The following is a 64,143-nucleotide window of genomic DNA, read 5'->3' as shown; positions in this document are numbered from 1 at the left end:
TTTTAAAGTTTAAAAAATTTTTAAATTAAGCCACAGAACAAGGGATGATGTGAGGAGTCCCGGAAGGGGCAGGTGGAGATGTGTGCCACAGGGGAAGGGGGATTTCCTGGGTCCAGGAGGGAGAGAGATGTCTATGTAACTCTATTAGTTAAGGACTTGGACACACTGCTCAGCAGTGCCCCTAAGATGATGGTAATATTTTTGTTAACAAACAAAACTGGGGCTCACACGCCCAACATGCAGCAAAGCCAACCTGACATCAGGTGGTGGTGAAAGACAGTACAGATTTTATTACAGGGCACCAAGCAAGGAAAATGGGCAGCTCAAGCTCAAAAGACCCTAGCTCCCCAATGTCTTTCAGGGAAGAGATTTAAAGACAGTGTGAGAGACAGGTCATAAAGTGCATGACCAGCTCATGCACAACTCTCTGATTGGTTGTTACTGAGGTAACAAGATGATGTTTCAGGAATTTCAGTCATGAACCTTCTGGTTCCAACAGGTCTGGAGTCTGCACGCTGGTGGTCAGCATTGCAGTTAACTTCTCCTACCAGGGAGAAGTTTTAGTGTCTGCAAAACTACTCAAGGATATGGCTCAGGATAATATCTTTAGCCCTCGAGGAGGAACTAAAAGTCCTTGATTTTGTTTTATGGCTAAGCTATTACTATTTGGTCTTGCTTGATTGTTTTCCTTTGTTTCTGCATTTTCTCACTTCTCTGATTAAATTTGCTCTTTGGAACTTGGTAAAGGGCTAGGAAGCTCAGGCTTTTCTACAAATAAGGAGCAGGGGACATCAAGGGTAGAGGATCTGTCCTTGAGAAGGCTGTTCAGGGCCCTGCTGGGTTTCAATTTCTGGTGGGTCCAGGTGCCTGGGCTCCCAACCTCACCAAAGGGGAACTTAACCCACGTTTGGCACAGTAACTTCTGATGAGAAGTATCCACAGGGGTGGCTGGCAATGCATGGCTTTAGGAAAACCCATATAAGCTGGGGAGCTGTAGAGGGCCACCCTAGTGCCTTAGATCTCAAACAACCCAGAACCTTTGCACAACCCTGATGGGTGGGAGAGGAAACAATGACTTAGATTGCATTTCCCTCACAGATGGGAACCCTAGATGCAGACCCAGCAGAATGGGTTTGATTTAGAGCAATTAAAGCTTTTTAGTTGGACAGCTTGTTATAACACCCAGTAACTTCACTTGTAATAAGAGGTCACACTTATTGTACCTTTAACATGTGCCAGCCAATACTCTAAGGACTCTCCTATTTACACTCTCACCAGCAATGCATGAGACTATGTCTGTGTCCCACCCACTTGCCATGAGAGAATGCTACTCATCTTTAAAAATTTTGCCAGTCTCTCATTGGGAAAATGGCATCTTGTTGTTTTAATGTATATAACACTTAGCTGTGATCTTTCACTTCTATTTATTGATTGATTGTATTTTAACTATGAGGATGCATTTGTGTATGAACTTGTATATAAAATTAAAGTAAATAAAAATCATGATTCCTTGGAGTGTCCATGTGGCTCAGCAAGTTAATAATCCAATTAGTGTCCATGGGGATTTGGGTTTAATCCCTGGCCTCACTCAGTGGGTTAAGGACCTGGCATGGCTGCAAGCTATGGTGTAGGTTGCAGATGCAGCTCGAATCCTACATTGCTCTGGCTGTGGTGTAGGATCTCAGGTGCAGCTCTGATTTGACCCCTAGCCTTCAAAGTTCCATATGCCACAGGTGTGGTCCTAAAAAGAAAGAAACAAACATTAAAGAACATGACTTTGAAATATATGGAACAAAAATGGATAGAAAAAAAGTGAAATTAATGAATCCATATGGGGGAGTTCCCATCCTGGCTCATCAGAAACGAATCTGGCTAGCATCGATGGGAATGCAGATTCCATCCCTGGCCTTACTCAGTGGGTTAAGGATCCGGTGTTGCCATGAGCTGTGGTGTAGGTTGCAGAGGCAGCTTAGATCTGGCATTGCTGTGGCTGTGGTGTAGACCAGCACCTACAGCTCCAATTCGACCCTTAGTCTGGGAACCTCCATATGCCATGGGTGCGGCCATAAAAGATAAATAAATAAATAAATATATCCATATGGTAGGAGGTTTTGACTGTATTATCAGATACTAGGTAAAAATAAGAGATTTGATAACATAATTAAATTTGATCATATATATATAAATGTATATTGTACACATATGTATACACACAAAAACCCAATTAAATGATGCAGACGTACATGGCATGCAGGGAACAGTCTCAAAAAATTGACTCTGGGATTTCCTTGGTGGCTCAGTGGGATAAGAATCCAGCGTTGTCACTGCTGTGGCTCAGGTCACTGCTGTGGCATGGGTTCAATTCCTGGTCCCACTATATATATATATATATATATATATATATATATACACACACACACACACACACACATATATATATACACACACACACACACACACACACATATATATATATATATACACATACACACATATATATATATATTGGGCCACACCCGTCCCCCCCGTGGCATTTGGAAGTTCCCAGGCTAGGGGTCAAAACAGAGATGTAGCTGTCGGCCTACACCACAGCCACAGCAATTCGGGATCCAAGCCGTGTCTGCGACCTATACCACAGCTCAAGGCGATTCCAGATCCTTAACCCACTGAGCAAGGCTAGGGATCAAACCTGCATCCTCCTGGATAATAGTCAGGTTTGTAACCGCTGAGCCATAGATCATTAATTTTAAAAGAATAATCAAAATATTATCCACCTGTAAAAATAATTAAAATATTGTCCTAAATAACTCTTAGGTTAAGAAAAGGAAAATTCAAATTATAATTTATTTAGAATGACAACAAACTGGTTTGAAGATTTAAATGTAAACAAAAACTAAAAAATTATGGGTAAATTAAAAAAATCTTGGGGAGTTCCCGTCGTGGCGCAGTGGTTAATGAATCCAACTAGGAACCATGAGGTTGCGGGTTCGATCCCTGCCCTTGCTCAGTGGGTTAAGGATCTGGCGTTGCCATGAGCTGTGGTATAGGTTGCAGATGCGGCTCGGATCCCGTGTTGCTGTGGCTCTGGTGTAGGCCAGCGGCTACAGCTCCGATTGGACCCCTAGCCTGGGAACCTCCATATGCTGTGGGAGCAGCCCAAGAAATGGCAAAAAGACAAATAATAATAATAATAATAAAATAAATAAAATAAAAAATCTTGGTATGGGAAAGACCTTTCTTTTTTTATTTTTAATTTTATTTTTTAATTTACTTTTTATTTTTTATTACTCAATGAATTTATTACATTTATAGTTGTACAATGATCATCACAATCCAATTTCATAGGATTTCCATCCCACAACCCCAGCGCATGCCCCCCACCCCCCGAATTGTCTCATTTGGAAACCATAAGTTTTTCAAAGTCTGTGAGATGGTATCTGTTCTGCAAAGAAGTTCATTCTGTCCTTTTTTCAGATTCCACATGTCAGTGAAAGCATTTGATGTTGGTGTCTCATTGTATGGCTGACTTCACTTAGCATGATAATTTCTAGGTCCATCCGTGTTGCTAAAAATGCTGGTATTTCTTTCATTTTAATGGCTGAGTAATATTCCATTGTGTATATGTACCACATCTTCTTGATCCACTCCTCTGTTGATGGACATCTAGGTTGTTTCCATGTCTCGGCTATTGAAAATATTGTTGCAATGAACGTCGGAGTACATGTCTCTTTGCGATACATGGATAGATGTTTTTTGCTTTTTGGGGCCGCACCCGCGGCATATGGAGATTCCCAGGCTAGGGGTTGAATCAGAGCTGTAGCTGCCGGCCTACGTCACAGCCACAGCAACGCTGGGATCCAAATCGCATCTGTGGTTTACATCACAGCTCACGGCAATACCGGATCCTTAACCCACTGATTGAGGCCAGGGAATGAACCAGCAACCTCATGGTTACTAGTCAGATTCGTTTCCATTGCTCACAACTGGAACTCCAGGAGAGGCCTTTCTAAACACAACACAAACCACAGATACCCTGAAATACTAATACATTCAGCCACCTTATAATTTAAAAAAAATCTATAGGGCAAAACCATCACAGGCAAAAGCAAATGATAAACTGGGAAAAAATATTTGTAACTTATATCTCAGACAAAGAGCTAGTTTCCTAATATGTGAAAATCTCCTATAAACCAGTAAGAATAAAGATTAACAGGCCAAGAGAAAAACGGCCAAGAGATGAAACAAGAGTTCACAGAAAAGGGAATTTAAGAAATGACTCAACGCATATGAATTGATATTCCACTGCATGGATAACAAAATGAATTGCAAAAATTAAATTACGTTGAGATATTGAGTGAAAGAGGAAGACACTGTAAGATTATATTTACATAAAGTTAAAAAAACAGGCAAATTAATGGAAGGTGTTAAAAGTTAGGATAGTGGTTATCCTAAGAGGTAGGGAGCCAGAGATTTGAGTGGGCTGGTGAAGTTCTATTTCTTTATCTGGGAGCTATTACACAGTTGAATTCCCTTTGTGAAAATGGGTAAAATTGTACGCTTACGATTTGTACACATTTCTGCATGTATGTTAATGTCAATAAAATTTATTTTAAAACACTACGTTGAGATATAATTTTTCAACTATGAGACTGGCAAAGATCAAATTATTGATTTGCATTAACATAATGATGATGCATTATGTTAATAACAGTATGGGAAGAGGGGCTCCCTCATAGATTGCTAATGGGAGTGCAAATTGATAAAACCTCAAGGGAGATGATTTATTAGTATCTATGGAAATTATCAATGCACATGCATTCAGCCTTGTATTTCCACCTCCAGAAATTTACCTGACAAATAATATTTACACCTATATGAAGATATAATGCATTGCCACATCATTGAGAGATCAAAAAATCAAAAGCTACCAAGGGACTAATTAAATAGTCATGACAATGGAATCCTTAACAATGAAATGCTCTGCCATCATTACCGCTAATGAGGAGACACTTTATGTACTAACATGGAACAATCTCTGAAGTGTATTTTAAGTAAAAATGTAAATTAAGGTGCAGAACTATATGTGAGACAGTTCACATAGAGACCATGACGTTGGGAGGCTTTATAGGTAGAGAGTGTATGATTCACCTCTTCCAAGAAAGAGTTGAGAGGGAAGGTGAATAACAGGGTGGGTCCCTGTGGCTTCCAGATTGATGGCTATTCTCCCCCAGTGTATCTCTAAGCCCTGGACCCCACCACTTACCTGTTTTGGTCTGTCTATCTTGACACCTATGCTCACCCATGTAAGACCCAAAGTTTTGGGATGTGGTGTTGCTTTCAACCAGTCTTCCCAAAGCAGGAGTTGCCCTGGGCTTTTGGAGGCACAATCTTCCACACATTGCCTTGGCCTGGGTATGGTCTTAGAACCAAGAAAATTCTGTTTTTCTCCGTGTCTCTGCCAGTACCTAGCCTTGTGCTGTGGGCACATTTCCTTACTGATCCAAGCTTCAGAAATGAGGGGAAAATGTACATATAAATGTAAAATGCAAAACTATAAAGCTGCTAAAAGATAACACAGGAGAAAATCTAGATGACATTGGGAGACAACTTTTTAGATAAAATACCAAAGGCATGATACAAATAAGAAATCATTAATAAGCTAGACTTCATTAAAATTAAAAATTTCTGCTCTGCAAAAACAAAACAAAACTAGAAACAACTGTCAAAATAGTGAGAAGACCAGCCACAGATTGGGAGAAAAGATTTGTAAAACAAATATCTGGTAAAGGACCATATTAAAAATGTACAAAGAATTCTTTTTTTCTTTTTCTTTTTCCTTTGGCCGAACACTCAGCATGTGGAAGTTCCCCAGGCCAGGGATTGAACCCATGCCACAGCATCAGCCCAAGTTGCTGCAGTAAGAATTCTGGGTTCTTAACTACTGCACCACAAGAGAACACCCACGAACTTATAAAACTTAAAAATAAGAAAATGAAAAACATGATTAAAATGTGGGCCAAAGATCTGAAAGACACTTTAGCGAAGAAGATATACAGAGGGCCAATAAGCATATTAAAGTATGATTCACATCATATGTCATTAGGAAAATGTAAATTAAAGATAAGATACCTCTACATATCTTTTTTTTTTTTTGTATTTTGTCTTTTTTTTAGGGCTACACCCTCACATATGGAGGTTCCCAGGCTAGGGGTTGAATTGGAGCTGTAGCTGCTGGCCTACGCCACAGCCATAGCAATTCGGGAGCCGAGATGTGTCTGCAACCTACTTCAGAGCTCACCACAACGCCGGATCCTTAACCCACTGATAGAGGCCAGGGATGGATCCCGACTCCTCATCGTTGCTAGTCGGGTTCGTTAACCACTGACCCACGATGGGAACTCCATACATGCCTATTTTAATAACCCAAATCCAGAACACTGCCAACACCAAGTGCTGGTGGGGTTATGGAGCAAAAGGAACTCTCATTCACTGCTGGTAGGAATACAAAATGGTAGAGTCACTTTGGAAGGAAATTTGGTCATTTCTTACAAAACAAAACACATTATTAGAGTTCCTTTGTGGCACAGTAGGCTAAGGGTCTACTGTGGCCCAGGTTGCTGCTAAGGCACAAGTTAGAACCCTGGCCCAAGAACTTTGACAAGCTGCAGGCACAGCCATAAAAATTCACAAAACACTAAACATATTCTTGCCATAAGATGCAGCAATTATGAAACTCTGTATTTACCTAAGAATTGGAAATTTATATCCACACAAAAACGTGCACACAGATGTTTATAGCAGCTTTTTTAATAATTGCCAAATCTTAGAAACAACCAAGATGTCCTTCAGTAGATGAATGGAAAAATAAGCTGTGGTAATCTAGACAACTGAATAGTATTTAGTGCTAAAGAGAAATGAGCTATTGAGCCACACAAAAAAGACATGGAGGAAACTTAAATATATATTACTAAGTAAAAGAAGCTAATCTGAAAGGTGTGCATACTGTATGATACCAACTGCGTGACATTTTGTAAAATGCACAAGTATGGAGACAGTAAAAAGATAAGTGGCTGCCAAGGTTTGGGGGAAGGAAGGAATTAATAGGCAGAACACAAAGGAATATTAGGAGTTCCCATCATGGCCCAGGGGTGACAAATCCAACTAGTATCCATGAGCATGGGGGTTTGATCCCTGGCTTCGCTCAGTGGGTTAAGGATCCAGCGTTGCCATGAGCTGTGGTATAGGTCGAAGACACTGGCTTGGATCCTCCGTTGCTGTGGCTGTGGCGTAGGCTGGCGGCTAAATCTCCAATTTGACCCCTAGCCTAGGAACTTCCATATGCTTTGGGTGTGGCCCTAAAAAGACAAAAAAAAAAAAAAAAAAAAAAAAAAAAAAAAAAAAAGGATTTTCAGAGTAGTAAAACTATTCTTTCTGATACTGTGATGGTAGAGCCGTGTGAGTACATGTTTGTCAAAACCCAGAGAATGTACAACACCAAGAGTGAATGCTAACGTAAACTATAGAATTTGGGTGGTAATATCTGTATAGGTTCATCAATTATAACAATGTACCATTCTGGTGTAGGATATTAATAGCAGGGGAGGCTATTTGGGTGTGGGGGGCAGGGAAGATACGGGGACTCTGTAGATTCTGCTCAAGTTTGCTGTGAATCTCAAACTGCTCTAAAATACAGAATCTCTTTAAAAAGAAAAACATCTACATTGAATACTAATTCTGAATGGATGGATGTGGGGATGTCTTGATAGTCACAGAAGTCCTCACTTCACTTTGTAGGCCAACTGAGAGAGAGAGAGTGTGTTTGATGTAAATTGCAAACCTCCAGTTCACCCTTGGGTCTCCTGGAGTCAAAACCTCACGAAGGTCATTGAACCACAGAGCCTGGAGCAACAAGACATTTTTCACCAAGAGGAAATGTTATTTTAGAATGAAATCTTAGCCAAGGCTGCCACGGGCTGTGGAACACAAACCCATAAAACCAAGGTCCTCGGAGCACTTAACAAGATTTTCACCTGATTATAGGAAAACAATGATTTTTTTTTTAATTGAGATTTCCCCAGGACACTGGTTTCTCCCAATCTAACTGAAAGACTGAGATCCTTTTAGCAACAATAGTGAGGATCAGAAGCCATCAGTCAGCCAGTGCTGCAGCTCCTGTGCATGTTAATTAACCCATCAATTTCCTTCCCCAGGGCAGGTGAAGAAGGGCCACTGCAAAGCAAGTCTTGCAGGCCTTCCTGTCTCAGGAATGCCTAGAACTCACTGATACCCTCCCTCAAATGATTTGCCCCCAGACTAACCATTCACTTCCACATGCAGCTCTTGGTTGCTGCCTCTGGCATTTTCCACCAGAAGTCTTCTCTGATGGATAGCCTAGTAGACTGCCAAGGGAGTGATTTAGGCTCTTCCTTACACCCAGAACCTTCTCACCCACCTCTGTGGGCAAAACACCTTTATCTACTGCTTCGAACACGCTGGGGAAACATGAAGGGGAAATTGAGTCCTATCTCTTTATCTACAACCTAATTCAAAATTAGTGTGCGCTCTAGTTGTAAATATCAGATTAGGCTGTTCTTAGCTCATTATGTTTTTGCCATTTCATTTTTTTTTTTTTTTTTTTTTTTTGTATTTTGTCTTTTTGTTTTTGTTGTTGTTGTTGTTGTTGCTATTTCTTGGGCCGCTCCCGCGGCACATGGAGGTTCCCAGGCTAGGGGTCGAATCAGAGCTGTAGCCACCGGCCTACACCAGAGCCACAGCAACGCGGGATCCGAGCCGCGTCTGCAGCCTACACCACAGCTCACGGCAACGCCGGATCGTTAACCCACTGAGCAAGGGCAGGGACCGAACCCGCAACCTCATGGTTCCTAGTCGGATTCGTTAACCACTGCGCCACGACAGGAACTCCTGCCATTTCATTTTATGTGATAACAGTAGTGATAGGGGAGTTCCCAACGTGGCTCAGTGGTTAACGAATCCAACTAGGAACCATGAGGATGCAGGTTCAATCCCTGGCCTCGCTCAGTGAGTTAAGTATCTGGCGTTGCTGTGGCTGTGGTGTAGGTCGCAGATGCAGCTCGAATCCCGAGTTGTTGTGGCGTAGGCCAGCGGCTACAGCTCTGATTAGACCCCTAGCCTGGGAACCTCCACATTGCTGTGGGTGTGGCCCTAAAAAGACAAAAAAACAAAACAAAACAAAACAAAAACCCAAACAGAAACAGTAGTGATAGGGATGGAGTAAACACAGGTATTTTTATTTTTATTTTTTAAATTAATTTTTTGTCTTTTTCTAGGGCTGCACCCACAGCATATGGAGGGTCCCAGGCTAGGGGTCCAATCAGAGCGGCAGCCCCTGGCTTATGCCAGAGCCACAGCAACGAGGGATTTGAGCCTTATCTGTGACCTACACCACAGCTCACAGCAACACTGGATCCTTAACCCACTGAGTGAGGCCAAGGATTGAACCCTCAACCTCATGGTTCCTAGTCAGATTTGTTAACTACTGAGCCAGATGGGAACTGTGACAGTTATTTTTAGAAGTCCCAATAAAGGACCACAAATGAGGGAAATTTAGGGGACATTGGGAGATCGCTGTAAGTAAATAAATTGCTCAAAAAAGCCATCAGAACAAGGCAGGCTTGCTTCATCGGTGGAGCCTTGAGAATTGCCTCAGGTCATTGGGTGAGGGATGGGATTAGGCCTGCATTCGTATTCAGACAAAGGGCAAGAGTTTGAGGACCAACTTCCTACGGATTTGAATACACACTTTACCAGATACTAAGGAGGAGCTACTACTCCCAGAAAGGAAGAGGCGGGCCTTTTCAACTCCCTATCCCCTTGGCTGATAAAAACTGTAGCCCACCAGATCCTCAGGGCAGAGCTTCCTTGCTGCCCCCGCTTGCATCTCTCACAAGCGTTCTATCCTAATAAATCTGTTTCTTGCCTATCACTTTGCCTCTCCCTGAATTCCTTCTGCACAGAGGCATAAAGAACCTGAACCTCAGTTAAGTCTGGACATTGAGTGAGTGAAAACGTGGGTTCAAGTCCCAATCGGTGTTCTGGCTAGGTTCAAGCCGCTAATACTGTCAGTTTCAGTAGTATCATCCTTAGGGAGAATTTATAGTTTTCAAAGTGCTCTCTTGTGTCTAAGTGTATTTGATGCTCACTAAAACACAAATACAGAGAAAAAGAAAGTTCACTCTTAGGTGGAAAATAAAACAAGGCCTAAAAGGACAAAAAATTAACATAACCCAGCCGAATCCAGATTTCTTCTCATTGAATGGGCCCATGTAAAGAATGGGTTCCCCAGAATGAAGATGTCCCCAAGGCCACAGACTACATGGCACAACAAAACAACCCCTGTCTATAAAAAGCACCCCCCTGTGGTGGGGGGAGGTGGTTGGGAGCCTGAGTCTTGCTTGTTCAGAGCTCCTGAGCTCTGCTGGTCAATCTCATTGCCCCAGCCTCTGCCTCCTTCCCCACCATTCTAATGGTCATCAGTCCTATGTGAGTAAAGAGAACCTGTGACAGAGAGGTTAAAAGGCCCTCAAGGTCAAATATCAATTTCTACATCAAACAACATTGTACAAGGATTGTTTCTACTTTTATTTATTTATTTATTTATTTTTTGTCTTTTTGCTATTTCTTTGGGCCGCTCCCGCGGCATATGGAGGTTCCCAGGCTAGGGGTCGAATCAGAGCTGTAGCCACTGGCCTATGCCAGAGCCACAGCAACGCAGGATCCGAGCCGCGTCTGCAACCTACACCACAGCTCACGGCAACGCCGGATCGTTAACCCACTGAGCAGGGGCAGGGACCGAACCTGCAACCTCATGGTTCCTAGTCGGATTCGTTAACCACTGCGCCACGACGGGAACTCCTGTTTCTACTTTTAAAAATAAATTATTAAATATTTCAAAGATATGTATAATATAGAAAATATAAAACTACATTAGCTATCTCCCAGTTTTAACAGCTGTTAACATATTTCCTTCAGGCGTTTTTAAAGAAGTAAAGTGATATAGATCCTGCACTTTCTCTTCTTCTTGCTAGAGATGATTGTTATCCTAAAGTTTATGTATAAATCGCCTACTGTCCTAGTTACTAAAGATTTACTATTTTGTATTTACTCATAACAATTTATATTATGTGTGCTGTACTTTTTATTATTGTGAATCTTTTTGTCAACTTGTTTTTCTCACCAAATGTGTTTTCAAGATGTCCAAGTTGATTAAGGCAGAGCTGCAAGTTAATTGATCTATATATTCTTCCACCAAACTATAGTATTGTTAGGGGACTATTGACTGAAACTGCCCCCCTTGGCCAGGCATGATAGCCATGCTTGGCTTGCGTGAGTTGTCTCACAAGAGGAGGTCCTGATAAGGAACAAGATGCTGCCCTGAAGACTAACCTGGAGGATTTGGGAGGGGCAACAGGAAGGAAGAGACAACCAACCTCCTAGAAACCTTGGCGCTGGAATCCATCTTGACTGAGAGGTACCCACATGCCAGCGAGAAGGACCCAGGGCTGGACCAAGTACAGGGGAGCAAGGCGATTGGCCAGAGACAACCCGGAAGCTAATCCCATTCCCATACAACTGGAGACTGTGAGCCACATGGCAGAGCAGTTCTCCTGGATTCCCTCACCCTGCTGCTGTCCACCCTGACACCTGTTCCCAATGAAGTCTTTTGCTTTGTCAGCATGTGTCTTGTCTGACAATTCATTTCCAAGTGTTAGACAAGAGCCCTCACTTAGTCCTTGGAAAGGGCAACCCCCTTTCTGCCACAGTATTTCATTGCTCAAATGGACCACAATTTATTTATCCATCCTCCTACTGATGAATATCCAAGCTGTTTCCATGTCTTACTATTTTCAAACCCTGCTACGGTGAACATTTTTGCTCATGCTTCTTGGTGACCACCTGTGAGAACCTTTTTAGAGTTATGTACGTAGAAGGTTTCTGGGTTGAAGGATATACACACTTCCAAACTGATTAGATATGAAGTTATTCTCCAGGGGGTTCCCATTGTAGCTCAGCAGTAATGAATCTGACTAGTATCCATGAGGATGCAGGTTAGATTCCTGGCCTTGCTCAGTGGGTAAGGATCTAGTGTTGCTGTGGCTGTGGCATAGGCTGGCAGCTGTAGCTCCAATTCAACCCCTGACCTGGAAACTTCCATATGACACACCCACAGCCCTAAAAAGCAAAATAAAATAAAGTAAAATGAAATAAAGAAAAGAAAATAATTTTCCAAAGTGACTACAGCAATTTATACTTTAACAAACATGTCTAAAACTTTTTATTTCCTAATTATCTTCACCAACACTTGGGATTTATTAGTCTGGTTTCTTTTCCAAACTTGATGGGTATGATTTGCTTTTATAATTGTTTTAGTTACATTGCCCTCATGACTAGTTTGGGCATCTTTTTTAAGTTTATTAGCCATTTGAGTGCTCTTTTCTGTGAAATGTCTGGTTACATTCTTTACTCAATTTTTAATGTTTTTTCCTTTTTAAATTGATTTATGCAAGTTCTTTAAGGATTCTAGATATAAATTCCATGTTGATAATATGCTTTGCATGTATCTTTTCACAGTTCTTAGCTCAATTTTAACTTATGTCATTTGACTCCGCTGAAGTTTTAAAGTTTAATGTTATTGAATTTATCTTTGTGTTTGTGCTTTTTGTGTCTTATTTAAGAAATCATTCACTGTCCTGAGGTCCTAAAGATATTCTCCTGTACATATTCTTGTATTTTTTCTATTCTTGTTATTTATTTATTTATTTATTTAGCTTTTTAGAGCTGCACCCGCAGCATACAGAAGTTCCCAGGCTAGGGGTCAAATTGGAGTTAGAGCTGTCAGCCTATGCCATAGCTACAGCAATGCCAGATCCGAGCCACATCTGCAACCTACACCACAGCATCCTCATGGATACTAGTTGGGCTCATTACCATTGAGCCACAATGGGGATTTCCTCACATTTTTATTTTTAATCTTAAATGAAAATTATTTTTGGATATGGCATGAGGTTAGAAACTAATATTTTATTTTCCTTATAAATATTTTCATGTAAATGTTCCAATTGTCAAACACCCATAGACTATTTTCCCATATATCCATGGGTCTGTTTCTAGGCTTTCTAGTCTATTTTGTCAGTGTATTCTAACATCTTTATGGCTATTCCATCCAGTACTAATTATTATAGCTTTATGATAAATGTTGGTATTTCATCAGGAAGTCTCCTTCTAAATCCTCACAATTCTTTTGGCTATTCTTGCCTTTTTGTCTTCATATGAATTTAAGTTCACACAAGAAAGTCCACTGGCTTTTTATTAGAATTGCCATAAGTTTATAAATTAACTTAGGAAAATTAACTTTGTAATGTAATTTTCACAGTCCACAAATGTGCTACGTCTCTTTATCTATGTCTTCTTTTAAGACTTATCAGGAGTTCCCGTCGTGGTGCAGTGGTTAATGAATCCGACTAGGAACCATGAGGTTGCGGGTTCGATCCCTGCCCTTGCTCAGTGGGTTAACGATCTTGCGTTGCTGTGAGCTGTGGTGTAGGTTGCAGACATGGCTCGGATCCCGCGTTGCTGTGGCTCTGGCATAGGCCTGTGGCTACAGCTCCGATTTGACTTCTAGCCTGGGAACCTCCATGTGCCGCGGGAGCGGCCCAAGAAATAGCAAAAAGACAAAAAAAAAAAAAACAAAAAAAAACTTATCAGACACAACCTAGAATAGATTTACAAGGAGATCCTGCTGAGCAGCATTGAGAACAATGTCTAGATACTCATATTGCAACAGAACAAAGGGTGGGGGGAAAAATGTATACATGTAAGGATAACTTGATCCCCTTGCTGTACAGTGGGGAAAAAAAAAAAAAAAGTAGAAACATTTTGTTCCAGAAAAAAAAAAAAAAAAAAAGACCTTCAATAAAATTTTAGAATCTCCTCATATCATTATTAGATTTTCTTTTTCTTTTCAGGACCACACCTGCAGTATATGAAAGTTCCCAGGCTAGGGGTCAAATTAGAGCTGCAGCTGCCAGTCTATACCACAGTCACAGCAATGCAGGATCCGAGCCATATCTGCGACCCATACAGATCACGGGAATGCCAGATCCCCTCCCCACTGAGCAGGGCCCTGCAGGCATCCTCATGGATACTAGTTGGATTAGTTTCCTCTGTGCCACAACAGGAGTTCCTTACTATATTTATTCCTAGATACCTAAGAATTTTCCTTGTTATTCTAAATAAGTTTATTTATTAAACTGTCTTTTTAAACTAGATGTTGCTCAAGAATGCTATTGTTTTTTTAATTGAGAAATCATTCAGATATCAAAAAATTCACTGTTTTAGGGTATATAATTCAGCAGTTTTTAGTAGATTCGCAAGGTTGTGCAACCTTTACCACTATCTAATTCCGGAATATTTTCTTCACCCCAAAAGAAACCCTGTACCTGTTAGCAATTATTCTCTATTTCCCTCCCCCTAGCCCCTAGCAGTCGTTAATCTGTTTTTTGTCTCTATGGATTTGCCTACTTTGGAAATAATTTCATAGAAATGGAAACACACTTTATGTGGCTTTTCACCTCTGGCTTCTTTTGCTTAGCATAATGTTTTCGAGGTCCATCCATGTTGAAGCTTGTATCAGTACTTTAATCCTTTTAATAGCTGCATAATATCCCACTATTTGGATATACCACACGTTTATTCATTTATCAGTTGATAGACATTTGGTTTGTTGAGCTCCTCTTGTGGCGCAGAGGAAACAAATCCAACTAGTATCCATGAGGATATGAGTTCGATCCCTAGACAAATGCTTTGTTTTTTTTTTTTTTTTTTTTTTTTTTGTCTTTTTGCCATTTTCTTGGGCCGCTCTCGCGGCATATGGAGGTTCCCAGGCTAGGGGTCGAATTGGAGCTGTAGCCACCAGCCTACGCCAGAGCCACAGCAACGCGGGATCCGAGCCGCGTCTGCAACCTACACCACAGCTCACGGCAACGCCGGATCGTTAACCCACTGAGCAAGGGCAGGGACCGAACCCGCAACCTCATGGTTCCTAGTCGGATTCGTTAACCACTGCGCCACGACGGGAACTCCGACAAATGCTTTGAACTAATGGGTTGTGTGATAAAATATCAGTGTTGAAAATTAATTAAAATCAACTCAATTGAGAAAAATAAATGAAACTGAAAGCTGGTTCTTTGAAAAAAAAAAACCTAAATTAACAATTCTCTAGGTAGGTTGACCAAGAAAAAGAGAGAAGTTTCAAATTATTAAAATCGGGAGTGAGAATTTCCCTGGTGGTCTAGCAGTTAAGTATCTGACATGGTCACTGCTGTGACGTGGGTTCAATTCCTGACCTAGGAACTCTGCATGTCATAGGCACAGCCAAAATAAATAAATTAATTAATTAAAAAATAAAAACAGGAGTGAAGGAGGCAACATTACTACTAACCTTACAGAAATGAAAAAAATCATTATAAGAGAATACTATGTTTCTATAAATTTGACTACTCTATGTACCTCATATGAATAGAATTATACAGTATTTGTCTTTTTGTGACTGACTTACAACACTTAGCATAATGTCCTCACGGTTTATCCATGTCGTGGAATAGGTCAGAAATTTCTTCCTCTTTAATACTGAATAATATTTCATTGATGTATATGCTACATTTAGTCTATCCACTCATCTATTAATGGATACTTTGGTTGCTACTACCTCTTGACTTTTATGAATAATACTTCTGTGAACATGGTGGGTAAATATATAATTGCCTCCATTTCAACTTTAAACCATTCTCCTGGAATGCACAGTTTTTCACAGTTGGGACAAATGTGAATTTTCTAACCTTACAGGGTATTTGTATTGTATTATCCAAGAATAATACTGTATCACTTTTAGAATTGCCCAGATTAGCTGAACCATCAAATTTCTTACATATATTTGCTTATAAAATTTATAATTTTTATATATTTATAATTCTCTATTTTGGGATTTTAATTTCCCAGAGATAGGTATAGTCTAAATTTTAGAAAAACTGCCTTTAAGAGTTCCTGTTGTGGCATAGCGGAAATGAATCTGACTAGTAACCATGAGGTTGAGGGTTTGATCCCTGACCTCGCTCAGTGGGTTAAGGAATTGGCATTGCCATGAGCTGTGGTGTAGGTTGCAGACGCGGCTCAGATGCAGCATTGCTGTGGTTGTGGTGCAGGGAGGCAGCTGTAGCTCCCATTCGACCCCTAGCCTGGGAACCTCCAACACTATATTTTCTTTTTAAAGAACAGTCTTCTCTCATCTTTAGATATGATGATATCCCGCCAGGTGCTAGGTCAATCCTTGAAATTAGATTTAAAACTCTTTTGGTAATCTGGAAAAGGTTGAGAAATGCTCTCTACTCAGCTGGGATGAAAGCTGAGAAATCCTTTGTTCCCTGTGATACCCACCAGGTGTGTGTGTAGTGGGTGAAATAACTGCATTTGCTGCACTTGATATCTGACTCCACATTTGGGATGTGTGGCTGTTGTCGTGGGACAAGTGCCTTCTTAGTCACCCACAGAGAGGGAGACTCTCAGTGGCTGTAATCTAATTTCCATTCCAGAAAGGCTTCACTCTGAAACACTAATTCACCTGGAAACTCAGTGACACTTTCAGAATGCCTGACCCTGGCATAATCTTTCGACACCTGGTCTAAGGTTTGCAAATTCCAAAGGAAAAATGGGTGCAGATATTAAGAACCCTAGCAGTGCTCAGGGTTATCTTTAACTGGATAATGGTGATGGAAGCCAAGTCACCTGAGCTGTCAATCTGCCCTCCAGTTAAATTCTAATCCAAAGAAGAATTGTTATCCATAGGAAAGATGCCTACTTCCTGTGAAGAGGGATTGTCTAGCAGTCCAGTTACAGATGGAGACATCACTTATTAGCTGTATAGTTTCTGGCAAGTTATTTAAACAGAGGTTAAGCAAAACCAGAAAGAATACCTAATCTCACAGAGTTGTGATAATTAAATGATGCATGTGTTTATTTTCTATTAGTAGTTGTTATAAATTTATGTAAAACATTGGATATGAAAGCACTAAGAAATGTGAAATACTATCACAAAGGTAAGGGAAATAGAATTATCATCATCACCTTCATCGTTACTTCAGGTTTGAAAGGATGCACTAGGAACAGAACCAACCTTATTGGGAAGAGGATGAGACCCACCAGTTGGGCTGATCCTGTATCTGAGTCTACTAACAATCAAATGTCTATTATCAGCTCTTTGCTGATAAGGTTACACCATCTCAAGGTCATTAAATTCCCCAGGCAAGGTCTGAAGTAATGTAAATATGATCTGAGACTCAGGCTCCACACCTGTCCCCATTTTAGCCCATCTGAGATAGTGCAAGGTAAGTAATAGATACATAATAAATAACATCTACTTGCATATTTTTATCATATTACATTTTAATTATAGAAACTATATAACTTGGATAATTAACTATATAGTTTCAGATAATTTGGAAAACATGATAAAAAGAAAAAAATTTTAAAGCCACCTACAATCCTTTCACTTTAGCAGAAATATTACTGTATTTTGATTTATCTGTCTTGTATTTTCCTTTTCTTTTTTTAAACATTCTTTATTTTATTTTATTTTTAGGGCCACACCCATGGCATATGGAACTGGGCTAGGGGTCAAACTGGAACTGAAGATGCTGGTCTACAACCAAAGCTACAGAAACTCTGGATCCAAGCTGCATCAGCAACCTACACCATGGCTCACAGCAACTCCAGATCCTTAACCCAATTAGCGAAGCCCGGGATTGAACCCACATCCTCATGGATACTAGTCAGGTTCGTTACTGCTGAGCCACAACAGAAACTGCTGTCCTGTATTTTCTAAATGCATGAAGCCATAAGTTTAATCGTAACTATAAAGGCAATTATATGTTCTGCTCATTTCCCCCCTTAAAATTATATCATGAGCATTTTATTTGCTCAGGTTTCAGTATTAACATAGATTTTTAGACTTGGTAGAACATTTCACCCAGTCAATAGATAATGTGGCAATGGATACGTCTGTTGCTTCTATTTTTAAAAAAATTAAGTAATTCTATAATAGACAGCCTTATGCATCTAGGTTTTCCTGTAGTTAAGATTATTTTATTAGGATAGATCTGCAGAAGGAGAATTCCTGGCCCAAAGGAAGTGAATATGTTTGGATCTTGGTACAACTTGCATAACTGCTTTTCCATGAATTTAAACAACTTAACCATTTTCGCAAGTTATTAGAGCTCATTTTACCATATTCCCGCCAGCATTTGGAAGTAGACATTTTAAATTTTTGCTAATATCATATGTGAAAAATGGTATGCCATATTGGCAAAATTTACATTTCTATTTTCAATAAAGCAGAAATATTTTCCAAATGTTGGTATATCTGTTGTTTTTCCACTTTCGTAATTGTCTGTTTGATCCTTTTAACCACTGAACAAGTAATTTTGATGATTCATATAAAGGACAACAGCAGAAAGAGCACCGATCACTCAGGGTGAAATAAACAGTTTTTTTCTTTTTTTTTTTTTTTTTTTGTCTTTTTGCTGTTTCTTGGGCTGCACCCGTGGCACATGGAGGTTCCCAGGCTAGAGGTCAAATTGGAGCTGTAGCCACAGGCCTACGCCAGAGCCACAGCAACGCAGGATCCGAGCCACGTCTGCAACCTACACCACAGCTCACAGCAACGCAAGATCGTTAACCCACTGAGCAAGGGCAGGGATCAAACCCTCAACCTCATGGTTCCTAGTCGGATTCATTAACCACTGCGCCACGATGGGAACTCCTGAAATAAACAGTTTAGCCTCTGATTCCTCATCCATAAAACAGGTAGTTTCTAGAATCAAGCAAAATACACCATGTGAAATGCTTGGTATACTCTCAAGCATTTTATAAAGATAATGAATGGAACATTAATATTGTTACTGTCATTTCATTGACAGCCTAGAGCTCTAAGACTCACAACCAGAATGGCTCTAAGAAAAATTTGTTGGGTTAAGGGACAAAATCATGCCAAATGAAGAGATGGTGGAGGACTCCATGTACAACCTAGAAATCTACCGTTTTCCACCAGGAAAGAGATAGATGCATAATATTTTCCCTGAAGTAATTTTCCTGAATAAGCTAAAAGTAATCCACAATGGGCAAGATTTGGAATTGATCTAGAACAAAGTTACCTTTGCTTTCAACCAAAATTTCCAGATACTTGGATAAGAGAACAAATAAATGTAAATAGAAAAACTCTCCTTAAGGGGAATTCTACTGCTAAGGGGGAGAAAAGATAATCCCCCCTCACCAACTGTTACGTGTATTCAAAACGCACATTTAATAACTGTTCCAGTAAGTGCGACTCTGTGAGAGAGAATGCATGAGATGAAACTCTGTGGCTCTGTTGTTATTAGTAATGTTTTTTGTTTGTTTGTTTGCATGTTGGTTGGTTGGTTGCATTTACAAGAATATTGTTTTTTAACATCTGAATTTAAATTATCTGTCAGAAAATGTAAAACAATGTTATGCTTAGGTAGTGAGTGATTAAAATTTTTTTTCTTCTCCCTATTTTTCTGTATATTTATTAATGAGATATTATTCCTTAGATTTAGTAACATAAAGAATGTTCAATGTGAGAAAATATCTGGGTGATCAATGAAAAATATGATTTTTAAAATGCTTCTAAAACCTGCATATTTTGAAATGTGAAAACAGAAGAAAAAAATCTCAGCCTTACTAGCAGGAAATATCCTGATCCCTGTGTTGTCTGGACGTGGGCGGCACAGATGCCTGTGTGTCAGTCAAAGGTTGGACCTGCAGGGCACCAGCCAGTCAGTAGTGAACCCAAAATTTCAGCTTGAGCAGAGCGATTACCAGTCCCCATCAGATACAGGGGGACAGAAAACTCCTATGATTGCAGGGCTTGACAGGTGACATTAATGAAGTTAAAATATTTCATTTTTCTCTTTTTTTCATTTCTCTCTTTTTTTATTAAAAAAAAGGGACATAAGGTTGGTGATAAATGGCCTTGGTGACACTAACAAAAAGGAGTGGTGGGCCTAAGTTGGATTGGACACCAGCCCCTCCATAGGGTTCAGTGCTTTTCCACAGTATGCACAATGGTGTTCAAGAGACAAACACTTTTGTGGCACATCTGGCCCCCAGCCATCAGTTATTTTCTGGTGGGCTTGGCTGTTTTCTGAAGCAATAGGGTAAGGTTAGAGTGTTGGTTTACCCTTGTACACAGGCAAGGCTTAGGGCAGGAGATTCTGTGTGGGTGCTGGCCGGGTGTGCTCCCTCAGGCACCCGTATCCCTGGAGAGAGGGTGAGAAGGGTGAGCGTTTTGCAGCCTTGAATTCAGAGAGAACAAGTCTAATTGTGGTCAGGTGACCCAGGCCTGATCAAAGAGAGCTTGGTGGTGGCAGGGAAGTGGAGCATGACAGAGAGGTAGACCCAGGTCTATCTCTAGTGCCCATCCCATGTGGGAAGGCTGGTTTGAGGACTAATGCCAGACCCTACTCCAGCATTCAACCCCAGAAGGGCTCAGAATACCAATTCAGGAGCCCAGATGGGAAGGAAAAGAGGAAAGGCGCTGAGCTGCTGGCCCGGGGACCTCCACCAGCTGAGCTGTTGCCATGACCACAGGGGACTTTTGATGTGAAGTGCCTGTGACCCTCCCTCCACTTCCCTTCTCTGCTTGCCTTCTGGATGACGTCATGGACGTCCTCGGCAGTGACAGGCCACCTGTGGGTTGGTCTCAGCTTTAAAGCAGCTGTTCTCCCCTGGCCCCCGCAGCCGTGGTGAGTGTGACAACACCGGGAAGGCCATGCCAGGGCCCTGGACCCAAGTCTCGCCCTAGTGGAGCAGCCACGGGTCTAGACAGCACCAGTTACCAGAGAGAGGCAAGTATTCAAGGGATGCTTCACAAATTATCTTCCTCAGACCCCAACCCCCCCACCCCCACCCCGTGGCCCTGATCCACAGATTCTTGGGGGAGAAACTACGAGTTGACGGCAGGGTGGTGAAGGGCTTTCTTCCAGAAAGAAGAGGAGAGCAGCGGTCTTTTCTTGGCCGTGGCGACTCATGTCAGGTAAAAATCCCTGTCAGTGTCCCCAGTCCAATCTCGGCCCTGGGTTCGCGATTGGAGGAGGAGCCGACTGGAACCGAGGTTCGCGAGGCTGAGCCTGGGGCTGTTTCAGAATGCCAGAGGAGGTGTAGTGGGGCTTGGCATCTGCCAAAGGTGCTGAGCCCACCACCACCAAATTCACCAAGAGGAGGGAAGGAGGGAAAGGCGCCTGGGAAGCGACTCCGCAGCCCGTCACCTGAGTGCTCCTGGAGGGGTGCTCTACCAGCTCAAGTCGTGGGGTCGTCTAGTTCTCGCACGCGCCCGGGGGCGACGCCGAAACCCTACTTGCCGTTTGTCTGGCTCGGAACGTCGCCCCGTCGGAGGTGTCAGAGCTGCAGCCTCTGGAATGCGCGCAGTCCGCCCCACCCCCACCCCCACCCGATTTCCCAAGCCCACTGCCGCCGCCTGGTCTCCCCCTCCACAAGTCCTTCAGATTCCGAATGCCGCCGACCTGTTGCATGCCAAAAAAGTGGCGGAGTTGGATGTTCCAGGCCTCTCCTCCCTGCCTTGGCCATCACCGCCTGCCGCAAGATCTGAGCGCCAGGAGTTCCGGGGCTCTGCCTGCAGACGCCAAGAGAGGGCCCAGTGCCGAAAAAGAAAATGTGAGAAGTGCCGGGAGGCACTGGATAACCATCCAGTGCAAAAGGCTCTTCGTATCCGCTGTGATTGCGGCAAAGAATCCCACTAACCCGGGGAGGGAAAAGGAGAGGTGCGGGGATTGCGTCCGAGAGGGAGTTGGGTCCGCCAAAAAAGCGCATCTGGTGCCAACGCGTCCCAGTCTCGCCTTTCACCCTGGCGGAGGGGTGCCTGCACTCCAGGTCCCTACCTTGGGGTTAGAATCTGGCTGCGGAAGGCCTCCAGATCCCCTCCACTGCTAGTCTGAGACCCCAGCTTCAGCACCAGAGGCTGGACAGCGCCCTGGCCCGATTGCGCCTGGGTTCCCGCGCACAGCTCCGCTGCCCTAAGTCGCTCGGATCTCACGCGGAGGCGACCAGGAGGTGAGACAGGGTTCACCGAGAAAGCAAGGGAGGGCCTCCTCTTCTCCATTTCTCCAGGAGTTTGCGGATCAGATGTTAGGAATAAGTTCTATCTCCCTTCCACTAAGAGTAGCTGGAAAGACTTGGTGCCAAATGCCGGCAAGGTATGGAAGAGAAAAGAGGCGCGCCTGTAAGTGGTGAGTTTAGGGGCAAGCAGGAGACTGTGTTCTACCGGGAATCCCAGGCGTCCAAGTCGTGTTGTCTCTGTCGCGTCCCCTCCCCCATTTCCCTCTTTCTCTCCTTCTTCACAATCTCCATACGCCTTAACGCCGGTGAATGAAGGGAGAAGATATTTAAGCCGAGTAAAATCACCTTTTATCAGGGTTGCAATATTTGGGTGTAGATGAAATCTCTCCAAATTGAACATTGAGGTCCGCATTTTTAGCCAAATGAGCCGCATTTTTGTATGAGGAGCTGAAAGACAGTTTTACCAGAAAGGAAAAAGCCGAGGAGGGTAAGACATTATCACAAAAGGGCTAACAGAGGTAGGGGAGGAGGAGGGGGAGAGAGGACCCCCTTCTCCCGCACTAGAGTGTGGTTACCAGGCAACTAGCCCAGCCTTCCGTTGCCTTGGTTACAGTGAGCCAGAGGGGCTTTTGCCATTGATTATCCAAGAGCACCTTTATTCTTAAAAATATCTGCTGGGGGTCTTCTGCCTTTCCTGGTCTGGATGTGAGTCAAGGCGGCTTCCGCAAAATCCCAGGGGTTAAAAGGAAATCTTGAGAGGTGAATTTTTCCTTTTAAGTCAAGGTGTGTGGCAAAGCATCTACCTTTCCACTCCTACAGTCCTTCCCACCCTCTTCCCCACCCCCTTCAGAGAGGTAATCATATCCTACCCTGTCCTCTTCCTGGGATTTACAATTAGGGCTTTTTTTTTTTTTTTTTTTTAATGTGGTCCTTTAGCTGGAAGGGCTGATTTCCCCCAATCCCCTGCACGTTTTTCTGCATTTAAAATGAGAAAGACACATTTGCTCTTCATGGATGAACTGGAGGGAGAAAGGAGACTGTCTAGCAGTGTTCTGGTAGGGAGATAGGTTCTCTCCTTGGTTTGGCAGTGGATCCTCCCTTCCTGAACACTCCTCTCATACTGGAGGGGTTGAATTCTAAATCACCTCCTCCCACAGACCACACAGAAAACAGACAGGCAGAATTGGGATCCCTTAGCAAAAGCCACTAGCATCACCAGCATCTGATTCCTCAAAATTCTCTTCTCTTTTCTTCCTCTTCCACTTTGCCTTCATAATTAGCAAATACGGCACTTCAAGCTTTGAATCCTCTGTTCTTTTCCATTTCTCTTGATTGACAAATATTGATTGCACTTTTTACCTGTCAGACTTCTCAGCCTGTGTTCATTTGTAGTATCTGGGTAGAAAATAATTTTACCCATAAATTTCCAAACTCAGCTGTACCAGTCTCAAAATGATTTAAAAGGAAATCACTAGTAAGTTAATAGAACAACTCGTATTCTGTGCACTATTTCATCTAGAATACTTCTTCAGAGCCATGACCTTTCTCTTTAAAACAGAACCTTGTTTTAAACTGAGCTGTCTCTTGACAACACAGGCATGGAGGAAATCTCTGTTCCAGGCAGTAACCATCATCTTTATCTTTGCTGCCCTGCATCTCAAACACACATATCTTTCCTTTCCTCTTTACCTTCTCCTTCACTCATTGCTAATGTAAAATTTTTAAAATAATCATTATAATTTCAGATTAAGTTAAAGGCCAAAATTACCCTCCGTGGGCTGGCTAGATATAGTTTTGGGACATTTACATTGAAATGCTTTGCCCTCACATGTTACTATAGAAACTTCTTTTTAGTCCATACTAGACAGCTGGTCTGCTTTTCATACTTTTCTTCCTAAAGAATCGCCTTCCTTTATGAATTCTGTGGGGTACCTATCATTGATCACATCAATAATGTTCCATAGCAACAGTAGCTTTTGTATTTAATTATTTTCTTTATGGACAAAGGGTCTTTCCTTTCAGGAAGAGAACTGAGATCTTATTGGCCAGAAAGGAAGAAGCATTCTTTCACTGGTTGGTGTGTATTGCTTTGTTAACCAATGGGAGGATGCCATTTATCCTCTTCTGACTAGCTAAGTGAGCAGGGTAACTAGAAAGATTGAATCTTCCTTAGTTCCACCCAGCAGCAAAGGATGGAACTCAGGGTTCTGAGACCCAGGATCTGCTATGTGCTTTGGCTAATCCAGATTGCATTTGACTGGCAAAGATGAATTTTGCTACCTAGTTATTTGTAGCATACTTGAACACATCTGGATTACACATTATTCTATGAATTTCCTTTTCATTTAAAAATATATTATTATCACCTCTACAAGTCCATGCAGATTATTGGTATCAGCACACCAATGGTCCAGGGATCTTTGTGATTTCCCTTAGAAGTAGGGATTTGATGAAAACTTGCGGGGATGAGGATGGGAAGCTAGAAGAGGGAAGAACTTTATTGCTAATGATACACATATATCTCAGCTTTTGGATTCATTTTGTCCAACTTCAGTGTCCATGGCAGTTTTATTTGTTTTTCTCTTTTAATTCTTCACAACTGCCCTTCTGGCCTGCATTTTCAGTGACAAATGGAAAAGCTGGATGGATGGAAACAATGACCATCTAATTTGGTGTAAGAGAAGACCCATAACTTCCCAGGAAGGCTGTGGCAGGTAGGTGGTAGTGATCCCTGACACTGGAGATTACCCCAGTCCATTGTGGCACCAGAGTCAGGCAGGTCAATTTTTAAATTTCTCCCTCCAGCAAGTAGTCCTCTTTAGGGATGCTGGTATTGGTCTCCACTTCTCTAAAAGGAAGGGGTATCACCGTTCCTTTCCTTCCAAGACAGAAACCATCTGACAACAGCCTGAGAAACTGTAAGGTAAGTACAGACTCCCTTGGTCAGTCTTTTCTTGTTCTTGGCTGAAGGGATTGCTGGGAATGGACAGATGCTTGACCATGACAGTGTTATCAAGAGGCACCTCTTTGAGAGACGCCATCTGTGCCAGGGTTTGAGTAGGACCATGACTAGATAAGAAGCCCTTCAATATTAGGGGTTGTCATGTATATCTTGGATTCTATGGAGCTTAGTCATGCTTAAGGTAGGGGCTCAGCAAATATTTGAACTAAATCCTATAGGCTAATGTTAGGACAAGTCCCTTAACTTGCTTTTTATGACAATGGCAGCTCTAACCCTACACCCTCCCCTGCTCCTCTCTTCCAAAAGCTTCATATTCCCTACCTCTCTTCAGAAAAGATAAATGAAAGCTCATTTAATTGTTACTATGGTTACATGGAGTGGCCACACTGAGGATCCCTATCACCCCTTACTGTCAGAAGGAAAAAGAGAGGAGGGGTTTGAGGATCTTTGTGGAGGAGGAAACCATGGAAACAAGCGTTGCTAAGGGGATGGCTCTAAATTCCAAGGAAAGAAACTAGGTGTGGGGAGAGGGATTTTGTGGGCTCAAGGGCAGGTCATTTTTTTCAGGGTACATATCTCAGATTAGAGCAGACTCCTTCACTTCTTGTATCTTCCTCCAACCCACATACAACCCAGAGTTAAAAACAACTGGGGTCCCTGTCAGGCTCAAGTCCATCTTCATTGGTACTGCAAGGGAAAAACAAATATGACAATGGATTTATTGTATTCACACCTCATAATTATATTCTATCTCTGAACTCTCCCTCTTTGCCAGTTTCAATTACTATGAACCATGCCCTCTGCTAGGCACAGGGATTTAATCATCAGAAAAAGAGTCCCTGGCCTCCTGGTAAGTTGATAGCAGGACAGCCACTTGATGGCTTTGGTGTCAGTGTTGCTCACAGGGTTGCTCACATGTGCTGGACTGGACAGTCCTGCATGGCAGCATCAAGAAGGCGGAGTTAGCATCTTGATGGGGCATGGAGAGAGGAGGTCCCAACAGCCTCCTGGGGAGGGTGACCCCTTCTCTTGCAACCTCACAGAAGAACATCTCAGCGTTCTCTGTGGCCCACCTGTCCACAGGTGACAGCTGGAAGGGGCTGGGCCGCCACACTGGGTGCTGCCAGGCTGCTCCACATCCCTCTAACCTCCAGTTCCTCTGAGCCAACCCTTCCCCACTCTGGGTGGAGGGAACAAGCCCAAGGATGGAGGGTTGAGCTACAGAGGAAGAGTTTGTAATTAAAAAGAGAAAGAATTAAAAGCAGCACCAATAGGGAAGGGTAATTATCCTTCAGCTGCTGCAGAAATGCAATTAGGGCCGCGCTCCCTGAGCCGCCAGGATATTGTGGCTTTGGCTAATTAAGAAGCGGATATGCCCTGCCAGCGCAATTAGAGGCCCACCGGGCAGAGAGGCCCTTGCCTCTCCTCCTTCAGGGCCCAGGCCTGGGGAAATTAAGCCAGGAGCCCACGGCTGGGCCTGGCTGGGGTGGGGGCGGGGCGCAGGGTCAGGGCTCCACCCTCTCCCGGGCCGCAGCGTTTACCCTCTTCCTCTCCTCTCTGTTCTGCTAGGTCCAGTACCCTACCCCTACTTCGTTCTGAGTTGTGGCTCGGTAAGCACTGGGAGGAGTGTCACCCTGGGACTTGACTGTGGACTGGGGGGAGGGGGTGGGAGGGAGGAGGACCTGGTAGAGAGGAGTCGGCAAAACCTGGAGCTCTTCCTTTTTCCTTTCTCCGTGATAGAACAGTACTTCATGATTACTGAAGAAAGGAGAGAAAGGAGCCACCCACCCACCTCCTCCTGTTAAAAATAAGATCCCCTTATCATTCAGAAAGTATGTTCACTATAGAAAATTGAAGACTCGGAAGAAAAGAAAATAAGGCAACAACATTTCCCCCGCCCCCCTGCACCTCCCTCCCCACCAAACCGAGCAAAGGCTCCGCAGAATTCTGGGGTGGGGAGAGGTGGTGGGAGGAGCTGGGCTTGGCAGTGGGGGCAGGGACACAAGTTGGCCTCTGGGGAGTGTTGACCGCTTAGAGGCAGGAGGACCCGAGGACACCGAACACCTGGCAGAATGGGCCATGGACAGCCAGCCCCATCTGGAAGACTAGTGATTTTGTTGTTGTCTCACTGCGCTCAACAACAAGTCCCAGTCTGCCGCATGGTGCCGGCCACTGCAGCCGGGCCAGGCGTCCCGCGTGTCTCTCCTTCCTGCGTTCTTCCTGTGCCTTCTGTCTCCTAGAAGGCACCTCCAGAAACCATTGTTAACACTCCTGAAGAGCACACCTCAGGCAGACTCCTCCAGAAACCAGGATAGACTATAGTGTGGGGGGGGGGGAGTGTGGAGGTGGGAGCAGTGGACAGGGTGGGGCACATGATTGAGAATGCCCCCCAGTTACTCACTGCTCTTCTTCCAACAGCTGTTTTTTTGGCCGGGCTCCCACAGTATACAGTACCTCCCTACCCAGGGCTCCAGAGGAAAGAGCCAGGAGTGTGCAGGCACAAAGGGGCTTGTGCCCAGCACCAGGGTGCCTACCAGGCTTGGTGCCCTGGCAGCCACTGGGAGAATACACCTGACCCTGGCCGTCCTGAACCAGCCTTGTCTACCCCAGGGCAGAGACAGTGGGACTTGTAGGTATAGAACTTCTTGGCCTCAGAAGCTGCTTCTGTGCCACTGAGCCCAGTGGTGTCACCAGGGGAAAACTGGGGTGAGGAGGCCCAGCCCTTCTACCAAGTCATCAAAAGCAGTGATAGATCGAAAAAGCCATTTCCCAGCCTTTTTCCATGCCTCCATGTGGGGGGGCACCTTGCCCATGGACCAAGTCCCAGTGATAAGACCCTCAGTGGGAACAGATTTTTCAAGCAACATGCTCAAATTCCCTCCCAAGTCCTTTCTAAGTATGCTTCTGATAGGGATGGAGTAGGATAGTTACACAGGTAGTTATTTAAGTCCAAGTAGGGGACCATGGATAGAGAGGGAAACCTAGGGGATTTTGGGAGATCACTGTAAGTTAATGATCACTGAAGACATCCATCAGAATGAAGCATGTTTGCTTAACTATAAAACCATAAATAAAAGCATGAGATATGCCTCATGTCATTAAGTGAAAGATAAAACAAGGCCTGCATTCAAGTTCAGCAAGACAATGATCCTTAAGACCAAGCACAGGAATTTAAGGAAAAGATGACATTCCCAAGTAGGAGAGCCTCTTTATACAGAACCCTGAGATGATTTAACATATTTAACATACATTACTACCCTTCTGCTGATTAGAATAAGTACCATCACAGTCCTAGTTTGACCTCATAGGGTTGAATACTCTTATGGGATATGAAAGAGGAGCTAATGATGTAAGCCTGACATCTACTCCTCTACTTGAAGGATAAGGAAGAAGGTGGTCTTTTCCCCTCCCCACTTTCCTTGGATTATAAAACCGTAGCCCACAGAATCCTTGAGACAGAGCTTCTTTGCCTGCCTGGTTGTATCCCTCACAAGCGTCCTATCTTAATAAATCTATTTCTTGCCTATCACTTTGTCTCTTGTGGAATTCCTCTGTGCCGAGACACAAAGAACCTGAATTTCAGTAAGTCTTGACACAAGGTGAATGATTCTAATTAAAAAAAGCCATGGGTTCAAGTCCCAATCTGGCTTCTTGGTGGGTTCAAGTCATAAGAGTTGTTGGTTTCATTTCCACCCTCCTCAAATCCAGAGAAGGAGGAACTCCTGGGGCCCTTGGGCCAGAGAAGGGAAGTTTTGGCCAGCAGCCTCAGGAGGCAAAAAAAACCTGGGAAAGTCTTTTTTTTTGTTTGTTTTGTTTAGGACATTAAAACATCTTACCAATTTAAGTTGAGTTGGGAATTGTACTCCTTTAGGGGACCCTAAATATGCAACCAATTGCTGAGCTCACCCTGCCTCTGCCACTTGGTGGCTGTGTGACCTTTGGCAGGCGTTTAACTTCTCTGAACCAATCAGCCCTTCATTTTCACTCAGAGGCTGTCAGTGTCAGCTGCTCCTTCAGTTCCTCCAACCTGGCTCTCTTCTTCCCCATTTCCTGCCTCTTAAATTTCCTTTACTCCATCCTTGCCTGAAGCCAGTGGGCAGCCAGTCCTATTAGAAATCTCATTCACACTTGAGAAGGCTGCAAATTGGTGTCACTCAGCAGGTGCCTGCCCTTCACTGGAGGAAAGGGTCCTGGATTGGGCAGGAGAGGGCAGTGCTGGGGGGATAGGAGAGAAGGGGAGGGGAGTCAGTGCTCTTCCAGGCAGTTCTCAGTATCCAGAGCTGCTATGGAGATAGACAGGGCAGAGATCCTGCCTCAGTGAAACAAACACCTGGAGAGGTAGTGAGGTGCACTCCTGACTTGAGAGATGGACAAGATCACCCACGGTGATATGCAGCAGAACAGAAGAATCGAGGCACGCCCTGAGGGTTGGGAGGGAGTCTTTTTTTTGAACTCCAACCCACCCCAGTTTCAATTCTGGTTGGTTCCTAGCTGTGTAACCTTGAGGCAGTGCCTTAGGATCTCTGGGCCTCAGCTTCCATAATTGTAAAAAGGGATTCCTCCCATCTACCTTGCTAAATTGTTATGATAATTAATCCAAAGTGTCATAATATATAACGGCATATGTAAACACTAACTCGTAATCTCTTGTGCCTCCTCTCTCATAGTTTTTGTCTTCCCTGTTCTGGGGCACCCTCAGGTCCCTTACCCTGAAGTAGGAATGTATATCTATTAGGCTCCATTATCAGGTAGAAGTTTTATCCCGCTTAAATGTTTATCCTTCCCTTCCCCAGATCAGTGTCTTGTCCAGTTCAGGAGGCTCAATATATATTTAAGGAAAAACTGTAGACCAACTCTCCCCCTCCCCCATCCTCCACCCCCACACTTCCCTGATTTATTTATTTATTAGGTCCATACCTGTGGCATATGGAAATTCCCAGGCTAGGGGTCAAATTGGAGCTGCAGCTGCTGGCCTACACCACAGCCACAGCAATGCTACACCTACACCGCAGCTTGCAGCAATGCCGGATCCTTAACCCACTGAAAGGGTACAAGGCTCAAACCTGCATCCTCATGGAGATGAGCTGGGTTCTTAACCCATTGAGCCACAACAAAATTTGCACTTTTCCCAGTTTTAAAAGTGCAGAAACCAAGACTTAGGTCGTATGACTTACCTCAAGTCACTCACCAAAACAGACAGCTTACTACTTCTTAAGGTAACTTTCTAGAAGTCTCAGAGCACAAAACGGCTGGTAATCCAAGGGTCTGGCATCTGGGGTCCCTTAGCTCAACTGCATCATGTTAACACAGCCAGCAGCTTTTCCAAGGATGAGCAGGGAGGCAGCGCTCTCTGCTGGATTCCTTAGTAGCTGCGCCTTAGTGCCCATTCTCAGGCTTGACTGCAAACTAAAATCACCTGGTGAGCTTTAAAAATTACTGTGTTCAGGTCACACTGCAGACTAGTTACATCAGAATTTCAGGGTGTGGCCCAAGTGTCAGTATTTTTAAACCTCCTCAGACGATTCCAATGTTCAGCCAAGACTGAGGAATAACTACAGATTAACTTTATGTGTGAAGAAACTAGTCTAGAATGGAAAAATTAACAGTGGAGAATAAAATATCCCTGTGTAAAATCTTGCCAGTTTTCCATTAAAAAAATTAGTCATGTGAGACTTGGTATGGGTCTGAAAATCCTGGAAAATCTCAGGAGTTGGGAAAAGGTATAAATGTACCATCACTGTCATTGGACCAATCTGTGTCAAGGTAGGTCCAAAGTCACTGTTGGATCAAGAGTGGGAATAATAATAATAATAGAGGGGAAATTTCCTTGAATAAAATGAGTAAATTGTTTACATTGGCTCCCAGATTTGTGTCAGCTTATACCCTCTAACACACTGGATTTTAAACTCGCCTGTGCATGAGGAAGCTGTTAATCAGCTTTTTCAGTTTGTTAAAACACAGATTACTGGGCCCCATCCACCCCTGAATTTCTGAGGCAGTAGGTCCAACAAATTTCCAGGCGACACCTAGGCTGCTGGTTTAGGACCAGCACTTAGGGAACCGCTGCTACAAAAAATGACCAGGTCAATACCCACCTTCATGTCTGTGCCTGGTCCAGCAGTGTGGGAATCCTGTAGCACCCTGAATAGTCCTCAAAGCAGGCATGCAAGGAAGGAAGAATGGTGCTTTGAATGTGGCATAATGATTTTAAGTGCAAAATACATGTCAAGTCCTATGTCTCAAGGATAGACAAGGTGGAGGGGGAAAGAGCAGGGTCCCTAGGGGCAAGGCTTTGGTCATGCCCCAGCTCAAAGGGGTCTGCTATAGAGTAGCCTCGGTCTTATAGAAGGAGATAATTTTACTCCAGGAGTGGGAGAGTGAGGTCCCTAAATGTTGGTGTTGGAGGTACTGCCATTCACAATCAAGATGCCAGTATTGGGTCATCCATATCGCACACTTGTGGAACTTCAAATTTTTTGCTTGATAATATTTTTATCATAAGTATCAGCAGTTACAGAGTGTGTTGTAAATATTATCTTTTTAAAAAATGTGTCTGTAAATGAGTACGATGGAGTCTAAATACCATAGCAGTTTGTTATCAACATTTTTAAAGAACATGGAAAGAAGTACTTTCTTTTTTTTTACTTTACTTTTAATTTTTTTTTTTTTAATACATGGAAAGAAGTTCCCATTGTGGCTCAGCAGTAATGAACCCGACCAGTATATCCACGAAGATATGGATTTGATCTCTGGCCTCACTCAGTGAGTTAAAGATATGGCATTGCTGTGAGCTGTGGTATAGGTTGCAGACCGTGGCTTGGATCTAGCATTGCTGTGGTTGCGGTGTAGACTGGCAGCTGCAGCTCGGATTCGATCCCTAGCCTGGGAACTTCCATATACTGCAGGCGCAGCCCTAAAAACAAACGAACAAAAAAGTACTTGGAAAAACTCTGACAATGTTAAATTTTACCTGAGCCCTGTGCTCCTGGAAAACAGCAACGGTGAAGAAATTCCCCCTATCCTTTCGTGTTCCATAAACAATTTACTGCAAAGAAACACTCCATCCCAAAAGACTGAGATAAGCCTCCTGGACTCCCCCATTATTCACCTTTGAGAGGCTTGGCACACTCCGAATTCTCATTCTTTGCCTTGTTGGTGATTAGCTGAACCGATGGGGCCGCGGATCAGTTGGAATAAAATGCTTGTTAACCAAACATTGGTTAAGCTTCTTTTCTTCCCCAGGTGCCTGAACTGTGGCCATCCTCAGCCAGAGCCAGTTTACAATCTCTCCTTAACCCCTCCAGGGAACAGGCTGGCCTTACGGTAAGACAATCTCCATATCTAATACCCAGTCTACTAATCTAATAGGATCTGGTCACTCCTGCTTCCAAATCCTGTTCTTTCTAGCCCCATTTACTCCTCCCTATAAAAGAAAATCTTTTTTGCCTAACCTTTGGGAGCAAGCAGAACATTTTCACTATTGCAGTAAATCCCCCCCTCCAATCCTTTCAAATAAAGTCTCTCCTTTACTAAATCTGGATTTTTTTGTTTACATTACATGCAACATTCTTTTTTTCTTCTGGAACTTATATTTCCATTCAACTTCTGCCACAGAGTTTTATCCTAGCATAATCTATTTTCATGCTTGGCAATATTTTCTGGAGAACCTGACTATACTGTCACAACATTAACTATATAAATTTGAACTTGTTAACTCTGGAGAAACATTCTGTCACCCCTAAGGTTCTAAGAGTTACTTTTTTTCCTTCTGGATTGAGATCTTGTTGCAATTGTTTGCATTACAAGTGAGCAAATGATAAATATACAGCATTTTATTATATGAGCAATAATCTTTACACATAAAAGTAAATTTTTATTAGAAATAAAAGATAGATTGAGTCAGTTATTTTTCCATGACGTTTATGTATCCAGGGAAGAATCTTTTTTTTTTTTTGCAAGAATGAGAAAGAGTTGAGTCTCCTGTTTTGTTTTTATGGGTATAAGCACTGATACACATTGTTCACATAAAAAGTAGATAAAAATGGAAGGAGGTTTATTCTGGCAATGTCTTTTTTTTTTTTTTTTTTTCTTTTTATGGCCTCACCTACAGCATATGGAAGTTCCCAGGCTAGGGGTTGAATGGGAGCTGTAGCTGCCAGCCTACACTACAGTCACAGCAATGCCGGATGCTCAACCCTCTGAGAGAAGTCAGGGATCCAACCCGCATCCTCATGGATACTAGTCGGCTTCGTTTCCTCTGAGCCACGAGGGGAACTCCTGAACTGCTTATTGATGCTCTTCTTATCGCTTACGTTGCACCAAGCTACTTGTTGACCTCCGTTACTGATACAGACATTGAGCAACTAGCACCCCCAGTGATTGCCCTTATTCTGTGTATCCCAATGCCGAGCCTATAGTAGGAACTTATTACTTGTAAGTATTGCAGAAGGGTAAATGAAAAAATAAGCGCTGAAGGACCAAACTTAACTTTTAAACATCTTTCTTCAGTGCCCATCGTGTATAATATTTCACCGAATCCCTTGGATACCTGAGGAGGAAGGGGATTTTATATTGCCATTCTGCAAATGTGGGTGTGTACTCTGGAAGTCATTCTGCCTTTAGTGGCACGGAGCTCGTAGCAGCCCATATCCCGACCCAAGGAACAGAAAAGATTGGGGCCTAGAATCACAGATGGGGATGGACACTGGCGACGATGCCTTCTCTGGTTAAAATTCCCCTCGGGGCTGTGCCAGTCTGGGGCACAAACCGCGCCCCTTTAGGAGTCCCCGCCCCTATGAGCCCAAGGCCCAACCTTCAGCAAGCGAAGCTCCCGGCCAATTAGAAGAGGTCATAGGCGGGCACTGCAGTTGAGCGAACCAATAGGCGGGCGGCCGGAGCAGGGCTTGTCTGGGCATGTGGGAGCTGCCGGCTGCGTGGACGCCACGTGCGGGCGTGGGGAGACTCGCGGGGCTTCAGGTGATCTGGGGGTGGGGTACTCTGCTGGGGATCGCGGGGTCGGGTAGGCTGGCGCGCCTTTTCCTCTGAGGCGGGACCCCGCGCTGTGCGTCCGCTCCCCGCCCGCGGCCTGGGACGTCTGGTCGGGCCGACCCTGCTCCCAGGGCTCCCAGGAAGCAGGCCGGGCCTGGGCGCCGTCTGGCCCTCCTCCCGCCCTACTCGGGGGTCTTGGGTCTGAGGGGGCGGCGCTGGGTGAAGGGTTCAGTCTGGTGGGAGTCGGCCTGGCCGCCGCGACCAAGGAGTGACCAGCGCCACAGTCCTTCCGTGGGTGAGGCCGGGCCTCCCACGGGTCACTTCTCGGAGATCGCGGGCCGCTGGGGGGAGGTCGTGCGGGGCTCTCCTCGGACTTCTCTTGTCTCATGTACTTTTTGGTAGCACAGGAGATCTTACCAAGTCAGCTTTTCTCAAATTTGGGCGAGTGTTAGTATCGCGGCGAGGGGGTGGGGCCCGTGCGCTTTAAAATACAGATTCCCGGGCCCCGCTTCCCAAAATGACAGTTAAGAGGGCCCGCGGGTAGGCCTGGAAATCAGCCTGGTAAAAAGACGTCTCGTTTCTGGTAATGAAGTGCTTTGGGAAAGTCCCCAACCGAGTCCAATACCCGGTTTGATAAAGCCTCGTTTTATGTTAAGAGACTGACTTGGTCCAGTTCATATAGCTCGTTAGTGCCAGACCTAACTGGGACTAGAACTGCCTGCCTTCCTGATCAACCAGCAGGTTGGGGGCCCCTAGGCCACTGGCCATTCTGACTTAACAATTCCTTTGGGGCCTTTGCCCAAAGGCCTTTTGGCTGCTGACACAAAGCCCTGGTTCAGGGCAGAAGAGAGCTCTGCCCTCACTGAAAAAAACACTTGTGATTTGAAGGAAACTTTTCCTCAGGCCCCCGAACCTCCCCTGAGGCCCAGGGTAAGAAAGGCCTGGGGTGATGATTAATTGTTGATTTTGACATGTCAGCTAGGCCAGGGCATGTAGAACAGGACTGCTTTCATCTCTTGAAATACAAGGCCATGGAGTCCTTTTTTCTCAGGATCCTTATTTCTGGCTTCTTTGAAACGTCGCCAGCAGGGTCAGGGAGGCCACCTGCTCCCGACCTGCAGGGCCCTTAGCCTGCCACTCCAAGTGGAAGGGCCCTCCTCCCCTACAGGGTTAGTTGCTAGTGGGTCTTCTCCACATTGCTGGGCTGAGGCAAATTGAGGTTCTGTATTGGGCAGCCTTCATCTGTGACTTGTCGATCCCTGTGACTTGTCGATATGAAGTTGATTAATTTAGAGCCCTTTTGAAAAGGAAAAGGCTTCTTGGGGAAGAGATAAGCAAGCAGATGGAGAGTGAGTCAGGATGGGTCACCAAGCTGCCTCCTGGCCCAGGTATCACCAACTAGCAGTTCATCTCCCTCTCATTTCTCTTCATCTTTGCTGCTATTGCTCAGATTCTTATCTTCTATAAGGCAGTTGTTATCCTGTCCCCCTCTGCCTAAAACTCTAGGGAGACTGATGGTTCCTCTCTGCTTCTGGATTAAACCCAAGCTTTTACCCTTCTCCAGGAACAGTTCTCACTGTCCCCATGGCACCTCATACCTCCTGGTTTCCAGTCGCTGCACCAGACCCCTTGCCTTTCCACAGTGGATGTACTTTGCTTCCTAGAATTTGTGTCTACATTTGTCTCTGTCTGGATGCCCTTCCCTTCCTGGGCTGCCTGGTAGACCTTTCTGAAACCCTTCAAAGCGTCCCCTCCACCACTTGGCCTCCTCTAACCCAGCCTCTCTGCTTGTTAAATACCTGTCCTGGTGAGTCAAGCACACGGCCTAGCCTGTCCTTGCATCCTGAGCACACCCTTGTAAGTTGCTGATTACCTCTTTCCCAGCCAGACCGGAGTTCCTTGAAGATAAGGTCATCTGCAGGGCTATAGCCCCTGCACATAGCAGGCCTAGTGTCAGTTCTGTTAACAGACTTGCTCAGAGGGTCTGGTCCATACCACGTCCCGAGCTGGCTGTAGGGGAAGAGAGACAGGCACAGCTCTATCCCTACCTTCAGAGCACTTTGAGGTGGACTGAATTAGCTGTTGACTTTGAAGAGTGTAGGAAATTTCTACTTGTGCTGTCAGAGCACAGAGAAGTGAACTTTGCTTCCTAGCTTGGCTGTAAATGTCTGGCATCAGGGCTACTGTGCCATACTTTAGTGACCTCCCCAGAGGCCTCTGGGGTCCCTCACTTGACCAGCAGAGACCAGTATGAGGGCACCAGCTTAGGGTAGGAAAAGCCACCAGAGTGTGATGCGCTTCCGAGAGCGGGGACAGTAGGTTGAGTGGTGAAAAGTGGAGAGGGGCAATTGCCCCAACCAGGCTCTCCTTGTGCCTTACACCCAGTGGCATCAGGGTGTTGGAGGGCCCCCTCTTCCTTAGTCCTGGGGTACTCCTTTCAGGCCTTTGCCCCAGTCGTGGCCACTGATTCCTCTCCCCTGCACCCGTAGGGCCACGGTTCCACTTTCTTAATCTCTTCAGCCGTTGGCCTGTTCTGCTTCCCCGGCATGCCTCGCACAGCCCTTCACACACTTTCTGCTCCATTCTTGTCTCTGCAGTGAGACTAGATTCTTGGAGCCCAGAGTCCATTTTTGGAACTCTGCCCAGCACTTGCCACAGTTGGGACCCCAGAGGCCTCAGGCTGGCATTAGCCTGTGCAATCCAGAGGGTTGTTCCAGAAGGGCTTCTTGGAGAATGGAGGAAGGTTAGGAAGGAGCAGTGGGGAGGGGGCGGGAGGAAGGTTGGAAAGGGACAGGGAGTCCAGGCCAAGGCAGGTCTGGCTTGGGAAGAGCTGGTTACCAGCCAAGAGCAGGAGTCTCCACCATTCTGGGGGGAAAGGGAGCAGGTACTTATTGAGCCCCTACTGTGTATAATATATGCAGATCCCAGCACATGGATTGTGCCATTTCCTCTTCCCACGGGAAAGCTATTAGGGCCATTTTACATGCAAAGAACCTGAAGCTCAGCTGTTAGCTAACTTATAGAGAGCTGAGTTAGCCCCTGCTCTGCCTACTTCAAAGTCCTGGTTTTCTGGTCTCTTTGGGTGCACTGACTCAGCACAGCAAACAAGATGAAGCTTTCCAGGCTACATTCTTCACCATTCGGAAGATGCCGGGATGCCGGCCTTTTAGCACGGGATTTGCAAACCCATGTGAACATCAAACATTTCTTGCTGCAGTAGTGGGCCACAGCATCTCTTCTCAATGCAACATTCAGGGATGAGAGCTTGTGGGAGGTACCATGAAAATCTGCAGCACTATAGATCAGGGCTTTCCTTTTCTCTTGCTCTCTCTTTTAAGTTGAGCCTGTTTACCAGCACACAAGTGCCTATAGGCTTCAATGATTAAACTACATGTCCAACTATATATATATATATTTTTTTTTTTTAACTTTTTTTTTTGGGGGGGTGCTACCCTGTGGCACATGGAGTTCCTGGGCCAGGGATCAGATCCGAACCTCAGTTGCAACCTAAGTGGCAGCTTTGACGATGCCTGTGCTGGGCTGAGGATGGAAACTGCCTCCCAGCACTCCAGAGATGCTGCTAGTTCTGTTGTGCCACAGTGGGAATTCCTCCAACTATTTTTAAATGTTTGTAGACAGTGTTGTGATGAGTGAATTAGAAGGTCATTTACTACATTATGTCATTTTGGTTAACACATACCAAAAACAACTATTGTGGGCTTCCTATGAAATATTTTCTCCAGGTCTGCTGTGGGTCTGTGCCCATACATTTCATAAAATCTCTCGTTTCCTTTAACTGGAACTTCATACATACACACACCATTTCTGTAACCTTTATTTTCCCATAACCATACCTCTCTACAAGTTTCTGATGCCTACAATATTGGAGGTTAGTTACAGCTTGGAGGTTGAGAGCATGGATTCTGGATTCACATCAGCCTGTGCCTATTATTAATTAATTGGGCAAGTTATTTAACCTCTATGCCTCAGTTTTTGTACCTGTAATATGAGGATACTGATACTTTGTTTGAGTTGTTTGGAAGATTGAGTAATTCTGTGTAAAGTACTTAGAACAGTGATTCTGTATGTGCCATTAACTGTGTGAGTGCAATTATTACGAAAATAGGTCTTTGACTCCTTCTGGAATCCTGAGACCAAGGGCTGTGGGGCAGTCTAGCCAGCAACAGGGCACTGCAGGAGGGCGGTCAGGGCTGGCATACTCCTCACTCAGCGCCTCTGCCCTCTCTCTTCTCTCCCCAGGCTGCTGCCCTGTTGGCACATTACCTCCTAGGCCTCCCTTGCCCTGAGGGGTGAGCTGATTGGGATGGTACCCCGGGAAGCTCCTGAGTCCACCCAGTGCCTGTGCCCTTCCCTGGGGAGCTCCAATGCCAAGGATGTGCTTCGGAGGAAGCACAAGAGGAAGAGCCGACAGCACCAGAGGTTCATGGCCCGGAAGGCCTTGCTGCAGGAGCAGGGGCTGCTGAGTGCACCCCCAGAACCAGGATCCTCTCCACTGCCCATGCTCTTGGATGCTCCGCCAGGCACAGAAGCTTCCAGCAGTGTGAGGCAGCGTCCAAAGGCTGAATCTGGAGGTGCCCCCTGCAGCAGAAAGCCCACCCCCAGGGAATCTGCGGGGCCCTTGCCAAGCAAGTGCGTGGCTATCGACTGTGAGATGGTGGGCACGGGCCCCCGGGGGCGGGTGAGTGAGTTGGCCCGCTGCTCCGTGGTGAGTTACTATGGCGATGTCCTCTACGACAAGTACATCCGGCCTGAGATGCCCATCGTGGACTACCGCACTCGCTGGAGCGGCATCACTCGGCAGCACATGCGCAAAGCCATCCCCTTCCAGGTGGCCCAGAAAGAGGTGAGGGCAGGGCTGGGGCTTTGGGTTAGTGTGATGGGCTGCAGCAGTGCTTTGCTACTATAGGTGAGAAGGGACCTTGAGAAAGTTACTTAACTTCTCCAAACAATGGCTTCCTTCACAGAACAGGGTGGATAGAGGGCTTGCCCTAGAGCATGGAAGGAGTGCTGGGGTATTCCTTGTGACAGTGTTTGTGAACAGGTTGTGCTAACTGTAAGATGCAAAGCAGCTTACATGCCACATTTTTTCTTTTGTAAAAGTATTACATATCTGTATAAAATGTGTAGGGCCCATAGTGCTGTCACCTGCGGGTATTAATTTGTTTCGTTTTTGTTTTTTGTTTTTTCATTGTTTTGAAAAAAGTAGTGTTGTGACCACAACCACTAGGAATTCCCAAATGTCCTTGGAACATAGGAAACACTCAGATCTTTCGTGTGTGTGTGTGTGTGTGTGTGTGTGTCTTTTTAGGGCCGCACCCATGGCATATGGAAGTTCCCAGGCTAGGGATCGAATCCGAGCTGTAGCTGCCAGCCTACAGCAGAGCCACAGCAATGCCAGATCTGAGCCATGTCTGCTACCTACACCATAGCTCACAGCAATGCCGGATCCTTAACCCAGTGAGCGAGGCCAGGGATCGAATTTGTATGCTATGTTTACTGATCGAGTTTGTTACTATTGAGCCACAATGGGGACTCCCTAAGGAAACATTTAGATCTCAATCCACAATCTTGGATCCTTGTCCCCACCTCCCTCTGCAGAGATTCTGATCCCACAGGTCTCTAGGTAGGCCCTGGGACAGCTCTGATGTGTCTATCCCTAAAAACCAACATGCTATGCAACTTGCACGACAAAAACCTCAGAGCTGATGGGAAAAATGGGGTTAGGGACACAATGCTCAAAATAAAAAGCAAGAAATCTAATAATAGTGGCAGCACAGTTTTGCCCAGGGTCACTGGCTAAGAAATGCATAAATAAACCAGTAGTATGGCACTTTGCCTTGAAAAGGCCTGGGGTACTGGGGGAAGTGGATGTCAGGAGGGTGGGCTTGCGCTGTGGGAAGGAGGGAAGGAGTTAACTGGAAGTCAGGAGGTGGGAACACACAGGTGCAGATGGTAGGCAGGTAAGCTGAGCTGGCTGGTAGCTATGGGGGGCGTGGGCACTTTGTGGATTCCCCAGTGGCTCAGCTCAGCTGGGTGTGGTGTTGGCATTCACTTAGTGTTTCCCAAGGGCGAAGTTTGCATTATTCTCAAATCATGTCCTAACATATCAACTATAACCTCCTTGGAACACTTTGTAATTTTTTTCTTTCTTTTTTTTTTTTTTAAGGGCCACACCTGCAGCATATGAAAGTTCCCAGGTTAGGGGTCCAACTGGAGCTACAGCTGCCAGCCCATATCACAGCCACAGCAACACAGGATCCTAGCCAAGTCTGCCACCTACACCACAGTTCATGGCAATGCTGGATCCTTAATGCACTGAGTCAGGCTGGAGATCAAACCCACATCCTCATGGACTTGTTGTTAACCACTGAGCCACAACAGGAACTCCTGCAATTTCAAACCAAGTGTTGTAACAGAACTATGTAACATTTCTGGTTTATTCTTGGGATTAGGTAAATTTAGTGAATATTGATATAAGTCACTTTGTGCCTTTTTCACATAAGGTACAACCTAAGGATTTTTTCTCTTTTATAAATTTTTTCTCTTCTATTTAAAAGATTTTTATTTTATTTTATTTATTTTGTCTTTTTGCCTCTTTCTAGGGCCACTTCCCTTGGCATATGGAGGTTCCCAGGCTAGGGGTCTAATCAGAGCTGTAGCTTACGGCCTACGCCAGAGCCACAGCAATGCGGGATCTGAGCCGCGTCTGCGACCTACACTACAGCTCATGGCAACGCCAGATTCTTAACCCACTGAGCAACCCAGGGATCAAACCTCCAACCTCATGGTTCCTAGTTGGATTCGTTCATCACTGCGCCACAACGGGAACACCTATTTAAAAGATTTTTATAGCCACGTGTGCAGCATATGGAAATTCCCAGGTCAGGATTAAATCCGAGCCCCAGCTGTGACCTACACAGCAGCTGTGGCAATGCTGGATCCTTTAACCCACTGCACTGGGCTGGGGTCGTACTTGTGCTTCTGCAGCAACCTGAGCCATTGCAGTCAGTTTCTTAACCCACTGTGCCATAGCGGGAACTCTGCATTACTTTCAAAAGGTCTAATTTTTCAAGCTGACTGATCAGGAATAGAAGCAGCAGGAAGGCGGGCCTGTGGTGAACCCTCTAGCTCCTAGGTACTTCCCTTGGCCTGCAAGAGCAGGGCTGATTTTGATCTGCCCAGACTCTGAGCCCGTGTGGAGTGTGCTGGATACCATCTCACCATGTGGGGGTGTGTGGGTGTGACTAATGTGGTATGGCCCCTCGCTTCCACTAAAGTCTAAATGCACCATATCCACATGTAGGGAAAGCTGAGTTTAGCGATAAACTACACGGTGGAGGCCTGCGTCCTCCCCAGGGCCTGAAGAGGGCAGAAGGCAGGAGAGGCACACATTGTGCAGAAGGTCAGAGCTGAGCATGAGAGCAGGTTTGGAGGGTGAGAAGTAAGAATCCTGAAGAGAGGGGCAAAGGGGCAGAACCCTGAATATGGGGACTATTCTGTCAATACTAGAAAAGCTGCCATTGATATGGTCTCCATTGTCAGGCAGTTCCGTGACTTTAGCCACTGAGTCTCCACTGATCACCTCTGTGTGCTAAGCTGCCATTGAGTTTCACTAGTCCAGGCAGGCATGGTCCCTGTGTATTAGAGTGAGTGTACAGTGGAGGGCAGCCAGGCAGACTTGAGCTGGGGCTGACTGTGTACTTAGAAAATGTGCTGGGAGTGCCCATCGTGGCTCAGCAGTTAGCAAATCTGACTAGGAACCATGAGGTTGCGGGTTTGATCCCTGGCCTTGCTCAGTGGGTTAAGGATCCGGCATTGCCATGTGCTGTGGTGTAGGTTGCAGACATGGCTCGGATCTCGTGTTGCTGTTGCTGTGGTGTAAGCCAGTGGCTACAGCTCCGATTTGATCCCTGGCCTGAGAACCTCCATATGCCGTGGGAGCAGCCCAAGAAAATGGCAAAAAACCAGAAAAAAAGAAAAAAAGAAAATGTTCTGAATCCCCTGAACGAAAGAACAGCAGGGGTCCTGATAGTGGGGGAGCTGAGACCCCACCAAGAGAAGAGTTGGCGGAAGAGTTGCATGGGGCAGCAAGGCTGGCAAGGTCTTCAGGATGGAGACAGAAGAGCCTGTCCCAGCAGGCAGGAGCGCCTTACCCATCCAAGAGTTCCTTTGATGCTCTCAACCACCCACAAGTGTTCTTGGCAGCTTTCCTGTTTTGCAGGTGTGGGGAGGCTTCAGCAACCCCCGGTTACAGGAAGTGCTGAGTAGATGGTCTGGGTTCAGACTGGATGACTGTGGAGCCCTTGGTCTCCCCTCTGTGCTATATCCCTCCAGAGGGGTCCCTGCACCCACTGCTCCAGGGGTCAGGATGTGCCTCATGCCTTCCTGACCCTGGGGCCTTCCTGACTCCTTCTCTGCTCACAGATCCTCAAGCTCCTGAAGGGCAAGGTGGTGGTGGGGCATGCCCTGCACAATGACTTCCAGGCTCTCAAGTACGTCCACCCTCGGGGCCAGACCCGGGATACCACTTACGTCCCCAACCTCCTCAGCCAGCCTGGCCTCCACACCCGGACCCGGGTCTCTCTTAAGGACCTGGCCCTGCAGCTGCTGCACAAGAAAATCCAGGTGCGTGCTGTGGGCGGGATTGTGGGAGGGAGAGGGCCTGTCCTCTGGGCTAGGCGGGCCATGGACAGGCAGTGCCTCTAGCATCCTAGCTGTTTCCCGCCTCCCCCCGGTCCTGGGGCTTCCTCATGGACACAAATGAAGCCCTCTTTGCTCTCCACATCCTCCTCTAGTGCGTTGTAGCACCAGCCACATCCTCCCAGGTTGCTCTCAGATCTGTCTCCCATCCAGTTCTTGGCTCCGTCCCCGTGTCTGCACATAGAGCCCCATCTCCTGCAACCAAAGGTGGAGTATTTGGTTAGGGGCCGCTGGTGACTCTTGCTCCTGCTGTGCTTCACATTCATTACCTCATCTGCTCCTCAAGCCTGTGAAACAGGGATTTTTACCAGGCTTTCTATCTGAGGACACAGAGAAGCTAGATGGCTTGTGGCATGCCTGGGATTCCAGTGCCCTTCTGTCTAATTGGAGCCCAGACCTTTACTGTGCCAGGCTGACACCCCCATCCTGAGTACTCATGCCTGGGCTTGGACACAGACCCCCGAGCACTGGGCCTCCCGCTGGGTCTACAGGTGGTGATTTGTGGGCTCTCATCCGCAGGTGGGCCAGCACGGGCACTCATCCGTGGAAGATGCTGTGACGGCCATGGAGCTCTACCGGCTGGTGGAAGTACAGTGGGAACAGCAGGAGGCCAGCAGCCCCCGGAGCCACCCTGAGGACAGAGAACCTGACAGCAGCACGGACATGGAGCAGTATATGGAGGACCAGTACTGGCCTGAAGACCTGGCCCCAGGCACCAGCAGCGGATCAGGGGAGGCGCAGGGCAGAAGGGAGTGAGGGAGAAGAGGCTCCCGTGGGGAGGAGGCCCAGGGGAACACTAGAGGCTTCAGCCAGCAGTGCCCAGGGTCTGAGGAGCTGGGACGACCTGTCCTCTTGAGCTCTGCCTTCAGAGGCACAGCCTTTTCCCCCTGACTTCTGTGGTTTTGCTAATGGCACTTGATTGACACCAAGTAAATCTCAGGTGGGTGGGCTGCTAGAGTCCAGCAGGTGTAGAGAATATGCCAGCAGATAGCACCAGGCTGCCACTGGCCTTCCCCACCCCATGCTGCGCTCTCCCTCTCTGGGGGTGGTGGATGGGGTGTCAGTAGCCAGGAGTTCACTTGTCTCAACTCTGACCTGGGGTAAAGCTCTCTTCCCATCTTCCCATCTACCTCTGCCTCCAGAGTCACTTTCAGGTTCAGAGTAAATACACCCTGAATCTGTAGAGTTGAGGCCACTCAAGGGACATTTCCTTTCTCAGCTGGAGCTCTGGCTGCAGCTGTTGCAGGAACTGCTAGGCTACAGAGGAATAGCAGAGCCAACAGGCTTGTGGGGAGCTGGGCCCTCCCATGCTGCTACCAGAAGTCAGCAGACACTAATCTGGGAGGAGGGAAAGCACATGAGCTTTGGATGGAGACTAGCATATTTATTTTGACCCAAATCAGGCGTTCTTCCTGCCCACCCAGCACTAAGCTCTCTTAACAAAAATCTGAGAAACAGGACAGCAGTGTGAGTTCTGGGACCCCTGTGCAGAATTGCCCACAAGGACTATTATTTATTGAGAGCAAGGCCACAGGTCTGTAAGAGAGCAGAATATGTGCCCACTGGTGCTGGGTGGGCAGTGAGGGCTGTACAGCTGTGCCTTCCTGCACAGTGGGTGCCCCCATTCATTGGCGGTTGGCTTTTCTCCAAATTTCTAAAATGATTCTGTTGGTATTTCATCCCTCACCCCTCTTTCCATGTTTCCTATGGGACAGTTTTGGGGTGTTGGGGTAACCAAGAGCTCAGGTAACACAGGACCTTTGAGCCCCATCTTGCTACTTAATAGCTTTGAGACTTGGGCAAGTATGTGACTCCACCCTGGAGTCTCTTCCCTCATGTGTAAGATGGGGGTAACAGTACAACCTGCCTCAGAGGGTTGGTAGAGGTGAAGCCCTGAGTGCTTAGCATGGCGCCTGGCACATGGTGAGCTGAGGTCAGCGCAAGCTGCTGGTTTTGTTTAAGGATCAGTATCATCCTCTTCTGGGTAACACCTGAGCATGCCCATGGGTCGTGTGGCTCTGATCCAGACAGAACTGTCCTCATGGCTGTCCCAGGAGGTGTGGCATGGCCCAGAGAGGACAAAACCTGGGTTCCCTGTTCTGTGAGCAAAGTGGCAGGGTCAGGAAAGGAGGGACACTTTCTGAGACCACACAGCTATCAACTCAGGGCTGCAGATTGTTCTGGGAGCTGGCTGAGTCACTCACTGACCATTGCTGGCCTGGCACCAGGACTTTGTCCTGATTCCTTAAAAGTCTGGCTGATGCTACGCTCACAGCTAAACGGTAGCTTCAGTTCTTTGGTCTGTGGGTTGAGGGAGGATGGAGCTGTTAGCACTGGGGAAATGTAATGGGGTTAAAGTCAGCTTTGTTGTAAAATCCTTCTGGAATAAAACTCAATTGGGAAAGTAGATGAAGTGGCCTTTTCTTTGAATTCTCCATCTAGGGTGAGAGGGTGGCTTGATGAAGGATTTGGGGGGCACAAGGGGATTGAGTCTTGCTGAGTGCTGTCACTTTTGAGGTGCACAGCTTTCACAATGCTTTGGGATGTGGCAAGAAAATATTAGAGCTACAGACTTTATATATATATATATAATATGTTATATATATAAAATATATATATTATATATAAAAACATGTTATATATATAATATGTTATATATATAAAACATGATATATATATATATATATTTATTTTTTATTTATTTATTTTTTTTTTGGCTGTGCCTGTGGCATGTGGAAGTTCCCTAGCCAGGGATGACCAGGGCTGCTACAGTGACAGCAATGGATCCTTAACCTATTGTGCCACAAGGCAACTCCCTATTTCTTAAAAATTTTATAACTGTCCTATTATCGAGCACAGGTTTATTAAGCTTGTTTCTTTTTGAAGCTATGTACCCCCTTTTATCTTAACCTTTTTTTTTTTAGTTTAAAATATACAACGTAAAATTGACCGTCTTAACTATTTTTAAGTGCAAAGATGAATATATTCACATTGTAGTGGAGCCCATCTCCAGAACTCTTTTATCATGAAAAACTGAAGCTCTAAACTCAATAAACAATGACCCCTCATTCTCTCCTCCCTTCAGCTCTTGGCAACTACTGTTCTACTTTCAGTTTTTATGAATTTGACTAGGCGCCTCATGTAAACAGGATCCTATTGTATTTACCATTTTATATCTGACTTATTTCACATAATGTCCTCAGGGTTCATCTCTGTTGTGGTATGTGTCAGAATTTTCTTCCATTTTAAGGCGAAATAATATTCACTTGGTTGTACATGCTGCATTTTGTTTATCCATCCATCAACAGACACTTGGATTACTTCCCCTCCTGGTTATTGTAAGTATTCCTGTATCTCTCTAGGACCCTCCCTTCAATTCTTTTGGGTATACACCCAGAAGTGATTTCACTGGATCATGGTATTTCTGTTTAATATTTTGAGGAAATCGCTATACTCTTACACAGTGGCAGTGCCATTTTACATTCCTATCAACCGTGCGCAATGGTTCCAGTTTCTCTGTATCCTTACCAGCACTTGTTATTTGTGGTCCTTTTGATAATAGCCATTCTGACATGTGAGAGGTGATACCTTGTCATGATTCTGATTTGCCTACCTTTTTCTGATGATTAATGTTGAGCATCTTTTTCACACGTCTATTGGTTTATGTCTCGTTTTGTTTTTTTGGCTGTGGCGAGCAGTGGCTTGATGTGGGACCTCAGTTCCCAGACTAGGGATTAAACCTGGGCTGCAGTGGTGAAAGTGCAGAATCCTAACCACTAGACCACAAGGGACCTCCTGTATTTACTTTAAAATCATTCATTTTATGTTTTATGCTCACTTTTTATGTGTTTTAAAAAGTGTATTCCGGAGTTCCCGTCATGACGCAGTGGTTAACGAATCCTACTAGGAACCATGAGGTTCCTTAACCCACTGAACGGTCCCTGGCCTCGTTCAGTGGGTTAAGGATCTGGTGTTGCCATGAGCTGTGGTGTAGGTTTCGGGCACGGCTCGGATCCCGAGTTGCTGTGGCTCTGGCGTAGGCCAGTGGCTACAGCTCCGATTGGACCCCTAGCCTGGGAACCTCCATAAGCCGTGGGAGCAGCCCTAGAAAAGGCAAAAAGACAGAAAAAAAAAAAAGTATTCCATTAACAGTGAAACATGTTTTAAATTGAACCGCATGAAATTGCTGATATTTGAGATGGTTTCATCTGTGGTATATCATTTTGAAATTCACGTACACATTTAGGGGTATGTGACCAGCTGAGTTGGCGACAGTTGAACTGGGTTTCCAAGGGCAGGTTGCCTGTAGGGAAAGGTACCTGCCCCACTTTATGAGTCATCTACTCAGCCTGTTCCCTGTGCTGGGGTTCAGAGAGGGCACACAGTGGCAGCCTTTTTACCTGCTCCAGGCCTAAGAGGTAGGCCACCTAGCAGGATGTGTGTCTTGTAAGGCTGAGAGATTTTCCCTGAGGGACTCATTTTCCTGCTGTCCTCTGACTCAATGAGATTTGGCTGGAGTGATTCCCGTTAAGCCTGGGAAGTATCACACCACTAGGAAACCCCAGCTCATCCCCCCTGACTAGCCTCAGGGGTTCTTCTCCTAGGCTGTAACTCACCAGTACCTGTGTCCAACCTTGGAGCACATGACATCTGAAAGCACTCAGGGTGATCTAGACAGGGTTCTAAGCGCTGGGGGTCCCCCCTACCCAGGCCCCCGCAGTGAACCAAACAAGTGCAAGGGGGACCAGTAAGTGAATAGGAAAATGGGTGGTATTTTCTACAAGTGTTAATTCCTGCAGAGGACACTCAGAAAGGGGATAGGAGGTGCAGTTTTAAATAGAAGCAAGGAAAGGGAGAAAACTGGATAGATTACCTGGAGGAAGTGCTTTCTAGACTGGGGACAGCAAACTTCCAGGCCCTGGGGACAGAGAAAGCACACAGGAAGGAGGTGAGAAGGGGGTGTTGGTGAAAGCATGGGAGAGAGGCTGACCTTTTTTTTTTTTTTTTTTTTTTTGTCTTTTTAGGGCCACACCCTCAGCATATGGAGGTTTCCCAGGCTAGGGGTCTAATCAGAGCTATAGCCTCTGGCCTATGCCAGAGGCACAGCAACGCTGAATCCGAGCCGAGTCTTTGACCTACACGACAGCTCACGGCAACGCCGGATCCTTAACCCACTGAGTGAGGCCCAGGATCAAACCTGCAACCCCATGGTTCCTAGTCAGATTCGTTTCCACTGAGCCACGATGGGAATTCCCAAGGCTGACTTTTATAAGCACCACTGTCCCTCTCCAACCGAAGGTTCAGACCTGATCTCACCCCTGTAGCTCTGGGCCCCAGCACACGGTGAATTAAGGATGATTGCTCTTGCCTGAAGAAGGCAGGGGGACCCTCTTAAGGGCTGGGAGGAGTCACTATGTGAATATCAGAAGGCCGAGAATTCAGGTCACAACCTAAAAAAGAGGCTCAGATTGATAGTGGTGCAAGATGAGGTTGGAAAGGCAGGTGGGACAAATATAAGAGGGTCTGGGGGACTGTGAGGGAGGGAAGGTTTTTTTTTTGGTGTGTGGGTGTTTTTTTTTTTTTTTTAGACAACAGGAAATCACTGTAGGTTCTTGAGCAAAGTGCTGTGACAGGCAGTGCAAGACATTAGCTATTGGGAAACTTAATCTGGTAAGATTTGAAAGACAATTTAGAGCAGGGCATGAGGTGGGGAGACCTCAGAGCTGACTGGGGCAGGTGAGGACGGGGGTAAGATGTGCCCAGAAAAGGAGAAATGCAGAGAAGACTTAAATATGCAGCTTTGGAGTTGACCACAGAACAGGCTCAGGACCCGTGAGGAAAAGAATCACAGAAGCAGAGATATGTTCTGAGTCCTGGGGAGGCCAGAGGAGGGAAGGGGGTGAAGCCTGCAGCAGGGATGTTGATGTGGGCCAATCACCAGAGGGTGGGCAGAGTCCTGCAGGGATTGTTGAAACAGAAACTGCCAATTGCATCTTTGGGGGGTTACTTTTTCAACATTCGTTCATTAAAGTAACAGGAATTTTGCTTCACCTCCCCCTAAATCAGGGTAACAATCCTTTATGCCTCTGAGAAAGAAAAAAAAAAATCCCCATATAATCTGAATTCAAGAAAAAGTTGCTCGTTCCTAATAGTAACCAAAAAAACCTTCTTACTCAAATTTGAACCAGTTGAAGAAGAAACAGGAACAATGCCTTATCCTTTAAACATATTTCAGTATCTGGCTTTATTTTTGCAGTTTGTTAAATGAAGGTGGAGGTCACTTGGTGAAAACACCAAGAATCTGGGGAAGTTCCTTTCCACGCTACAAATCTTTAGGACAACTGAGGACAATCAGGTTCGACTCTCAAAGCTTGTTCTGTATGGATCTGGGATTGAAGGCAAGATGGGGAGCTTTCAGGAATTCCCTTTGTGGCTCAGCAGTTAATGAACCCGACTAGGATCCATGATGATGAGGGTTCAATACCTGGCCTTGCTCAGTGGGTTAAGGATCCAGCATTGCTGTGAGCTGTGCTATAGGTCACAGACACAGCTCGGATCCTGTGTTGCTGTGGCTGTGGTATAGGCCAGCAGCTGTAGTTCCAATCCGACCCTGGCCTGGGAACTTCCATATGCTGTGGATGCAGTCCTAAAAACCAAAAAAAAAAAAAAAAAAAAAAGAATGGGGGGCTTTCAACTCACCACAAATAGCTGATGGACGACATCCTTGTTGAAGATGATTTAGGACTAGCAGTTAAGGATCTGGCACTGTCATTGCAGTGGTGAGGATTTGATCCCTGGCCTGGGAACTTCTGCATGCTGTGGGCGCAGCCAAAAGGAAAACAAAACCTGATTCAGTTGTAACTCATTCATTTATTCAATAAATGTTGAGTGCTCCCTAAGGGGTCAGGCATTGTTATAAGGGGTCAGAGTTGTAGCCTGGGAGAGTGTAGCTTCTAGGAAAGATCGCTGGGCTGGTAGGGGCTCCTGCTTCTCCTTGTCTTCAGTGTTGGCCCAGCCAGAGGCAGAGCCCACCAAGGGCAGAAGGTTGCCATTTCTGAGGCCACCCCTAAACGAATGGAGGCTCCCTTACTGCCTCCTTGCCCTTGCTGGGTCAGCAGTGGGGGTTAGCCCCGCTCAAACCCCAACCTCTAACCCTTCCCCATTCATAGCCTCGGCGTCACAAGAGCCAGGTCTCTCTGCCCCCATAAAACGCTTCACAGAGTGTCAGATTGGTGGTGGCCCCGGAAGTTGGATGTTCCCTGGGCTCCAGTCCTGGGGATTGTTTATTTTCCGGGTGGAGGGCAAGAGAGGAGGGACAAATGTTGCAATCATCTCCATCCACATCGGCTATGTCATCTGAGGAGGGGGTGGGCTTGAGTGATCAGGTGGAGGGCAGGGGCAAAAGTGGGACACCCAGACAGAGGCTGCCAGCCTCATCAGAGCTGACTCAGGCCAATGGGCACCCCACCTGCGGCAGCCCTAGGAGATGGAGCAGCCCGGCCCACATGGCCCGGCCTCCCGCCCCTGACTTGACTTGATAACGAACCAGAAACTGAAACAGGGTCAGGATTCCCGGCTTGAAGTCAGAGATGAGTCACTGCTCAGAGCAGCTGCAATAGCTGAGAAGAGGCACCATAGAGGCAGGCAGGTGAGAATGGGAGACAGGATGGTGGGCTCAAGGTATTTCTCTGGGGTAGTGGCCCATGGAGGTGGTAGGAGGGGGCCTCCTGGACCTGAGGCTGCCAGACAGGACCAGAGAGAGGCCCTAGGACCGCCAGACTGAAGAAGCCAGTTGGGGTGGCAAGAGGCCAACTTCCTCCTGTGCCAGATGGTATTTGTGACAAAGGGCAGGGCAGAGGGTGTGGACTGGCTGGGAAGTGGCTGAGGACGCCTGGGGCCTCGGCTGGCCCTTGAGTGATGCTCCTCCTGCACCCCCCTCTCCAGCGCATCTGAGGGTCCCCGGTGGAACATGGCAAGAGGCATGGATGTGGTGGCCATGGACTGTGAGATGGTGGGGCTGGGGCCCTTCCGGGAGAGCGGCTTGGCTCGCTGCAGCCTTGTGGACTTCCATGGCACCGTGCTCTATGACAAGTTCATCCGGCCTGAGGGCGAGATCACTGACTACAGAACCCCAGTCAGCGGAATCACAGCTCGGAACATGGAGGGGGCCACCCCGTTCGCCGTGGCCAGGCTGGAGGTAAGTGAAGGGCCATATGCCAGCCAGGCCAGCAGGGCTATGGATAACACACACACACACACACACACACACACACACACACACACACACACACACACACACACACACACACACACACACACACACACGAGGGCAGAAGGTACTTCCCGGGTACCTTCCCCGGTTGTCTGATTTGTGAGCCCAGTCATGTAAGATTTCCTGTCACCCCTGCACCAGGCATAAGAAACCTGTTGCCATGTCTGAGAAGTCTTCCTGCCATCAGACACCTTTAGACACACACCTGGGAGCAGGCCCCAGGGCATCTGGTTCACCTTGCTGGTCTTGTGATGGGGACACTGTGTCCTGCCTGATGTTCCTTGAACATTGATTTAGGAGCTAGATTCCTCCTTTCCTCCATGCTGGCTGCCTCTGGGGACCCTGCAGAGAAATGGGGGATGGGTCTGGGTGGAGGCCCTCACTGACTGGGCCCTTGGTAGGGGGCCCTTCTGGTCCTGGGAACAGGCCAGAGTCACCTGACCCCAGGGAGGGCTTTCTCCCAGACCCATGGCAGGCCACCTGCTCATAGAGGTTGGCACGTCACTCCAAGGTCCCCTACCCTCTTGCCCTCCGGCTTGTTGTGACATGTTCTCCAGTCTACTTTCTGTTTCTCTGAATCAGTAGATGAAAAAGAAACTTAACCACTCTGAAAGTGGCACCTTAGTCATTTCTGGGAAGTTGAACTCATTGTGAGGAAGTTCTTAGAGAACAAAGACAGCTGAAGTTCACCTCAGTCCCCCACACTGTGCACACATCAGGCTCCGGGCGCTGGCGATAAGGCCATAACAATAGCCACTGTTTTCTGAGCACTGGCTACTCACTGGACGCTCTTCTGAGCGCCATCTACAAAACAGCCCGCCGGGAGCTGTTAGTGCAGTGATAAGGGGGCCAGGTTTGAATCCTGGCTTTGTTCCTCCTCCCCTAAGTTACTTTAGGCAATTTCCTCACCCATTTCCTGGAAAGGAAAATGGGGTCATCACAGGAGTAGTCTCATAGCGTGGTTGTGAGGATTGAGAAGGGGCTGGAGAGAGTACCTATGTTAAGTACTCAAAAACTGTTAGCTGTTAGGAGTCTTTCCTTGTTGTCCCCATATTATAGATGAGGAAACTGAGGCTCTCTTGAACTAAATATTGGCTTGCAAGGTACCACAGAGTGAGTGGCTTAAACAGCAGAAGTATCTTGTCTCATGTTCTGGAGGCTGGAAGTCTCAGACCAAGGAGGACTGGTTCATTCTGAGGGCTGCAAGGGAAAACCTCTTCTGTGTCCTTCTCATAGCTTCTGATGATTTGCTAGCCATCTTTGGTATTCCTTGGCTTAGAATCCCAACTTATGCCTTCCTGCTCACTCGGCATTCTTCCTGAGTGCATGTCTCTATACCCAAATCTGCACCCATCCCCAACACACCTGTGGGATTTTTTTGGCTGTGCCTGTGGCATGTGGAAGATCCCAGGCCAAGGGTAAACCCCACACCACAGCAGTGACCCAAGCCAAGCAGTGACAACACGGGATCCTTAACACATTGCATCACAAGAGATATCCCTCCCCTTTTTATAAGGACCTGGTCATATTGGTTAAAGAGCCACCATACCCCAGTATAATCTCATCCTAACAATAACATCTGCAGTGACCCTTTTTCCATAAGCCACATTTTGAGGGAGCTGGAGTTCATTTCAAACAAATGAATTTGAAAAAGAACAAAATTTAATTCATAACTAAGTAATTCACACAAGTTCAGATAACCAGAATGTGGAAGAGCTGGTCAGGATTAGAAACTCAGGCTAAAAATCTCTAGAGCTGTGTGTCCATTAGGGAGCCACCCTTCCCATGTGACTGGTAAGTGCCTGAAAAGTGACTGGTCTGGACTGAGTTGTGCTGTAAGTGTAAAATGCACACCTAATTTCAAAGATTTGTATAAAAAAAGAACCATAAAGTATCTCAATAATTTCTAAATACAGGTTAAATGTTGAAAGGAGAGTATTTTTGATATATTGGGTTCAATAAAACATATTAAAACAAATTTCACCTATTTCTTTTTATTTATTTATTTTTTTTGGCTGTTCCTGTGGCATGAGGAAGTTCCCGGGCCAGGGATGGAAGCCACACCACAGCAGTAACCAGAGCCACAGCAGGAACAACATCACATCCTTAACCCACTGAGTCACCAGGGAACTCCACTTTTTACCTTTTTAAATATGGCCGTTGATGATTTAAAATTATACATGTGGCTCACATTCTATTTCTTTCTATTAGACAGCACTGATCTCGAGGTACTAAGAGGACACTAAAGAGCCCTGAGGAGGGGACACAGTATGTCAGGGTGCTTCTGGAAAGATTCCATGAAGCTGGTGCTATTTGCCAAAGGGGTGGGAAGAGTCTGTGCATGCAGCTCAACTGGCCATAGAGAGTCATGGAAGATTCCTGAGTGAGAGCACGGCAGGATCTAAGCCACTGTAGAGAAAGCCTGAACAGGGGTGCTGGGGAGGATGGATAGGGGTGAAGGAGACGGCTGCAGAAGGAAGAGTCTGAGCCCCCTGGGAGCAGTTATGAGGGCCTCAGTCATCAGTAGCACCCAGAGATTGGAAAGGAGGAGACATTAGGACAGAGGAGGACCAAGAAGATGTGGGTCTGTTCAGGTGCCGATGGGAGGCCCAGGGACACTGCGTGGAGCTGCCCACACTCAGATCCCCACTGAGCAGTCAGGTGGGCAGCATGGCCCCATCCCTTCTCCTCCTCCCCACCTTCCTCCCCATCCCTGTGGCAGAAAGAGCAGGAGAGAAGAGGCAGCAGAGAAATGCAATTCCCTGGGCACCCTCAGACATGGCCTGGGAGTCAGGACACCTTGATCCTTATCCAGATTTGGTGCAGAAATACTTAAGTTTCTCATATGGAGATTGTGCCAGGCCCTTCCAGAGCTGCACATAACAGCTGTTCCAGGAGGGAGGCAGGAATCTGAAGACCAGGCAGCTCTTTGGAACCACATCTGAGGTTCATGTTGCCTGCTCTATCACTTCCTGGTTTGTATGACCTTTGGCAAGTTCTTGACCCTTTCTGAGCTTCGCTTTTCTCCTCCCTCTTCACACAGGTTGGGTGTAGTGATGTGGCCTGCAGCCCAAAAACGCTGTGCCTGATGCACGGCTGATGGTCACTCCATGTGCCTGTGGAGAGATCAGGGCAGAAACCCATATCATATATCCTGTCATCTCTCCAGCTCCCCTTGAAAACGGTGAGCCCAGCTAATCTCAGAAACTCCCCCAGACCTGGCTCAGATCACTGCCCCCCCACCCCGTGTCCAAATATCTCCATGGCTCCCTATTGTCTGAGGGCCACCTGGTCAATGCTAGTGGTGTTCCAAACCCCACCTACCTACCTTTCCTGCCTTCTCTCTCAGCTCAGCCCCAACCCTGCTCCCTCCCATCCCCCATCCCTTCCCCTAGAGATACTGCCATTCTGGCCCAGGCTAGAGGAGTCCTATGTGATGTTCTTCCCCAGTCCTCACTCTTCCCACCCAACCCTACCCCCCTTGGGGGGGGGGGGTCGGTCTCATCCTCCTTGCTGTAGCCCACACTTTAAAGCTTGCCTGGCCACGCACAGGAGTCTCTCTGGCTCCACAGCTCCTGCCATATACTTTACCTGCCCCAGGTTGGATGTTGTGCTTTGAACACACCAGGTGTCCTGAGAATATCTGTGGGATTGGAGTTGAATTAATTTTCACAATACAGGAGTTTAAGCAGTTGCATGGAACAAAATTTCCTCTGCCCTCATGTTGGCTTTTGCTGTCAAAGCCCAGGGGGAAGGGAGCAAGCACAGTCTCTAGACTTGACTGGATGTGGGTCCAGTCCCAGCTCTGCTACTTGATTGCCCTGTCCCCTCTGGCTTGTTCCTAACCCTCTTTGTGGCCCTCAGTAGGATCCTCTGTAACAGAGGGGTGATGAAATAGCACAGGGGTATCCGGCATGCGGTCCAGGCACTTTTGAGGCACTTTGCATACATTATTGCTTTTAACTCCCCACCACAACTTTGGGAGGTCGTTAAGTAGTGTCATCACCCTATTTTATAGATAAGCAAACTGAGAAACAGGCTGAGCAAAGTGTCCAAGGAAGGGGAAGAGCAGAGACTCAAATTCCAGCCCCAGTTCTTGCTCTGTGAGGTTCCAATCCTGTGGTCAAAGTGTGTAAATGCACGCTGTGAATGCTAAGTGACTGGTATACTAAGGGCAGTGTCGGTACAGCATGGCAGTGACTGTGGTATGACATATTCACTGTCATTTGTTTTCTTGAATGAGGCACTGAGGCAGCTTGACCCTACTCATCACACAGTGTTTTAATCCCAAAGACCAGGCTCATCACACAGTGTTTTAATCCCAGGACCAGGGGCCCCAAAATGTTCTGGGGCAGAAGACTGCCAGGCATTTATCAGATCCCATAAAGCCAAAGCAACACCTCACAAGTGAGGCTAGGCTCACCACTCACCCACCTGTCCCTCCCTCCCAAGGGAGCAGTGAGTGGGCCTGGTTAGCAGTAAGCTGTGGACCAGACCATAGAAGCCAGGAGGGCTCTGAGGAGCCCCTGAGAACCCCGGAGTCCACCCAGGAGCTGTGCTGCCATAAGGCACTGAGGTTTTGAGTGGGCTCCTCTTTTTTTTTTTTTTTTGTAATGTGATTCTATTGCTTTTATAATGCGAGGTAATTGCCTTGTTATCTTCTGACACCTGTAGGTTTGACTGTCATGAGAGTGGTGGTTCTCAAGGCACTGTGATTTTGCCCCCAAGGGGACATTGAGCCATATCTGGAGATATTTTTGGCTGTCCAAAGTGAGGTAGGGAGGCTGCTACAAACATCCAGTGGGTAGAAGCCAGGGATGGCACTGAACATCTGACAATGCACAGGACAGACACACACACCAAAGAAGTATCCAGCTGCAAATGTTAATAGTGCTGAGCTTGAGAACCCTGGCCTACAGAGAGCCCCACAAATCAGACTGTCTGCACAGAAGGGAAGCTGTGAAGAGACCGAGGTCCAGAGAGAGGCAGTGACTTGCTAAGGACACATAGCAAACTGAGCTACAACCCAGCACTCAGATTCAGGGCTCTCACTTGACAGGTTAATGCTTTTTAAATGAATTTTTTGACCTAATGATAGTTGTTAATAGCTTGTCACTCACTTTTGTAAGTAAAGCTGTTTTAATGCTGATCTGGTGTGGTGAATACCATCCACATCATGACAGATTGGGGAACGATAATGACGCTGATCTTGTTTGGCATTGTGGTTTAGGTGGGAAACAGACAAAAAGGAGGCCACAGCAGCTTGTGAACAGGGAGCAGTTTCAGCTATACTGGTGTAGTAGCCCTTGCCCAGGTCCCAGTGTCCTACTGGGGCTCAGCCACCTGGCAGGTTTCTCTGGGGCTCAGCCAGATGGTGGAGGACGACCTTGTCAACCAGGTTCACCCCAGGGTGAGCAGCCTCGTGGGAAGAAGACATGAACAGGGAGCAGGGGGGAGTCCCTTATAATCAGTCCCCTGGCTGCCAGGAATGAACGAATGGACAGGTGAACTAATGGGCAGGTGGAAGGATGGAAACATGATGGAAGCAGCAAGCTCTGCAGGCTGGGCAAGTGCTGGTGCACAGATTTCCAGACTCAGCAGATGGGAAGAATATCCTAGAATGTTTGCTAACACCGCTCCCCTGGCCATGTTGATGCAGTCTGTCTGGAGTAGGGCCTTGCCCTCTGGATTTTTAACAGGAGCTCTAGGTGATTATTTATTTATTCTTTTTAGGGCCGCACCCACAGCATATGGAAGTTCCTAGGCTAGGGACTGAATCATAGCTACAGCTGCCGGCCTACGCCACAGCCACAGCAACACGGGATCTGAGCGTGTCTGTGACCTACACCACAGCTCGTGGCAGTGCCGGGTCCTTAACCCACAGAGCAGGGCCAGGGATTGAACCCATGTCCTCATAGATACTAGTTGGGTTTCTTACCCCTGAGCCATAATGGGAACTCTTCCAGGTGATTTTTTTGATCAGGCCCCTCTGAGAAATACTTGGACTAGAGGGGAAACACACTGGAAAGAGAATGGGGGCAGACACGTGTACCAGGGCCTGTGACTCCCCTACATGTGACATGGGTACACACCACTCTGCACCTCCCTTTTCTTGTTGCTAAGATGGTATGATAATCTCCACGTTATAGGAGCCAGATTCAAAAAGTTTTCACTGAGAGCTATCATGGGCCCAGCAGTGCTCTCCACTCTGAAATTAATAATGCTAATGTAGCCCCTAGGTTCTCAGTAGGTGCTAATAATAACCCTAATAATAGTGACAGGGTCAGGCATATCCAGACACTGCATCTCAGCTATCAACTCACCAGCTGTGTGACCTGGGCAAGTCTCTTACCCTTTCTGACCCACAGCCCCCTCCACCATAAAAAGAAACTAAGAATATTCTTGTTGAGAAACCTTATGATGAGGTGAGGAAAGCACCTGGCACAGTTCCAGGCAATGAGACCAGATCGATGAATGTTCCTTTCCTCCGCCCACTCCAGTTCTTTCCAGGAGTCTGAGCCTCCATCCCCTGCATTTGACACGCCTCTCTCATGACACTGATTCAGGGCAGACTGCAGGTCACACAGCCCCAAGGCCCTGCCAGCTGACACCTCCACCGTGCCCCAGGCTCCCTCTCAGCCCTGCCTTAGAAAGTCCATGGAGCTTCACCGCCCCAGGCCAGCACCTTACAAATGGGGAAGCCCAGAGATGGTCTTCGACCCGCCTGAGATCACACAGCAAGTCCCAGTGGCCTTTCCCTATCTGGTGCCCAGCATCTTTGTCCTAAGGAGCTGTTATCTCTCTGCCAAATGGACTGTTCTCTTCCCCCAACTTCTTCCTTCCTTCTGCCTGTCCTATTTTCTCTCTTGATGTGTCTTGCGGTCCTAAATGTAGGCCCCCGCCCCCAAAACCTTGGGCTCAGGAAGTGATGAACTTCCCAGGAATCTACCTCATGATTCATGGGACGGGCCATGGCTGCTTGGGGATGGCAGACAGTTCCCTCAGGGATTTGTGTGAACTGGATCTGAGCCAACTCTGAGGCAGGGAAAACAGGCCACATTGTTCAGAAACATAGAAGATGTCAGCAGGAAAATGTGCGTGACCACCTCTGCCCAACACGGCCCCATCCCCCACGCCTGAGTCTCTGCCCCTCCCCTGTGTGCTGCACCGAGCCCTTTCCTCCATGGAAGGTTCCCCTCGAGCTGCTTCTCTGAAGTTGTGTGCCTTTACCATTCAGGGTGACTCCCAGACCAGGAGCATCTGCACACCTGTCGGACACGCAGAGTCCGGCATTTGAATCCAGATTTTGGTGTGATTCACCAGGTGACTCCTAAGCCCAAGCGTGACAAGCACTAGTGTCTCTCAGGATGGCCTAGCTTCATTCTTCGAGTGTGCTTTCCCCAGTCCCTAAGCTGTGTGGGGGCTCTGTCCAGAGGGGGCCCCAAAAAAACCAAGGTCACGGTGGGGCAGGCTGGTGCCATTGCCTGTTGATGGTGGATAGACAGACCCTGTCTCTAGGGCTCTTGGAGCCTTGGCCTCCACTTCTGCAAAGGGGTGGCAGATCAAAGGCCCCACATGATGTCCCGGGAGCCCACTAGAAGCAGAAGCAAGATGCCAGAGGGTCCTTTTCGGGGCATAGAGGAAGATATGGAGGGTGCAAAAGAAGAGTCCATGGTGGGCCTGAGGCAGCCATGAGCCACCTGCAGCCGGCCTGGTACAGCTTGCCCCAAGGTCCCCCTTCCATCTTCCCCAATGGCAGCCAGGGGGAAGGAAAGGTGGCCAGAGATTGAGGCTCTGGGCTGGGGCACTCTAGGGGTCACACTTCACAGCTTGGCAGTTGGGCTAGCTCTTTCTTCATAAGATGGTGGGGACAAGTAGGCACCACAGCCAGCCTGCTGGCTTTGGGGGCTGGCTCTGCCAATGATTAGCTGTGTGACTGTCCCATTTATCTAATGGTGCTCAGCAAGTCACCCCAAAACCTAGTGCTTCAAACAATGTCAATATTTATGTCACTCACGCATCTGTAATCTGGGCAGCGCTTGGCAGACAGGGGCAGCTGGTCGGCTGAGGCATTGGCAGGCTGGGGATTGGGATCACCAGCTGGTTTGCTTGCCCACCTGTCCTGAGGCTGCTGCTGGGGCTCCTTGTACACACCTCACCACCCCAGGGTGGTATCCCCAGCAGGTTGGCTTCAGGGTGACTCAGGGGTCCAAGGACACTGGCTCCATACAGAAGTCAGAAGTCACACAGCCTATCCCATATTTAAGGTGAGGGGGATTAGACTCCATCTTTTCTGAGAGGAGCAGTAAGGAATCTGCAAATTTGTTTTAGAATCATCAGAGTCACCTTGAGGAAATTACTCCACTTCCTGGTGCTTCAGTTTGCAAAATTTAAACATAGCACCCCTCTCCCTGCATTGCTTTATGAATTTTCTGTGGCTGCTGTAGCAAAAACTATAGACTCAGTGGTTTAAAATAACCCAAATTTATCATTTCGCAGCTCTGTGGTTCAGAAGTCCGAGTGGGTCTCACGTGCTGAGGCCAAGGTGTCGGCAGAGGGCATTCCTTTCTACAACCTCTGGAGGAGGGTCTGTTTCCTGCCCTTTCCAGCTTCAATGGCGGCTCCTGTTCCTGCCTCATGGCCCCATCCTCCACCTCCTCAGCCACAGACCTCTCTGACATCCACATACAAGGACCTTTGGGATTATGCTGGGTCCACCTGGACAATCCAGAAACTCTATTTTAAGGCCATCTGATTAGCAAACTAAAGTTCACCTGTAACTTTAATTTCATGTAATGTGTTCACAGGTCCTGGGCATTAGGGCTTGGGCATCTTTGGGAGGTCATCATTCTGCTTGCCAGGTAGGGTTGTTGAAAGGATTAAACCATACAATGTATGTGACTCATCTGATGGGTGTCTGGCCCATGGATTGGGCCAGTAAGTGCTGGCCACTGCTCTTATACATGGAAACCATGGAAGGAGTTAAGATGAGCCTTCCTTGCAGAACTAAGCTGTTGAAGTTGAGCAGAGCCTGGACCAGTTCCCTCATTTTATCGATGGATATATATGTTCAAAGCCCAGAGAGGGATGGTGATTTGCTCAAAGTCACACAGCAAGTCAAGGAAGGGCTGCTCCCTGCCTTGATGCACTAAGTTTTGCCCCAGACCCACCTGGAGGCCCCTGGGTGAGGTGTGGGGCACCTGTCTTCCTGGCCAGATCCTGCAGCTCCTGAAAGGCAAGCTGGTGGTGGGTCATGACCTGAAGCACGACTTCAAGGCGCTGAAGGAGAACATGAGCAACTATACCATCTACGACACCGCCCAGGATAGGCTGCTGTGGCGCGAGGCTGACCTGCACTACTGCCGACGCGTTTCCCTCCGCCTGCTGAGCCAGCGCCTGCTCGGGCGGCGCATCCAGGTGAGGATGCCCTGTTCCCAGGCTGGGGCTGGACCTCCGGCTCCAGGGGTCCTGGCCTTCCCCCTGGAACCCGAAACTCCCCCCAGGGGCCTGAGAACCAATATTTGGCTCCAAAGATGCGCGATCTCCCCGTGATCCTGAGAGGTTGTGTGCTGTGAGAGGAGCAGGGTTTTCACCATAACGAGCAGGGAATGTATTTGAGAGCTGACCTGGGAAGTCCGGAAGGGAAGGCACCCAGGCAGGGCGATTTTGTTTTTATTTTTTGCTTTTTAGGGCTGAACGCACGGCATATGGAAGTTCCCAGGCTAGGGGTTGAATCGGAGCTACAGCTGCCGGCTTACACCATAGCCACAGCAATGCCAGATCCCAGCCGTGACTGTGACCTACACCACAGCTCATGGCAACTCCGGATCCTTAACCCTCTGAGTGAGGAAGTCAGGGATCGAACCCGCATCCTCATGGATCCTAGTTGGGTTCGTTAACTGCTGAGCCACGATGGGAACTCCAAGGTGATTTTGTTTTTATAGTCATGTCAGTTTCCCTGTGGATAATCGAAGCTTAATCCCCCTGCTGAGCTCTGGGAAATGGTGTAAGCCCAGGCCTCAGATTTATCCAGGGAGATGCAGTATTTACACATGACTTCCACCAGCAGCAGCTGCTGCTGCTCCTGGGGCTCTAATTCCTCAGCACTTGCAGCTACAAGCTGGCCACTGGGAACTGCGCCTGCATGTGGGCTCTTCCATGTCAAAGGATTGTTATGAAGCACCTGTTCTGGGCCAGGCTGGACCAGAGGCTGAGGACATGAGGTGAATGAGGCCCTGCCCATCCCTGGGAAAATCCTGGTTGAAGCGAGGGTGGCCCACGACCTGACTGCCGGCACACCTGTGAGGTGTGTCTGATAGAGGAGAGAGCAGGGATGAAGGATGAGTGGCAGGCAGGAGACCAGGGCTGAGTGGAGTTTGAAGAGTGTGTCTTAGTGGAGGAGGGAAGGAGAGGGGGTGCAGGGGAGGGGAGGGCCGGAACCCCAGCCTGAGGAATGAGGCGTGGCTTGGCTGGGGAGCAGGAATGTATAGGAGGCAGGGGATAGGCCTGAGTTTGGGCCCCTCTGTTAGGCTTGTGGCACCAGGGGTCTAGGCCAGAGTGTCAGCACCTTGACTCACTGAAGAACCCTGTTCTCAATGTGCTGAACCAGGAGCACCTTAGAAACAGTTTTGTACATGTTCCTCAGTGCCCTGGGGTCCCCGTGAGAACCCCTCTGGGTCTGAGGGCAAGTCTGCAGCGACCACCCCCTCCACCCTGACTCTAAGCACCTAAAGGACACAGCTTGGCTCAGGTAGCTGGGTTTTGTGCCTGGCCACGCCTGGGCCTAGTGCTAATGGGTGAAGCCAGGCTTGCTTCAGCCACCTGCTGAGTCCAGGGCATTAGAGGCTTCGGGGGCGGGGGGGGGGGGGGACTCACCCAATGACCCCTTCAGGGTCCTGGAAAGCAGGGTGTGAACAGGCCCAGGCCACATGGGGCACCTGGATTTAGCCCCACCCCAAGTCCCCACCCTATACCTGTGTCTGCAGGACAGTGTGTTGGGACACAACTCGGTGGAAGATGCCAGGGCAACAATGGAACTTTACCGACTCTCCAGAAGAATTCGAGAACAATGAGGGCTGCCTGTCAGGTGCACCCTCCCCAAGGACTAGAGGACTTCATCTCTTCAAGACAAAAACTCCCTTACTTTTGGAAAATGCATTTTTAACAGTAAAATTTCTCTATATTTTCTCTACGTCCTTGGATCCTTCTCTTGTCATTTTCTTTCTTCTCTCTAGCGGACAGCATCCAGCACTGAGAGAGCAATGGACACTTGAGCTGCAATGGGGGCAAGTGTCAATTTCCTTAATACCTTTAATTCTGTGAGTCTAAGAAAAAGTCCCTGTGACTTAATTAATACTCCTTCTGCTTTCCTTTTCCAGCTACTTTTATGCCTGGGAGAGTGGCATTATTTCCTGGGGGTAGCGCCCAGCTCAGATGGGTAGCATCTCTTTTTTTTTTTTTTTTTTTTTTTTTTGTCTTTTTGCCATTTCTTGGGCTGCTCCCGCAGCATATGGAGGTTCCCAGGCTAGGGGTAGAATCGGAGCTGTAGCCGCTGGCCTATGCCAGAGCCACAGCAACTCGGGATCCAAGCCGTGTCTGCAACCTACACCACAGCTCATGGCAACACCGGATCCTCAACCCACTGAGCAAGGCCAGGGATCGAACCTGCAACCTCATGGTTCCTAGTCAGATTCATTAACCACTGAGCCAAGACTGGAACTCTGGTAGCATCTCATTTTGAAATTGGTGTCACAGCACTGGTAAGCTTCAAGGCAAAGGGACAAGGGATGTGATGGTCACTACACCTGGTGGCCTCCAGCAAGTCCTCCTACCTCTTATTAGTAAAACAAGAAAGCAAAGGTAGTGGACTCTGGAGTCTAAAGGATCTAGGTTGGAATCCTGGTTCTGCCATTTGGTAGCTGTGTGACCTACGGCAAGTTACTTAACCTCTCTGTGCTTCAGTTTCTCCATCTGGAAAACAGAGAATTGTAACAATTCACAGTGTTCTTGTGAGATGTTACATACAAAGCATCCAGCACCATGCCTGTCATAGCTCAAACAGCCACCAAATGTCCATCACTGGTGATTGTTCTCTGCACCACCTGCTGATCTAAGAGAGCAGCTGTCCTCTACTGCAGGGCCCCACCTCTGAAGGAAGGGCAAGCAGAATACATGTGAAGGGTCCTAACCAGAGCAGTGATTGTGCATCACAGTCAGCTGCAAAGTTGTTCTTTGAATCTGTACTTGGGTCTGGCTTCACTCCCCTGAAGATTCCTTGGGGTAGAGGACTGGGGGCAGGGCAGGTACCTGTTAGTATTTTGACCTTCACAGGAAAATTTGATGCCTAAGACTTTGGAATTGCCTGAGGAGCTTTTTCAGCATCCCCAGTACCTAAGCATAGTCTCCTCATGTTGGACCAGACTTCAGCATCCCTGGAGGCTGCTGAGCCCCATCCTAGAGTTTCTGATTCAACAGGTCTGGGGTGGTACCCAAGAATTCTCCACAAGTTCCCCGTTGATGTTCTGCTGCTGGCCCAGGGACCATGCTTTGAGAAGCACTGCCTGAGCATCAGGCAATTGTGATATTCAGTCAAGGTTGAGCCACTGGCCTAAGGGTTGAGAACCACCAGGGGGGTTTCTCGCCCCTGCATCTCCCTTGGCTTCCTGTTCATGCAGAGAGGGGGCCACAGCCCTGTAGGACATGTCCTCAATAGCCCACTTCATGGATGAGGGGCTGGAGGTGAGGTTAAGAATCCAAGGGATGGAGTTTCTGTTGTGGCGCAGCGGAAACGAATCTGACTAGGAACCATGAGGTTGCAGGTTTTATCCGTGGCCCTGCTTTGTGGGTCAAGGATCCAGCATTGCCATGAGCTGTGGTGTAGGTCTCAGGTGTGGCTAGGATCCTTCGCTACTGTGGCTGTGGGGTAGGCCAGCGGCTACAGCTTCGCTTTGACTCCTGGTCTGGGAACCTCCATATGCCATGGGTGCAGCCCTAAAAAGACAAAACAAATGAAAAAAGA

At 46.9% G+C, this 64,143-nt stretch overlaps 2 protein-coding genes, 1 long non-coding RNA gene and 1 other non-coding gene across 11 annotated transcripts; all 4 read left to right on the top strand.

Moving 5' to 3' along the window:
* The first annotated feature begins 21,240 nt into the window (after window positions 1-21,240).
* On the top strand, window positions 21,241-28,673 carry LOC146406964 (uncharacterized). Of its 5 annotated transcripts, none has more exons than XR_014841523.1 (8): window positions 22,254-22,352; window positions 24,205-24,259; window positions 24,807-24,896; window positions 24,988-25,105; window positions 25,920-25,994; window positions 26,714-26,754; window positions 26,885-27,023; window positions 27,563-28,673. It is a non-coding gene; the product is annotated as an uncharacterized LOC146406964 (long non-coding RNA). The 5 variants fall into 5 exon arrangements; XR_014841534.1 differs by having other exon boundaries at window positions 22,268-22,352; window positions 26,885-26,976; XR_014841528.1 differs by lacking the exon at window positions 24,205-24,259 and having other exon boundaries at window positions 22,239-22,352.
* MIR7-1 (microRNA mir-7-1) lies at window positions 27,233-27,316 on the top strand. Its single transcript, NR_128409.1, has one exon. It is a non-coding gene; the product is annotated as a microRNA mir-7-1 (primary transcript).
* Window positions 28,674-34,049: 5,376 nt separating the features above from the next.
* On the top strand, window positions 34,050-45,260 carry AEN (apoptosis enhancing nuclease). Of its 3 annotated transcripts, none has more exons than XR_014841519.1 (4): window positions 34,050-34,120; window positions 38,393-39,281; window positions 41,990-42,778; window positions 43,373-45,260. XR_014841519.1 is itself a non-coding variant. In XM_003121858.5 (4 exons), exons 2-4 carry the CDS (start codon window positions 38,457-38,459, stop codon window positions 43,607-43,609), a joined length of 978 nt encoding a protein of 325 aa, XP_003121906.1. In that variant the 5' UTR covers window positions 34,050-34,120; window positions 38,393-38,456; the 3' UTR covers window positions 43,610-45,260. The 3 variants fall into 3 exon arrangements, 2 of the variants coding, with proteins under 2 accessions (XP_003121906.1, XP_084874869.1); XM_003121858.5 differs by having other exon boundaries at window positions 38,393-38,996; window positions 42,578-42,778; XM_085018743.1 differs by having other exon boundaries at window positions 34,050-36,330; window positions 36,803-38,996; window positions 42,578-42,778.
* A 5,150-nt stretch (window positions 45,261-50,410) lies between these two features.
* ISG20 (interferon stimulated exonuclease gene 20) lies at window positions 50,411-62,316 on the top strand. 2 transcript variants are annotated; one of them, NM_001005351.3, is given in 4 exon segments: window positions 50,411-50,501; window positions 50,798-51,050; window positions 60,342-60,542; window positions 62,111-62,315. In NM_001005351.3, coding segments are annotated over 3 exon segments (516 nt in total). In that variant the 5' UTR covers window positions 50,411-50,501; window positions 50,798-50,822; the 3' UTR covers window positions 62,198-62,315.
* Window positions 62,317-64,143: the final 1,827 nt, after the last annotated feature.

Source organism: Sus scrofa, chromosome 1, assembly GCF_054392235.1.
Source record: "Sus scrofa isolate SSC_HxYL_T2T_F1_AM1 chromosome 1, Sscrofa_HxYL_maternal_Yorkshire_Landrace_v2.0, whole genome shotgun sequence".
Classification (NCBI taxonomy): Eukaryota; Metazoa; Chordata; class Mammalia; order Artiodactyla; family Suidae; genus Sus; species Sus scrofa.
The sequence above is the reverse complement of the archived record's forward strand: the minus strand, read 5'-3'. Positions and strand labels throughout refer to the sequence as shown.

What these genes read in the sequence shown, in the direction of transcription:
- AEN (XM_003121858.5), top strand. Translation starts at nt 38,457, where the DNA reads ATGGTACCCCGGGAAGCTCCTGAGTCCACCCAGTGCCTGTGCCCTTCC. An exon ending in TCCAGGTGGCCCAGAAAGAG is followed by an intron (nt 38,997 to 42,577) that starts GTGAGGGCAGGG and finishes CTCTGCTCACAG; the next exon opens with ATCCTCAAGCTCCTGAAGGG. An exon ending in TGCTGCACAAGAAAATCCAG is followed by an intron (nt 42,779 to 43,372) that starts GTGCGTGCTGTG and finishes TCTCATCCGCAG; the next exon opens with GTGGGCCAGCACGGGCACTC.